The sequence below is a fragment of the Maylandia zebra genome, linkage group LG22, assembly GCF_041146795.1.
Source record: "Maylandia zebra isolate NMK-2024a linkage group LG22, Mzebra_GT3a, whole genome shotgun sequence".
Taxonomy (NCBI): domain Eukaryota; kingdom Metazoa; phylum Chordata; class Actinopteri; order Cichliformes; family Cichlidae; genus Maylandia; species Maylandia zebra.
In genome coordinates, this window is record NC_135187.1 from 7,870,058 (window position 1) to 7,924,887 (window position 54,830).

The window sequence follows — 54,830 nt, forward strand, 5'->3', positions numbered from 1 at the left end:
AGCTGCTTTCAGAGTGTGTGACTCAGTCCTCATGGAAAAACATTCACCCACACGTGAGGACAAACAGTCAAAACCTCAGAGGAGGTTGGTGAGACTTTAACACTCTGGGGACTTAGCTGAAACAAAAAGATAGAGGGATACAGAAGGTATCAAGCAATCATTGTGACGAGTCCCATTTCTTTCTGTTGCAAAAAAAAATCTACCATGTTTGACCTTCAAATGACCTTAAAAACAAGACCTGATGTCAGGAATATAGGCAGATCACTGGTAAACTAAACTCACTCAGCTTTGGTATACAAATCTGAGAATCAGTGTGTGAAAAAACATACAAATATAGGATAAACTCATCTCCATGTCATGAACCATGAACCCCCCACCATTAATTTTGCAGAGGATCTGACCTCTGTGTCCTCACTGGTGGCTACAGGGATGCATATAATTAAATCTCACGGTGGAGTCTGCATGTATAAAAGAACCAGAGGACGAATAAACAAAGAATTACCATAAATGCAGCCATGAAACTCGAGTGGGTTGAAGAAGAAGTGCCTGGGTGTAAAATCTGAGGAACCTGAGTGTTTTATCTGTGCTCCTGCTCCATCTTGTGGTGGCTCATGAAGCCTCCTAACCCCATCAGCCTGATTTAAAGGCTGCTTATTGACTCAAGGATGTCAGGGAGCATCCATTCAGATCTATCTCTCATCAGGGTGGTTGAGCTGTCCCTCGGGAGCACTCACTCACTGATCCACAGTACACTTTACTAAAATTAGGTCAGTGGGTTAAGAAAATAGACTTCACTTTAACTTGCACTTATATTAAGACACCGCAGAGCAGACTGCTGACTACAACAACTGGAAGGGCAGTAAATCATTTCATAGAAGTCAATAAAGCAGCTGTGGTGAGGATATTAAATTCAACAACTGTTGGTTTACTCACTGCATCACTCACAGGCCTGACTTTTAATGCAAACATTAAATTCTGATTTAACCAATATTCAGCTCAACATTAGGGTTTAAGGGCTAAACACACAGAGCACTTTGGAAAATTACAATAACAAAAGATGAAGGGTAGACCAGCTGTTATACGTGCACATTTCAAACCATTAAGTCTGACAGCTTCCTGGAGGTTTTTGAGGAAGCTCAACTGGGAGCAGACCCAGAAGTCATTGAAGAGATCATATACCTCCTCTACGTAGCCAAACCGCAAACACAGAACTGCATGTGCTATGTAACTTTTACAATAATAAAAACTGTGCTGCATTCAAATGTTTTAGGAGCATTTAGTGTTGTTTCATTAATCTTAACCAGCTCGCAATGTGTTTTTAATAGACACTTTGCTTGTGTGAGTTTTGCAAAGGAGATATTCCATATAGTAATAATAGATGCTCTGTCTATTAGTGTAAAATAGAAATACTTAGTACCTCAAATTCTAGTCTTTTTTGTTTGCTGTTGTTTTGTTTGTATTTGAATATCTTGCTAAAATCAAGAAAATGCACAACAATGTCAGTTTACTGGACTGTTTTTTTCTTATTACAAAGTACTGAGTTTGTACATTTTTTGTGAGCCTGTAAATAGAACCAATAAATTTAAAACTGCAAATGAATTAAGATGAGAAATAAGATGAATCCATCTCCTCAAACACCCTTATATATAGTGTAAATTTCAGAATACTATAAGGAAGATAACAGGAAATGAGAAGGTGACGACAGTGGGTGATAACATTTATTTGCAAACTTGTACAGGTGAACAGGAAATAAGAGATATCTGATTGGCTATACACAAGAACAGAACTGCGGACAGCTGGATGTTCCTTCATGGAGTCTGTTCAGCCTTGCCTGTGTGGTGGCTCGGCGGCGTGTATTTCCCCTCCTTAATCAGCTTGTCGCGCTGCTGACGGATGGCATACAGCCTTTCGTGCTGCAGGGAAGATGGGGAGAAGAGAGAGATATATAACAGGAATTCAAAATAAAGGGTGTTCTGCATCACCTTTCAGTTCAAAGTAAAAAAAATTTGTTCTTCTGCCACCATCTTTTACTCCTTGCAACATGCGTCACTGTTAAACACCACAAGCTTTAGCTCCATTGGCTCTACAGTCCCAACCACGGTTCTGTAAAAGCAGCATCTTCCTGTCCACATGCACTCAGCAGAGATGCAGGGATTCCTCTGAGTGATGTTCTAACATCTCAAACGGCCTGTTTTAATGAATGCTGATGTTAAAATTTGGCATGAAGATGCCGCACAGTTAATCTTTAAAACATGTCCTCAGTGGAAGCAAATCTGACGTGAAACCTTGAGGCCGAAGTGGACATGCATCTTGAATCAGCACTTCATCCCGCTCCATCGTGTTTTCAAATGATGACACACGGCTAACAAGCAAAGAGCGAGAGTCTGAACTTTGTGCTGCTGCTGCACTTCCACCCAGAGCTGTCAGTCTGTCCTCTGCTGACTCCTCCACTCTGTCAGATAGGCTGACTTCAGTTCAACTACATTACTTTGCAGATTTGAAATGGACGCTAGTTTTTCTTTCACTTTTTAAATAGTTTTCTTATTATTCAAACTCTGCATGACAATCAAGTCATTTAATGCCACAAAGGTTAACAGAGATGCCAACATGTCAAATACTCAGGCAAAATAGGCTGGTTTGTTGAATTAAGTAAGTAAGTAGAACTTTATTTACATAGCACCTTTCTAGATAAAAGATCACAAAGTGCTTCACACAAGGATAACAAAGTATAAAACAAAACAGACAACAGTTAACAAAATGCAATTCTAAAAAGATGTGTTTTTAGTTGTTTTTTTGAAAGAAGCTACTGAGTCCACAGATCTTATGCTCAGTGGGAGAGAGCTCCACAGCCTGGGAGCCACAGTGGCAAAAGCTCTGTCTCCCTTCACTCTCCACTTTGTATGGTGAATGATAAGTAGACCCTGGTCACATGACCTAAGAGACCTGCTAGGAACATAAGTCTGTAGAAGTTCAATGATGTAGGAAGGTGCTTGACCATGAAGAGCTCTATAAGTCAGTACTAGAATCTTGAAGTGGACCCTGAATTCGATGGGGAGCCAATGCAGCTGTATTAAAAACGGTGTCACATGTGAGTACTTCGATGTTTCGGTCAGAAGTCTTGCTGAAGCATTTTGAACAATCTGCAGACGCTGCAGGGAGTTTTTATTTAAACATGTAAACAGTGAATTACAGCAGTCCAGTCTTGATGAAATGAAAGCATGAATGACAATCTCCTGTCTTTGCTCCTACGCAGAGATTTATATTAATATTCCAAAAGGAGTCAAAATGAGGACAAATAATGAGAAAGCAGATGGCCACGTCACTGCAAGCATAATTGACTAACAGCACATTGATTTTTTCCCCCCCAATATAAAGATACAGTGGGGCAAAAAAGTATTTAGTCAGCCACCGATTGTGCAAGTTCCCCCACTTAAAATGATGACAGAGGTCAGTAATTTGCACCAGAGGTACACTTCAACTGTGAGAGACAGAATGTGAAAAAAAAATCCATGAATTCACATGGTAGGATTTGTAAAGAATTTATTCGTAAATCAGGGTGGAAAATAAGTATTTGGTCACCTCAAACAAGGAAAATCTCTGGCTCTCACAGACCTGTAACGTCTTCTGTAAGAAGCTTTTCTGTCCCCCACTCGTTACCTGTATGAATGGCACCTGTTTGAACTCATCATCTGTATAAAAGACACCTGTCCACAGCCTCAAACAGTCAGACTCCAAACTCCGCCATGGCCAAGACCAAAGAGCTTTCGAAGGACACCAGGAAAAGTATTGTAGACCTGCACCAGACTGGGAAGAGTGAATCTACAATAGGCAAGCAGCTTGGTGTGAAAAAAATCAACTGTGGGAGCAATCATCAGAAAATGGAAGACATACAAGACCACTGATAATCTCCCTCGATCTGGGGCTCCACGCAAGATCTCATCCCGTGGGGTCAAAATGATCATGAGAACGGTGAGCAAAGATCCCAGAACCACACGGGGGGACCTGGTGAATGACCTGCAGAGAGCTGGGACCAAAGTAACAAAGGTCACCATCAGTAACACACTACAACGGCAGGGAATCAAATCCCGCAGTGCCAGACGTGTTCCGCTGCTGAAGCCAGCGCATGTCCAGGCCCGTCTGAAGTTTGCCAGAGAGCACATGGATGATACAGCAGAGGATTGGGAGAATGTCATGTGGTCAGATGAAACCAAAGTAGAACTTTTTGGTATAAACTCAACTCGTCGTGTTTGGAGGAAGAAGAATACTGAGTTGCATCCCAAGAACACCATACCTACTGTGAAGCATGGGGGTGGAAACATCATGCTATGGGGCTGTTTTTCTGCCAAGGGGACAGGACGACTGATCCGTGTTAAGGACAGAATGAATGGGGCCATGTATCGTGAGATTTTGAGCCAAAACCTCCTTCCATCTGTGAGAACTTTGAAGATGAAACGAGGCTGGGTCTTCCAACATGACAATGATCCAAAACACACCGCCCGGGCAACAAAGGAGTGGCTCCGTAAGAAGCATTTGAAAGTCCTGGAGTGGCCTAGCCAGTCTCCAGACCTCAACCCCATAGAAAATCTGTGGCGGGAGTTGAAAGTCCGTGTTGCTCGGCGACAGCCCCAAAACATCACTGCTCTCGAGAAGATCTGCATGGAGGAATGGGCCAAAATACCAGCTACTGTGTGTGCAAACCTGGTAAAGACCTATAGTAAACGTTTGACCTCTGTTATTGCCAACAAAGGTTATGTTACAAAGTATTGAGTTGTATTTTTGTTATTGACCAAATACTTATTTTCCACCCTGATTTACGAATAAATTCTTTACAAATCCTACCATGTGGATTCATGGATTTGTTTTTCACATTCTGTCTCTCACAGTTGAAGTGTACCTCTGGTGCAAATTACTGACCTCTGTCATCATTTTAAGTGGGGGAACTTGCACAATCGGTGGCTGACTAAATACTTTTTTGCCCCACTGTAAACTGCAGTGAAAGTGCTCTGTCCAACAACACATGGGCTGTCATGCCAAGTGTGGTGTGGAGGAGGTGAGATTCGGGTGATGTGTTAATTTTTAACAGTTTGAGAGAAGATTCATCCTCTTAATGGAACTAGATATAACTTACGGTTCTAGCTTATTACAACTATCCTCTATAATTAGATTACTTTAGTATCTAATCGTTATTTCTGATAATGCAGCAGCCGTTAATTAAACCAGTGCAATTTGCACAGAAGCAGTCGAGTATGAGGAGTCAGATTACCGTCTTCTGCCTGTGCATGCACTCATAGAAGTCCTCAAACTCCAGCTGGCACTCCTTCTTGGCACGGGTCTGCCCGATGCCATGAGAACATTCGATCCACTCCTTCTCGAAGGCGTGGCAGCGTGCCGCCCGCTTGTTGGGCTGCTCTCCGCTCTGCAGCAGCAGCCAGCGGTCCAAGTTGATACCGAGCCGCGACTGCAGATCCACGAACGGCATGATGCTGAACGAGGAGAGGCACAGGACCGAGAGAGATTAAAGTGAGGCAGGACAGGGCAAATTTTATGCTTTTAATTTAAAATGAAACTTAACAAATTAAAACTGGAATTTGTAAGCTGGTCTAACTGAACTCTAGACATATCAGTAACTGTAATCACTGAATAACTTATATCAGTATAAGTATACAGGTATTTGGATCTACGGTATTTTATATCTATAAAGGCAGAAGTAAGGATTTTAATAAAAACTAAGCACTCATGAGTTTTTAAATATAGCAAGCAAAAAAAAGCAAAAACTCAAAGTGATACAATAAAAAACGAGTTCAACTAAATCAACCTAAATTCTGCCCAAATCAGGGGGTTGTGATTTAGTGGTATTAGTGATGAAACTTACAATTACATTTCAAATGTAAGAATAAACTATAGTAAATAACAAGCTCCTGTAAAGTCTTTTTTATATACTTTTGGACATCATCCCCCTTCTCTTCAACTTCTCTCAGCCAAACTATTAAAAAAAATATATATACAGAAAAATGAATAAATTAAAGGAGAAAATAAAAAACAAAAAATTTAAATCCCAAAATTTTGTATGTTTGATTCTTTTGGCCACAGTTATCTTTAAAAATCTGCTACTATGACAGCACTACCCAGTTTAAAGGAGGACAGTAATTTAAGTATTTTATTTCTATATCAACAACAAAATAAAAAGCTGGCTATTTAACTTTTAGTGTTTCATTATCTTTCAGCTGTTGGATCATCTGTCTCTCTCTCATACAAGCCCTCTACATGTCCTCCTTTTACTACATTCGAGCTCCGTCTTCAGACAGCATATCCCCTCTCTCTTCTCTGCACATGCCCAAACCATCTCAGCCTTGCTTCTCTAACTTTGTCTCCAAACTGCTCGAACTGATCTGTCCCTCTGATATACTCATTTCTAATCTTCAACTCGACCACCTGTCTTTTTGATTAACCAACCATCGTCCAGTCACAGCAGGTCTCACTACATCTTGCAAACTTTCCTCTTCACTCTTTCTATCACAAATCAACCCCCGACACTCGTCTTCACCCACTCCACCCTGCCCACCTTAAAAATATAAATGCTCAGACTCACTGCCTACACTACAAGCAGACTAATCATCCTCACATCTCCACAGAGCCATGGAAAAAATCTGGACTCTTAGTAAACGCCAAACTGTCTGCTAACAGCTAACCGTAGACAGCCCGTCGTAAACATTACAGGAAAAACACATAAAGACGAAAATATTCGTATCTGTAATTAAAGTTAACAAATGTATGAAGTAGTTATGGCTGTTGAAATGAATCCGTTACATTACGATAATATAACCCGCTGCTGAAATCACCCTTCAATGACAGCCACCCATGCTAATCACGGACCGCATTTATTTCACAGTATTTGCTCACTGACGCAATTTTCAAACTTCATTTAAAATCTGCGGTGTAGCAAACACGTCCACAGCCTGTTTACGTGTCGCTATTTCCCGTTAAATGTTTGTATTTACCGTGTTTTCTTCAAGGCGTTTTAACCTTCCTCCGATTCTGCACGCCCCGCTTTACGGCTGCTGAACAAAAACACTGCCGTAAAGTGACCGACTGGGGTGGAAACCCATCTACCCTTCTTTTGCACCACCGCCATCTGCTGGTGTGGCCTCAAAAGTACAGTTACATTTTATTTAGCAATTTAACAAAGCTGTGTTGAAGCAGCACCAAAGTTTAGCGATTTTCAGAAAAAATTCGATGATTTTGATAATGTGTAATATTAAAGTATAATAAGATATAATAATCCTAATGCAATGTTGCTTTTAAGAGAACTATAGAGAAGATTATGAGGAGTTGCACTGTTTTTCTGTGGCTGTAGATAAAGCATATGATAGGGTTACAAGAGAGAATGAAGCTGCATGAGGAAGTAAGGAGTGGCAGAGAAGTATGCGAGGCTGGTGCAGGATGTGAATGAGGACAGTGAGACAGTGGTCAGATAAGCGGTAAGAGTAACAGATGAGTTCAAGGTGGGGGTGAGATTTTGGTTTGCAGTGGTGAGGGACAGGCTGACAGATGAGATCAGGCAGGAGGCTCCGTGGACTGAGAGTAGGGAGCAGGTAGAAGAAAGCCTGGAGAGGTGGAGGCATGCTCTGGAGAGAAGAAGAAGAGTGAAAGCCATTAGAAGCAAGACAGCATACGTGTCTGTGAATGAGAGGAAGACAGATATAACAGGAGATGCAGGGAGAATGAGTAGATGCTGGATAACAGTATTTTTTAGTTTTTCTACATAATAAAGAAATGTGGTAAATGAAAGAAATGTGTCAGCACAGCTCTTAAGGCTTAAATTGTAAGAAATAAATGCATAAAATGACAGAAATAGTTATGGGGGCTCATTGCCCAGATTGCACTTTAATTATAATTATAGTTTCTGGTAATTCACAGAAGATTTCCTTGTTTTTGAAACTTTGGACTCATTGTGGAAAAACAGAACTTTTTATAGCCGATAATGATCTGTTACTTAATTACTTTAGTGTAGTAGGAATGGCCGTGGGTTACGTCTCCTTATAAACAGGAAAAGCTGTAAAACTTCAAATAAAGGCTGAAATCTATGCCCTCCTTTACATTTTTCAAAGCCGTCCAGTGGGTCAGATTGGAGTCTTTGCCGGGCCGAGTCTGGCCCCCGGGCCTTATATTTGACATCCTCGATGTACGATTTGGACAATATAAAGGCAGGATGGGGAGCTCGAGCCAGAGCTGAAGATGGTGAAATTATAGTTGGCTTGATCAGAATGGACAGGATTAGATACAAGTATATCAGAGACAAAATTAGAGAGTCAAGTGCATTTGAATAGCAGCACCTGGGTGCTTATCTTAGTCCCATGGTAGTAGCAAACATGAGCTTATTAATGTATAAAGTAAATAATGACAGGGTATATTATGTCATGTGGTGCTTGTTTGAAGTTGTATTTATTGATTTTAAGACCTGCTGAGGATCAGATTATATTTTACTATGTCTGATATGTAAATCTTGCCACAAAACGTCTTTAGTGATTTCACGTCTGACACATTTTTAAAATAAGTTAATTTGCTCTAATTGATTCTAATTCATAACAGATCAACAACAAGTCGCTGCATTGGTGCAACATCAGTTTGTGTTTATTTATTTTGTCCCCAAAGGTCCACAAGTTGTCTTTCACAGTCCTGCGTGTCGATCCCCACACAATTTCGGGGCTTTTAACAGTGACAGGAAATACACAAACAGTATAATAACACTTAAATATTGCTATCTATAAATGCTAACCTTTTCAAATAAGATCAGGACCACCTATATCCATCCTTTAACACTCATTCAGACTCTTTCAGGAAGTTGGGGTTTCCATCCGTGGTACATTCATGTGGTTTCTTACAGGCAGGCAGGCAGAAACTAGTGATAAGTGTAGACCAAACAAAGCACTGCCAAATCACATAAGCAGCTAAATCCATAAAGCTACTCTGAGATGAAAAGGCTCCCGGGTTGATTCCTCACAGGTTCAAGGAAAAACCTGGTGGGGAAACCTTTTTTTTTTCTTTTTTTTCTTTTTTAAGAAAACAGAAGCACAGAGGTGATACAAAGCTAAGAAACAAGTCAAGCTATGATTAAGAAAAGCTTATCGGCATCAGTATTTAAAGTGTTTGGCTCCAAAAGTCACAATGACTTGTATGAATGATTAGAACAACATAAATTACAGAATATTAAAAAAAAAGAAACTAAAAAACTACAGTATTTTCATCACAAAATTGATTAAAAACACCTTAAATGTCATTGAAGTTAAAAATACTGAATGACAAATAAGACAATGAATAGATTTTTTTATGTTTTGGAGCCAAACTCTTCTTTAGTTACATCCAACATAAAAGGCCCTCTGGTAGGTGATTTATTTTGGTTGTACCACAGACTGAAGTAAACTCACTTTATCGCAACAGATCATGAATAGCAAAAAAGAAGATAAATACAATAATTCAGATAAAGTGCACAAGTGCTCGTTCAAAGAAATAAAATAAAATAAAAGTGGGACACACATATACATTCATCGGGAGTTCATTCACACAGACGCACAACACACAACGTTCAAGTGGGCCAGACAGCCAGTTAACACGTCAGAAACCAAAACCTCCCAAACGGGTGTGTGCTGTTGTGTTGGTCAGCGAGTGTCGATAAGGCAGGCAGACAGCCAATTGTAAAACACTAACTTGGTCATGTGACATACCTCAGACCCGACAGAGTTCTGACAACGACAGGAGAACGCCTTTTCAAGTGTCTGAAGTGAAGGTGAAGTCTTACCGATTAATAAAGTTATTTAATCATTTTTAGGTAAAAAAAAGTTCATATTATTTTGTGCTAGCTTTGACACTGTAGCGTTCTGCTGTTAGCTAGCTGCTAGCAGACTGTTAGCTGGATTTGCGTCGCTGCATTAGCATGTGTAACCTTAGAGACAACTTATCTTTGAATAGGCAGCCTGGAGGCAACTGTATCGCTTTCTGCATTAATGTAGCTTATAAATAAATGTAACTGAAAAAAAATGAAACCAGCAGGACTTTTTGGTTTTTCCATTTTTCCGATACATTCCTGCCTATAAAAAAAAAAAAAGCTTCACAGAGCTTTATTCATGAAATGCTCAATGCTTTAGTGCTGATGTGTGGAAAGCAGACAAACCTTCACTCTGGGTTGTCTTTTTTTCTGCCCGTGCTTTTCACAGTCCTTCCAGGATCTGTCATGTCATTGTCAGAACTCTGTCGTTTACTTCTGTAACAGTGACCCTTTTTTAAAAATCTCTATGTCCATTCCCCTCCTCCTCCTCCTCTGTGCAGTGAAAGCGAGATTCAAGTGCAGCTTCATCCTCCAAAGTAAACTTTAACTTTCACAAGTGTTACAGAAACTTGCTGCCCTTTTACGACCGTCCACACAAGGAATGGCTCATGCAGACTCATGCACACTGCAAATAATACAATTTCAAGGTCGTCCGAATATAAATAGAGGAAAAATGTCAAAATAAAGCCACAATAACTGAGTACAAAGTCCACATTCATTCACACGTTTTTAAAAACACCCTCCTCATCCTCGGCAAGCATCCTCTGCTTTCCCAGCAATCACCATCTCTCTGCTGTGCTTGGTGACGTTTCACCGTATTTCATAATTTCAGTTCTCGTGGAAAATTTGTACCTCTTGTGTTTTTTTTTCTTGCTCTCTCTCTTTTTTTTCTTCTTTTTTTTGCTTAAGTAGCCAAGGCATTTTGCACCAAGGAGTAAACATAAATCATCATCTTATAAATCTCAGAGGTAGAACCCTGACAATTTGCTCAGAGAGTAGATTGGCAGGTAGAAAGAGAAGACAGACCAACGTAAACAGATGCTGTCTGTGTTTAAGACGGTGTCTGTGAGTCGCAAAAGCAGCAAACGAGAGATGACACGAGGAAAAAAAAAGCTGTTACAAGTTTAAATGTAAATGTTCGGGGTTGTTTCTGTGCAATCCTGAGAGCTGCTTTTCTCTCAGACGTAGAGGATGACGTTGCTGTCTGCAGGACAGTGAAGGCCTTCGGCGGAGGGGTTCACAGCTCGGCACGAGGGGGGCTGGGGCTGCTGGCCGGCCGCCGGGTGACAGCTTTTCGGGTGAGGAGAGTCACAGTCGTCCGACGTCAGCTCTGCGATGTCGTCTGACTGAGTGTCTGACATCTCCAGGTCGCTGCGGATGCTCTCCGGCTGAGCCAGGGTGACGTCTCTGAGCCCCTCCCTGATTGATGTTCCCGGTGACAGCCCCAGTGCCGAGCCAGACAACGCCCCGCCCCTTCTGGAGCTGCAGTCCTGAGGCTCCTCCCCTCCTGAGGCGGTCGCCATGGCAGCACAGCCCGGATGTGGGGTTAAGTCCTCTTCGCTGGTCAGGCAGAGATGGCTGGGTTTGGTCTCAATGTCCACCTGGATCTCCAGGTTGGTGCACTCCCTGCAGAGCCACATGATTTAAAACACGTCAGTTGGTGTGAAAGAAGAAATATCAGATAAGACAACATCTACTGCACAGATTCAGCTCAAATAGGAAGCTAGTGGTAGGGTTCACCTGTAGATTGTAAATAAGATGGAAGTAGCCTCTGAAAAATGAAGCCCCTTTATGGATGTATGGTGAACCTGAAGTTCTTTAAACAGCCAGCAGGGGGCATCTAATCAGTTTCTTAAAAATGTGAGAAATTAGCTGCGCCTATCAGTTGATTTATGAGCTTGGTAAAAAAAAATTTATGAATACATCTCACCTGGTAAATTAAATCAAAATATGATTGAAACAGATGATAAAGTAGGGTATGCACTAGGAAAGAAAAGTGTTGCTCAATAACAATGAGGTTAAAAAAAGTTTTATTCTTTTCTGCCTTAAGATGAAAGACAATTTTGCAAATAACTTGCTGTAATTTTCCATGTTTTAGAGGCAAAATCCATCAGGTTACATCACCAGCTACACAAAAACGCCCGCACATAAATGCAAAGCTCAATTTCACAGAACCTGCATGCATGGGTTGTTAAAGAGAAAGATTAGAAACAAAAGGAACACCGTTGACTCTCTTTAAGAGCAGCTGCAGACCTTTCTGAAGCGATAAGATGTCATGATTCATTTCATGTTAGTGCCTGTTAAAGTAAAGCTCTATATAATCTAGAGAAAGATCGACACAGCTTTAGAAGACGGCAGCATGATATCATGGTGTAAAACTGCCAAGTCCACAGATTAGTTTTAATGCTGTTATCTCAACCACATCAAATCCCACATCTGCTGGAGCAGCAGAAGGAGAGAGAAGAGAAGTTTCCTCTCCTACCTGTCAGGTAGAGTGTAGGAGGAGATGATGGATCCGGCCATTCCTCGGGTGCTGGCACAGTCGCTCCCGGCTCCCAGGCTGCCCGTCTCTCTCTGGGCTGATTCTTTGGCAAGTTCCCCTGCTTGAACCTCCAGCCTGAAGCATTAAAATGCCCACATTAGCATTAAACATCAACCAGCATTTGCACAGCATAAATATAAAAAATTACATCCATTGGTACCAAAACAAGCCTTGTACTCTTGAACTCTTGAGCTTTAGTTACTTCATCCCTTATCCTCACCTGCTGTACTTGCTTGTGCGAGTCCCCAGAGCGCCACTGGCCAGGGTGTTAAAGTGTGGCGTGTCGCCCAGAGTCCCTGGGGCTACGGAGAGCCCCTCGCTGGGAGAGGTGGTGCTAAGACCACTGACCGCCCCTTCCAGACTGCTCTCACCGAGGCTCGGAGACTTGAGGGCTCGCCAGGCGTCCGCCACTGTGTGATTGTACAGGAAACATTAGCTTTAGTTTAAAGACGCCAGCAGCTACATCCACTTTGCTGAAAATGTTACCAGCTCAGCGTACCCACCTGTGATTGGCCCATCGTCCTCATCAAAGTCGATCCGCACACCACGCCCTTTTCCTCTGCTCACACCACAACCACCTCCTCTGCACAGAGAGATGGGCACGACTCCGTACACGTAGGCCAACATGATGGGCACACCGATGCCTGTGAGAGGGGCAAAGCCAAGCAAACACACGTCTAACACCCGTTTGTCTAATTTTAATATCACTCGACGTATAAAATTTCACAGAAATAAAAAACAAAAAAAATGTGATTTATTGTGTCTTTTTCTTGGCTGTTATTTTGCTTTCACATATGATGAGGCACAAAGAATCAACTGTATAAACTGCAGCAAGACCAGAAACATGCAGTACTTTTCATTTCGCATCAAAGCTCTTTCCTTGTTTGAGGCTATCACCAGTGATGTGTCTAGACAAACTGTCCTCTTTCCTTTTTTTTTTTCTTGGCCATCATCTTCAAACGATCGTGACACATAATATCTGACGGCCCCGTCGGGTTTCTTACCCACGCTGACGGCTGCGATGACAGGAGCGGTGATGATTGACAGGGCCACGCCCCCCGTGATGGCCAGATTCCTTCGGTGACGAGACGTCTTCTTCAGCTCGTAGTGGGCGTGGATCTGTGGGAGAGGAGAGGGACGCACGCTGTTTAACACAAACGCTTCATGACAAAGGAGGAGGTGGTGGTTAATGGATATCTGGCGTTTTGGTGAATCGAAATGACAAGAACGTAAACACAGAAATTATCGAATTCACTGTGATTATTTAATTAAATTTCAATTCAATTCAATTTTTTTCTTATATAGCACCAAATCACAACATAAGTTGCCTCAAGGCACTTCATATTTACAGGTTTTATGATCAACTATAATAACAGTGAATATGTTTTGGGATGTGTGCTGCTCATTTATCACTGTTTTTGTTGTTTCCTACTTATTTTCTTTATGTTTCAATAGATTTGTAATTGATTTTTAGCTCATAGAAGAGCTTTATTGTCTATGTTGCCATTGCTTGACTGGGATACAAAACAAGCAGCTCTTATTTCAAAATTATGTTGAAAAAAGCCGATCTTTGCCTTTCACTTGATATCTTTAGTTCCTCCTAACTCACACAGGAACTCGGCTATGAGTCAAATTTCCCGAGAATCCCCCAGATTTATGTTTCTACATCTACGTGCTTTTTCAGTGTCGGTGGTGTAACCGAGGACATGGCTCTTTTGTATTTTAGGCAAATTCAAAGTATATGAAATATCAGACGTGTAATTCTTGTGTTGCTGCCATGCTCTTCTTGTGGGACAAACACTTCAATCTGCAGCTGCTTGCTAACACAAACACAGAAAAACAACTATGAGCCCATTTCGCTAGGCCTCATTGAGTGACATTAAAGCAAGTTTTCCCTGCAGGGATTTGCCCCAAATTACCACAGAGGTAATATATTACTCTGAAACTTCAAAGTTTCCTTCTCAAGAACTGAATCTGTGTCGCGACTTGTCGTAGAGGAACAAAGACTTCCTGGAAGGTTATTAACTACCTGAGATGGCACGCCTGGAGAAATTTCAACACGAGGGAAAGAAACAGAGTGGGTGAGCCGCTGCGTAGCTCTCAAACAGGCTTTCATAAGTTTGCAGTTTCATTGTTATCCACAAGAGAGCGCTGTAGTATGTTAATGCACCACAAATCTCCTGACAAACGCCCACTGTCAGTTTACTTCACTCTAAATGAGGGGCTGTTGTCTCTTACTAAATACAATTTTTTCCTCTGACAATAGAAAAGTATAGCCATCTGTGAAAAAAAAATGACACAGCTGTGATTTACAGGAACAAAAGGAGACTTTAGAGGCTTTAAAAAAGCTGTTTTCTTTTTTTTTTATATAGAATGAATGAGGTTTTTACTTAGAATAGAAAGAAAAAACAAAAGAAACAGAGTTTTTCTACATAAGAGGGAAAGCTTTGAACTAAATAGGAAGCAGAAGGAAATGAAATTCACAGTGTTTCTGTTTTACATCGTATGACGCTTTCACACAGCAGCCTAAGTTTAACTACATCTATCAGACGGGGGCAGGACCGAGGTCTGTGTGGAGGTCAGTGTGAATGGAAAGTATCTGGTGATTCTGATGGGATCTGAAAGTGCTTTTCGTCATTTCTAGAAAACTTCTGACGCCATGCTGAAACTTAGAAAAGATTTTGGTTCTGCAACGCTGTACATTCCAGATCGTCACTGAAGCAGGATTGTGAAAGAGTGACTGCAGAAGTGCTGCTAACTGTTTAAGTGTGTCGCCACATCTGTGTGGTTTGTGCTTCTGGTTTCTTTAGCTGTGCGGATGGTTGATAAACGTCAAGTGGCGAGACCTTACAGATTAAAAAAAAAAAAAAAAAGGTGCCGCTTGGCGTGAAAGACACTTAAAAATCCACTTTGTAGACAAAGTGCAGCTTTAGATTATAAACAGTTTCACAACATGTTGAAGTTTCCATTTAGAGAGCTTCTATTTCCTTTTATCGACTCGTCTATGAAATACTTCAAAACTGAGTGAGACATAAACAGGAAATTAATTTTATTTTGTAACTAAAATTAGAATACACGTTAAATACTCTGTAATTATTTTCTCAGATAACTAATTAACCATGTGTCTGAACAGTGAAAAATGCCAGCCACACGTGCCTGAACCCTCCTGGGCTGTGTAAGGTTAGCACTTAGTCCTGGCTGATCCTAGCCTCTCCCTGTCTGAGGAGTTCATGTTGCGTCTGTCTGGCTGCCAACGTGCAAAACAAACAGACTTAGAAACTCATCTGTCCCAGCTGTCATCAGCCCTTGAAATGACTCACTATGTTCTTCATGTTGCCTTTTTATTCTGGATTCTGGGACATTTATTGTTTATTTAATATCATTGATACTTGAAAATCAGGTTCTGTAAGACTGCCACTGCTGATATAAATATATATATTAATTCAGGTTAAATACACTGTGTAAAAACCTTCTTCACAGTGAAGCTGAACGAGCACAAAAAAGTAAAAATCTAAAGAAAAGTGACCTCATTCATATTTCTGCAGGTTTCTCACCTTACGGCCGACGTAAACTGGGATGCCGATGACCATGGCGGGAACAGCGATGCCTGCGATGAGAGTGATGCCAACCGGAGCGCCGATCAGAGTTCCCAACTGCCACAAAATCTTCTTCTTCCTGCTCCACGGCTTCTTGCCCCAGAAGGTGCAGCCAGATGGACTGATGGAGGGAAAGAGGGAAGAGAATGCACAGAGTTAGGTATCTACATTTGAAGGATCAGACGCAGGTGTGTAAAGTCGAACAGGACGTGTGAGTACCTGAGGTAGTGCAGATCGGAGATCTCCTTCATGCAGAGCCAGCAGAACTCGCAGCCGCAGACGGCACAGGTCATGTGATTGCAGCTCCCGTCGTTCATCTTGATGATGTAGGCGCCACAGCGGGGGCATGGCTTGATGTCATCAGCTGGAGACAAAGAGATGAAATATGAGCTTAAGAGGTGCAGGGACGTTTTGTTTAGTGTGAGAATGTGTTTTTATTCAGTCTATTGCGAGAGGAAATTTTTTTATTAGAAGATGAGCTTCTAAGCATTTCAGCCTTTTCTAACGCTTCAACCATCAGTTAACCTTTAAGGGAAGAAACTGTGGCACCACAGGTGTGGATGCAAGTGTTAGCAGTTCTCTGTCTCTTTGTGTAAGCCCCGTCCATATCCCACTAAGCTGCTAAGAAATAAGTTGGATGGACACCCATCCTGCGTATCAAAGTGTCCTCCAGTCGCCAGTCTTTTGAAGCTATTACAGGCATAGAAGGATTAAAACAATAAAACACAATATATGTTTCGCCAATAATGATGTGAAACTCTTGATCTTTGTTTTTACTTATTATTGTCTCTGAAGGAAATGACACTACACCCACGGTGTGGGTAGTGTCTGTATTAAAACAAAAATTCCAGTAAATCGTTTTAACACAATGTCAGGTGCAGTTTTTAACAGGAAGTGGAGCTGGTGTGTTGTTGTGGAAAACACCCTGGGAGGAAAACAGCAAACGGGACAAACTGAACGTAACACGCAAATGTGAGGTGGAAAACACAGACCTGTTTCATCTCCAAGCAAATAAGTCTCACTGGGATTACTGACCATCATCAAAGAAAGCCAGAGCAGTAGGACAGAAGCACCCACACAATAGCAGGAAATCACAAACGGTACTCGAGCTTGGCTTTAATATTCTGGCTTCATTTCATCATAAGGCCAAACTAGGAAGCCTGTGTGGGTGTCTGCGTCATTTCTGCCTGTCCAAACTAATACATAACCCTGGAGTTTCCAAACCAGTCTAAACAAGTCTCACTTTTCCACATTAGTTTCTCACATCTTTCAACTTTCTTTTTCTTGATGAAAAAGAAAAATCGAATTAGAACTTAAATAACAGAAAAACTCCAAAAGTGCTCTCTTTGGGTCTTTTCCTGAGGGTAATAAGCTCAAACCTCATTAGAGTAATGGATCATTAGGCTCGCTGCGGCACTTTGTCCTCTAATGCATTTTGAGTCAATTCGCTGTGAGTTTGAATTCTGGTTGCAGGGAACGCTCTCTGCTCTTTAAAGGGCATTTTGGCATTTTAACTTGAAGTGACTCTGGCAGATGTGGTTGATGTGTGCGTGTAGGAGTAGTTGTTATTGCTGCGCTCTGTATTCTGCTGACATCACTCTGCTGCTCACTCCCTCTGGTATCTCGCTTTCGTCCTCTCTTTCTTCCCCTCCTCTCTCTTCATCTTATCTCTATATATTTCCCTCCTTATCATATCTTCTTTTTCTCCTCCTCTCTGTGTTTGTCTGAATCCCGTTGACTAAGCAGCAGGTATCAGCAGACAGACAGACAGGCTGACACAGAGGGAGAAGCCTGGAGTTTTTTTTATGAGTCAGTTTCGGGTGCTTGGATTGTTGTCCGTCCTTCTGAAGCGTTGGCACAGAGAGGCGAAACTGGAAGTGGCGAATTAAAGAGAGAGAGATGAGGGCAGCTGGAGAGATTTCCCTAATAAATGTTTAATCAAAACAGGATTAAAGGCGCGCATGCAAGTAAGAATGTTTGCACACGAAGGCTGTTGTTTGTCTGTAGAGATTTTCATGATTGTATCTATTATCACTACAACAAGTATGTTAGGGGACAAAATATACAGTTTTCTTGCTAAGAGCTGGATGAGAGGAGGGAAAACCAGTTAAATATGAACCAGCAGCAGCAACGGGAGTTAGCTTAGCACCGAAACTTCAAATTGACCAATTAGCATGTTCGTTGGAATATTTCTTTATTCCATGTAAAACAGAACAGCAGAAGTGAGTCTAAAAATAGAATGGGAAATGAGCTAGCATTCAGCATTTCTAGTTCCCTTTTAGGACCAAATACGCAAGTAACATCCATTCTTTCAATGCTTTAACAAGCTAAATGTGGCTGAAAAAGCTGCTCTGAACATTCGGTTCAGCAGAGGAGTTACGCTGCACCTGTGGCATAGGTACACATTTCAAACATACGTCCTAAGGGCTTCGAAAAGCTCGCCAAAGGCTACAGATCGTCCCACTGGACGGTTTTAGGAAATGTGACAACTGGAAAAGAAATGGAGAACACTATTGCTACAATATTTAGTTATTTAAATATAAAAAAGAGACATGTTCTGTTTTTATTCACAGTAATTATGAATTAAATGAACTGCCGGTATATTTTAACTTGGGATTTCTTTGCTACAGCTATTTTGTTTTATCATGTAGAAAAACTGAGACTTTTCCTTGAATTAATGAATAATTGCGTAGTTAAACCTCTAGGGAAACAGGTGTGTCTTTTTATATAATGTTAGTATTAGGCAACACTGTAGTTTCACTGGGCTACAATATAAAAAAACCTAAAGATAAAAAACTTACTTCAACTTACAGCTGAACCGTTTCTGAGTCTTAAAAGAGAAATTATTCCAAAACTTTGATCTAATAAAGTTTAGACTGAGAAATGTTTTGGTGTTGTTTCAAATGCAGGCTGACAGGATGCACAGCACCGCAGTCTTGAAACTATCAAGTGAAGAAACTGTGATATAAATAGTGCCTCATGCTTGATTGAACGCTGAACACTTCCTCCAGCGGTGGGAACACTGAGAGCCTGGTACGACTGACGCGAGACGAGTTTGACTCAGCGCTTTGACAGACTGAGAAGAGATGTGACAGAGACAGAAAGTTCTCAGAGGTGAGAAAGTATTTTCAGGATGGAAACGCTGGTGAGAAGATTTTATCTGCCTGCACAAAGCGCGCAGACATCTGCACGGCGAGGGTTAGTCCCTCTTTGACTCTGTGTTGTGTCTGTGAGTGACACTGGTTTGTGAGGCTTCAGGTACTCACCGGGTCCTTGCTCCTGCGTGTAGCTGGGCGAGTGGTTGCTGTGGGTGTGCAGAGATTGCGCCCTCTGCTGGCGGGCCGAGTCGCAGGTCTGGTTGGGGTGCCAGGCCTGTTTGCAGTGGTAGCAAAACTCCGCGCCGCAGCCTTCTCTGCGACAAACCAGCCGGGGACAGCTGGCACAGCCCGAGGCGATGACGGCGAACCTGAGAGGAACAGACGGAGGAGGGACGTTCAAACAAATGAGTCAAATGACAAAGTCAGAAAAGTTTTGAGGCCCTAATTGGAAAATAATAACGCTCAAGGCGGTGTTAAGAAGCTCAAACTGATTAAATGGGTTGCTGGTGCTGTTGATCCCACTGAGAATTAATGTCCCAAAATGCTGGGCCATATGTTTGAGTCTGAGCAATTCCCCCACATACCATCCACACCTATAACTGAACAGCCATGCATAACCTGCAGAGCACAAAATCTGCAAAAACACAACATTAATACTGCAAGCCACACTTATCCCTTCGCACACCCATCCACACTTTAAGCTCTTTATCTGTCGCTCACAACAACACATTGAGGTTTATTTGGGGTACAGGATGTTACTCAATGACGCTTCAACTTTTGCAGACTGCTCACAACATCTCTTCGTGCTATCTGTGAACATAGAAAACTTGGTGCTAAACTTTGCTAAAAAAAGAATTACAGTGTGTTTTACAGTCAGCAGTAACAAGTGCTAAATGTGGCCATTGTAACACGTCACATGCGGTTTGTGCTCTTTCTGTCTCTTTCTGATGTGACAAACAAAAACGGGGACTCTGACTGAGAGACACTGCACACATAAGAGTCTGTTTGACACTAATTTAAACCATTAGGCTTTAATAAAGAATACTCCTGATTAGCAACTGAGGTCATAAACGGGTAGAAAGGGGATAAAAAAAACCTTAAAGAATCACACTTTTTGCAACACAAGTAGTCGCCCCCTGCTGGCCATTGAAAGCAGTGCAGATTTAACTGTCACAGAATCGCCATCAGGCTTTTCAATACAGTCCGAGGTCTTGATGCGCGAGCCATTGGTGCATTTTATTTTTGCAAAGATGATTTTATGTCTTATTGATCTAATTTAAATCTAATCTCTTAACAAAAAGAGCTTAACTTTTGCCTTTATTCTGAAATATTTAAATTGAAGTTGGCAGAAAAATCAAGCTGCAATTTCGCAGCGGCGACTAATGGACACATTACGTAGCCTAAAAGCCCTCTGTAGACTGAGAGGAGAGAGAAGATTTGATCAATAGAGCAATCACTTACTAACATCACTGAGAGAGAAGGGAAAAAAGATGGGATGAGGTCAATCGATACGGATTTCACAAAGTACGATAGTGAGAATAGAGACAGAGAGCAGCAGAGTGCTAACTGGGAATATACAGCTGTATTGGAGTAATGACACAAATGTGTTTCGCAGTAAGGCGGTCAGATTGGGAAACCAGCCGTTGCTTTGCGCTAATCAAGATCGGAACTTGAGGTAGAAATAAACCTCCTAACTTCTACAGCACAGTGCAGAAAACTTAAACCACTCTTCATTTCTTTATATCTTGCTAAGAAAAATGGGAAAGATGGTACAGAGATGAATCAAAATGTGAATACATGAATGGAAATACAGTATATGAGGCAAATTTTTCAGCCCAGCTCTTGTGCAGTTTGGCACACCTCAGCCTTTTCTCTCTGTTCCTTCCCTTTCCTTAAGAATGGCTTCCTAACAGCTAACCTCCCCGAACATCATATTAACTGAATAGTGAGATATATCACTCAGATGCTGTGTCGTTTTTTAGACCTGCTACTTCTTCTTTTTTACACCACTTGTCTAGTTTCCTCAAATTTCTTAAGGACACACTGCACACCCTGCTGAGATATGCCTACTTTTCAGCCAACAGCACCTCATTGGTCCAAAAATACTATTTTATGCCTGTCAGACTGTTTTTTTTGGCATTTTATATAGATTCAACTAAGGAAATTATAACATATTTTTCTTTTTGTTGAGTTTTGGGCCTTTTTTGTATTTGAATGATTCATCGATTAGTTTTAAGGAAGCTTAAGAATCATAAAACATTCCTCTAAAAACAGTCAAGTACAAGGATTGGACTGAAAATGAGTGAAAAAGTAGCCAATGTACAAAGAAATACTTTGATAAACTTTCAGAAAACCTGGAGAATTGTTATTCAAGACCACTTCAACACTTTATTCTAACTTAACCTTTCCCTTTTTTATGTAATGACGGTTAAGCAGCACACGTTTAAGGAAATAATGTTAAATATAGCCAAAGCACGGCACGTTGGAGATGATGAGGACGGAAATGAAAGAAGAGTGAGATACTGAGATAGGAGCGAGCGTCAGTCACAGGAGAAATCACAAAGGATGGCTGTCATAAAAGACTGTCAAACAGAGAAGAGAAACATGTTGGGGGAGTGCAAACAAAAGCAAGCAGGGATTTTAAAATAATTCCCTCCCTGAGAAAAACAAAGGTTCTGCCACTTTTCCGCATGGTAGCTGTGCTTTTACGTCCCTCTATCAAGAAGAGGAAGAACGTGGAAGAAGCGATAATGCGACAAACTTGTAATTGTTTTGGCATGCCTCCAACACGCCAACTTCAGCGTGTCCCTCGTTACCACCTCTGCAAGCGGTGTGACAGGCCTGCTCTCAGGACTGAATAAATTAGCAGATATCTGAGCCGACAACAGCTCGCTTCCCCGGACAAGATCAGACAAGAAGTGGCATTTCTGCAGAACCGCAGAGACACTTCAGCCTGCATCTGTTGAGACGTCGGCAACGCTTCCATCTCCAAAACATTTATCCACAAAGATTATTCAGAGTTCATCTATAACAATAGTGCAATATCTTAAAAACTACCCACATTGATTTCATGCTGGTCCCTTAACTGGCTTAATGTTTAAACAAGTGCATAAACTTTGGATCTAAATGATGCAAATAAAAACACAGACATGCTGATTTTGCATTTCTTTCAGTAGCATCAGGACTCTGGTTCGAGGTCTCCTAAACAGCAGCAGAACAGCAGAGAATCACATGAGTAATAAACAAGCTCGATTTGTTTACATTTTTTATAACTCAGTCTAGTTGCTGCATGAAAAACCCCCATTTGTCCTCCACTGGGAACCTTCCTACCACTTCTATAATTTTCCTGTGTATTTTCAGTGGTCATACACAGAGACGTGTTTCCAGGAAGACAAACAGTCCAGAAACAAAGACCTGCTTTCACCTAAGTGCTACTGCTAGCAAGTATTTACAAGGACAAAATATTCCAGTTTGGAAATTTTTTTTTTTTCAGGCAACGTGATGAAACTGGGAAACGATTCCTGTAGAACCAACAGGTGGATGGTGGGGCGGTGGTGGAGTTTAAACAGCAGGCAGCAATGCAGGCAGGGGGAAGGATCGCCAAATTGGAGGGGTGTGATGTAATGTTATGTACTTGAATTGCATTGCAGCGATTTTCTAGTCTCACTGGCCATTCAAAAGGCTTTAACCGTACACTCGCACAGCTCTTGAAATACGTCATCTAGCTCACACCCACAGACTGTTTGAAATCAACATGCAAGTGTTCGGACTGTGGGAGGAAGTACCAGGAGGAAACCCACGTAGGCTCAGCAAGAATGTGCAAACTCCACAAGGAAAGGCCTGGAGGTTTGAGCTAGGAATTGTCTTCCTGTAATGCAACAGTGCTAACCGCTGTGCCGGCCCAGAGGTGTGTTTTGATATTTGATGTGAGGAGAGTGAGTGTGTTCAAAGCTATGCCGCTTGAGTTGACTGCTTGAACTAGCTTTAGACTTGCTCACATTAGTGAAGGAAGTAAGGTTGCTCGCTTATTTGCAGGGGTCACCACAGCAGATGGACGCATGTTTACATTTGGCACTTCCAGACAGCACGCTCCTATTTATCCAGGCTTGTATCCGGCACCAGGAGTATACTCTCCTCCCAGGGAACTTTCACGTGTAAGGGAAGTGTATTAACCTGCACACCACAGACCCATTGCAACAGGCTAAAATTGCAGTGGCAAGTTACTTTGTTGCCTATCAGTACATGAAAGGCACATGTACAGAGGTTACATGAACTCTGGATGATAAACTACATTTTGGCACTAGATTACAAAAGAAAGGCGTTGTGCGGATTTTTTTTAGTAACTTGAGGCTTGTGATTTTTCATAAAATGAGAAATATTAACCTTATGATGGCGCTACAGTAGAAGGCAGAGCATCACCAAAGCTTTTGAACACAGCGAGCGTGTGTGCACGGCCTATAAAGCGTTTCTTTTTACAAGTAATTTGTCCTCGGGTAAACATCTCGTGCTTTAACTGCTAAATACAGCACAAGTCTAAACCTGTCCTTGACTCAAACAAGCCTACAAAACTGCTCTTTTTCTGGCTAACTCTGGACAGGCTGTGGCACAAAGTGCAATTTCATTTATGGGACAGATGCCACGCCAGCGCCGTCTTTTTATTGGTGTATTCTGATGCAGCGCAGTCAGCGAATCAGGACTCATGTTTCCAGGGTGGAAAATGGTTGGGTGGGGTTGGGGGGAAACCACAGACAGAATGGGACAAAAATAAGTAAAACAAAAAGGAGACGTGAGATAGGTTAAAGGGGGCATGTAAGATCACGAGCTGAGATGTAAATCTGTAATAACACATGACGGAAACAGAGGAAGAGAGGGAGGAGAAGCGGGGGAGTCATAGGAGTGCTAACATGCTGAAAGGAAACGTGCTCAGACACTCCTATCAGTGTTCGGCTTCAATGGGAACCACCTGGGAGTGAAACCCTTAACCACACACGCAGACACATGCACAGCAGGAACCGGGATAAACCGACACCAGCATGAAGTCATGGCTCATCAGTCTGACTCACACAGATACACGAAAAACACGAGTGTTCGTTACATCTCAGTCCGAGACGAAGGCACAGAAATTCAGTCCGGCGACTATGTATTGATCGGTTTAATTAAGTCCCAACTCCTGTTACCCTTGGCAACGCTCCTTTTATGCCGCATCGATAGTCACCATGGCAACTGACAGCCAGGGACAGTCTTTGTTCTCACTGGATGCTGAGGTCTGACAATCAGACGGGTCGGGACCTCATTGGCCAGATAAGAAGAGCGGGTCAGAGGTATCCCACTGTGATATGACGGTTATTTAAAAATAAAAAAGATTCACTCAAAACCACAGACTGTGTGTAACAGACGGGTGTAGCCACCATGACATCACCCACTGATTTTAAAGCTTCAACATCAGCATTATAGTCACCCCCATCTTGGAGTTTATTAACCGGACCTGACACTGGAGGATGGATCCGCCTAAGAAAGGAAAGCGTACCCGGCTTTGTAAATGGGACCATCATTTTTTAAATTAACATCGCACCATGCTTATAAGGGCTTCAGACCATAAACCTATCAGGAAAGTGTTTACACAGGTCACAGATCGAGTGAGAAGTAGGGTTATTTTTCAAGAGACTTCAGCACAGCATGCTTTCTTGTTCTTATTGTGCAGGTTTAAGTCACTTCCTCGTTGCAACCACTTTTCACACGGTCTGTGGATGGCACCCACACAAAACTCCTACATTTCCCAAATAAGCCTTTAAGTCACTAATGATGACTAAAAGCATACCTAGAATTCAAGCTAAAATGTTAAAACTGTGACAAAACAATTTCCCTGTGAGGATTATTAAAGTTCCCCTGATACCTGATGCTTATCTGTGTTATGATATTTTGAGGTTTTTAGCTTTTCCATCACCTCAGGACAACAGCGTCTTTCAAGATTGTGCGATAGGCTTAAAAACACAGTAATCATCTGGTGTTTTTCTCTGTAACTCCCGGCTTCATCGCGAAGCTCATCACACAAACAGACTGAAAGCAGTAAAGACTGGTCTGCCCACATTAGGGCAGCAGAGCAAGCTGCACACGCGACACTCGCACATCTTATAAACAGTCATCTATTTATATGCCATTCCTCCTGAGGTAAACATCTGGCTCCTTCGCTGCTAAATATACCACTGTTTCCCCGCGCTAACGAGAAAAGTTTGTCTCAAACATCTGCCTCCCGCAGCCAAAAGCGTCACTGATGAGAGCTGCGAGACAGAAGATATTAAAAGATGTTAAATCAGTGCTCCATTAAAGCTGCCGAAACACTTCAGAGGAGAGGAGAAATTCAGGGTAGGCTTATAATTTCTCTACTGATACTCCTTCCTGTTACACGCTGTCATCTGATGCACTTTCATTTGCAAGTATTGATCAGTGCAGTTAGTTTTACTACCTTAATAGTTCAGAAAGACAAAAGGGAAAAATCCCCTCTAGCCCAAGAGAAGAGCGAAAGTGAAAGCTCTTTTTTTTTTTCCTTTGTTGGTCTTCTAACCACAATGGTGACATTTACCAGCATTTTACTCACCTGCAGGGGGGTGAGGGAGGTTGTGAAAGTGTTAGCTGCAAACAACTGTCCCTTTTGACGAGGGTAACGGTGCATAATTTACACAATCCACACTGATTATTTGTTCACTTGTCACTTAGACCGTTAACTCCGATCAAATGTCCAATAGAGAAAAAGATAAGATAGAAAAACCAGGTCACATTTACATAACTTTCCCTGAAGACATAAACTCTCTCACACACACACGGTGCCCATTCTCAGTTATAAACACTCGATTAACAGCTACGTTCAAGAACTTCACACTTTTTTTTTTGACCGTTTTCGGTTGACGCCTCGTCTCCAGTGAGCAACAGTCTGAAACTGCCTTTATCTCTCAGGTGTGTGTTTGCATGTGTGTGTGTGTGTGGGTGTGCGCTGCTTTCTCCCCTCTCTCCAGCCCTGCTTGTTTGTGGTGAATAACAATTTGATCTCGTCTGATGTAAAGAAGAGGCTGAGTCACTGCTGCCGTCAGACAGCGGACTGTCCCTGTAAATATGTAGGTCAGCAGCAGTCGACCTCTCCTTTAGTGATACTGGTAATACACACACACACACACACACTTTGGTTTTGGTTTATTTTTACCAGCAAACTGGACTAAATTACGTCTGTCCCAACCTCCGTTAGCTCCTGCTGTTCTTTTTTCCACCAGGGCAGGCCAAAGTGTTCTGTCACAGCTGTCTGCATCCAGAGATACTAACAGGTCTATGCAGGTCTTCTACAGGAGACATCAGCCTCTCCTTTACTTTCAGAGACACAGTTTGAACAGGTTAAGCTAACAGGAGAGGCATGTTTCAAACAGACCCAGAGGGAGCCAGGAGACTCATTAAAGAGCTCTGCTTAAAAAGACATTTGCAATATCGATCAAAAAATGCCCGTTGAGGTTCATTTACATCCCCATAGAGAGTAAAACCATCCCACTCATGGATTCAGGCTCAGAGTTGAGCAAACAAGGTGCTTTGAAAACCTGAAGTGGTGAAGATGTGACAGCAGAGCTGTGACACGATATAATTATAAAGCAATTAATTCCCCACAAAGCAGCGGTGTTTCATTTGGCTGATAAAACTTTCCTTGAATATTTATTATAACCAGAGGGTGATTCATACACGTTTTCTGCTTTCTTAGCTTTTATAAAGTTCCCCAAGTTTGAGTTAAAATGTGTTATTCTGCATTTATGGTCCTCACAGGTTTTTATCTCATATTCTAATAATTTCCTGTCTGGGCAAAAGTAAAATCATGCTGAGCTGAAAGGCACAATGTGTGGCTGCCAGCAATCATGGATCTGCTTCCTGCACCAGCACAGATGAGCTATAGATTTACTAAAGTAAATAACATCAGTGTGTAATGGTCATGAGGTCATTCCTGACTGTAAAAGTAAAGCAAACAGAGCGTAATGAGAAGAGAAAGGGTGAAAATGAGTTCATTATCCTTTTAAACGCCACAAAGATTGATTTTAAAGATAAATGTTATCCCAGCTTTGTAATACATACAATTACATTACATATAAATGTAAGAAACAGCCAGTGAACTGACTGATTTCATGATGAACGCACAATATATATATATTTATAATAGTCTACAAGTGCTTGATAATATAATCCACCACATACTGCTCTAAAAGCTGCAAAGTCTGGATGAAAGTGCATGCAACTGCTTAAAATCTACTTTTAAAAAATTGGAAAAAGAAGTTTACATATGCCATTAATCCTTGATTATTTTACCTCTTTGAAACAATGCTATACTTGAACTTTATGCATGTAAACACACAGATTATGTGCATTTGCAAACTAAAAAAGGACATTAAAAAAGTATTAATCGTAGCACGAGATGCCTCATCGTTACAAATGTAATATTTCTGCCTTCAAAAGAATAAACTCGTTTTATATAAATGACTCATGACTCCCATGCACGGCTGTACTTTCACAGCCCACAGACTTTCTAAAGCTACTGAAATGAATACAAGAGTGAAAATACTGCATTTTGTTTTTAGATTGTGCCAAATCTTCATTTATTGGGACAAAAATCAGTAACTAATAAACAAAAACCAAAGAGAAACAAATGCACATAAAGGCCCATATAATCAGAGATTTATATAGCTTTGGCTTCCCTCTGTAACAATACCTGTGTTACTATACAAAACCAAAGCAGAAGAATATCACTGAAAATCTGCGTTCTGTCTTCCCACATACACAGACACGCACTCACGCACACAAACACAAACACAATGAATCACTCCTGCTTTCTATGATGAAACAAACGCCTCTCATTTGTTCCAGAAACCTAACCAGAGCAACGACGCTACCTCTAAACCCATCTGACGCTCCCCTCCTCTGACCACAGGGCCACCTCTCAGGCCTCTGACCCACTTACAGCTTCTCCTCTACTTTGAAATTTGAGCCCTCGCTCTGCGTCTTTCCTTCTCCCTCAAACTGGTCGGCTCAAAGCAGTTCCTGTTTAGTTTAACCCAGACAGAAAACTGACGTGAAATCTGAAGTAACACCCTTTATCTGAAATTGCAGAAGAAAGAGTGAGCAAATAACGTTTAACAGTAACCGACTGGGCAATCTCGCACGTCAGCTGTTGGCCGGTAATTATAGCGGAAATCCTTTCGTTGGAGATGCTAACGTACTAATATTTATGTATGCTTATCTGATGACTTCTTCATTCAAAACCAGACGTTAACTTGAAACTCCCTAAGTTTCGTTATGCTTCCAGCTTTGGAGAAACTGATCTTCAATTTATTCTCTTTCAGATATAAAATGACTTCTGGCATTACTCAAGCACCTTCACCAGTAAACTGAAGTGCCTCTGGCTTCACTACATTTTCACTTTGAGTCTCACTCACAGCCTCGTAGTCTAGTTTCTCTTTCTCACTCTGACTTTGTTTGTTTTTTATAAATTACGCAATGTGAATTCCCCCAAAGGCCGCACAGACTTTACCACAAACGGACCAGGGCTCTAAAGCTTGATTTGTATAATCGCCTTAATCCCCCAATCAGATAACTTGATAATATTACATAAACAGGAAGACGGAAACAAAGCTGAAACTGAAGCCGGAATTTCACCTTACTGTAACTGCTCAGTCTAACCATTAGAAGAGTCATTCATTCATTCAGTGCTATAAATGTTGGTTTTCCAACCCATTTTTCTTTCCACTGGTATCAGAGATATACGCATGGTATCCTTTGCCATCTGTGCTGCCACACTCCGGGTTATCACAGTAGTGCTTTACATCTCATACTCCCATTTCCTAACATTAAAAACACTATTATGTCATTAAGAAATCCATTTGAACGCAAAACTCAGCTTCTTCTCATCCTAACCAAGTAGATTTTAGTGCCTAAACATAACAGTACAGCGAGTACAAACGATACTTGTGTGCAAAGTGGAAAAAAGTCCCAAACTAGATGCAAATTGTGGTCTCCGGGTTGACAAAGTTGGGTGTTATGTTATTGCCACTCCTCCGGTTTTACAATGTGGACTTTATTCTGTCAAAAGGGACCGTTATATGTGGGCTGCAGACAGTGACAGCAAAAAACAAGTCATGCATATCTGTAGGACAGTAGTATTTGACTGCCTGGCAGGAGAACGTGGTGCATTTTACTATAAAGGATGGCACAGTGACCCACAATGACATATAGCTGAAAAAATACCATGACTGAGCGATTAGTTGAGGGACAGAGCATTAATGGTAACCACTTACTAATAAGTGAAAACTGTGGTTGTTAATTTGTTGGTTTTTGATTCCCAGTTTAAAGATCCCTGCTTCTTTATGACTGTACAAATATTTTGGGTTTTTGCTTATTCAAGAGAGAAAATAGGCCACTTAACTATGTCACCAATTTTCTGATATTTTTTCCGTCTACGACAAGAACATAGAGCTCATGAAGTGAAAGAGGCAGGAAACTGGTGATAATATCACATGAACAGTCAAACAAAAGCACCCAGAAGTGGAACCAAGCAGCAGCATCAGAGCAAAAATGCAGATTTTATCAGTGAGACGGGGCTGAAAACACAATTTGCAGGCTCTTACCCGCAGTCGGGCGCCGGGCACCATCGGCAATCCGGATCAGAAGCGAGGCACCTCCTCAGTAGGAATTCCTCATACTTCTCCATCAGGGCCGCATCATCCAAGATGTCGGCCACCTGCCGCGGGGCCAGCCTCTCGGCACACTCGGGGCAGCTGAGCTGGACTCGGCTCTCTGTGATTTCAATGCGGAGGTACTGGCGCAGGCAGCAGAGGCAGGATCGGTGGCTGCAGCCCAGCAGCTCGGGGAGCTGGTCAGCAGGCTGACGCACCAGGCACAGGGGACACTCCAGGAGATTGGTCTCCCCGGAGGAAGCGCCTCCACCCAGAGACGGCTGGCTGGAGGAGAGTGGCTTTGAGGGGGTGCCGGAGGCTGCATCCTGGGGGGTCGTGGCGGTTGTGGCCGTGGTGGTTGTGGTGGGGTTAGCAGCAGCTGCAGCAGCTGCAGAACTCAAGGCGGAAGGATGCAGCTGTTGTTGCGTGTGGTGATGATGAGATAAAGGGGTGGCCGCTCCTCCTTTGGGGGCCCTGGTTCCCCGAGAGCTCCGTTTACCGTGGAAGAGGCTGTGGAAGGAGATGCGGCCCGGGCGCTTGCCTGGCGCACGGCACTTAGGGTTGGGAACGCCACTAACTGAGGAGTGAGGTGACTCTGAGTCCTTTTCTGATCCCATTTTTCCTCGAAGAGACAGACAGGGTCGGTTATTGTCCCCTTGTACCGAGGGACTCTGAACTACTCAAACACACACTCTATCAGACACACAAGGGTGGATTTGTCCACTTGTGAAGCCAAACTGGAATGCAAATGCTACTCCGGTTTGAGGCTGAGAAACTTGAGAAACAGTCTCCCTCCTCTTTTTTGTTTGATTGGAAACAAAACCTTATCAGCAAAACAGAGACTGAGATAACAGATAACCACAACAGAATATGAAAAGTGAAAAAAAAAATCCACTTAGATTCCCACAGTACTTTTCAAACTTGGCAGTCAAAGCACTCGCGAAGAGAAAAAAGCCTCCAGCCTTTCATCTTTTAGGCAGATGTTAAGGTCCGACTTTAGTGTGACTCTCAAAAGATTAATGTCAGTTTCAATCAATTGCTCTCCAACAAAAACAGACAGGGCAAAAAAAAAGATAAGAGAAGAATCCAGGGAGCCTGACTCAGTCCAAATGTTGAAATAATTCCTCCGTTTTCATCCGATTCTCTTGAGCTGTATTCAGAGCGTCTCCTCCGTTCACCCTCCTCTGCTTCTTGTTGAGCACCGGCTTCTCTGAACGCTCTTTTTCTGTCAGGAAGAAGAGAGCAGGAAGTTAGTACAAAGAGCATGCTCAGTATGACACACACCTCTCTTCCCCCCCCCCCCCCCCCCCCGTCTCTGTGACTCTGCTTTGCTCTTCCTGGGTTTCGATCTGATCATTAACTCCTTAGATAATCTGAACCGAGTATCTATCTGTGCTAATTACATTTAAACCCACAAACACACACACGCACATTAATGAAATCAAATGTTTTTCTGTATGTGTTAAGTAACCATAATTGAGAGGTTAAACAGGACACATCTGGATGAGTTAAGCCACCAATTAAATCCATGACATCATCATCCAGCCCGGCCAATGGTGTGTCCTTGTGAAACCAGTCTCTCTATCGCTCTCCATCACGCTGAGCATCGCAAGCTCTTCCTCCACTTCACACTGCGCTGCTAGTGCCGTTGCCATGGCAATGCTCACTATGAGCGAGGCAAACAGCGACCCACTCTGTGGCTCTGGCACTTATGTACGCACACACAGAAACACACACGCAGCTGAGCATGAACTGCTAAATGGATTCACATCGAGACACATGTGATTGCGCGTGGGCACACACACGCACACACACTCAAAAGATGTTTTTTAGCTGTAATGCAGGTACAAATACACGTTGAAACACGTATGCATTCAGACTACACACAGGCACACATAAACAAGTAAATTTTTCCTATTGTCTAAAGACATATACAAACACACACACACTCATACTTAAACATCAGATATGAAAAAGCATGGACTCACATGTTCAGTCTTGTAAAACAACAACACACACACACACACTATAAATGAAAAATGATAATAACGCATGCACACAAACACGCAGAGTAGTAATGTAACTGCAGTATATACCAACACACAGGTAAACAGTTTTACACCCAATAAAATCCAACACAAAGATTGGCAAACTGGAGGGTTGAGAAATGAAAGCAGAATGGAAGTGATTACACGTGAAGTTCCTCTAGTGGCCACTTGAGGCATCTAAAAACGAATTAATTCCCCGTGACTCCCGTGATCGATGCGGAAACAAACATGTTTACGGCCTTTTTGGGCTCTAAGACTAGATTCTTCCTTCATAATAACGGTGAATTTCTTTTAAACACAGCCAATTAAAATGTGTTCAGGCTTAAAATTAGTGGCACGGCTGCCTTGACCGACAGACAGAGAATCCCTCCTCTTCTGGATTGATTCAGGTCGCAGGAGTTTGTAATGGTAGCTATACCTCTCGTTTACACTGAGCTTGGAAAAATTGGATTTAAATACTTTTCTGTCTATAAACAGAACGAGTGACAAAAACTCTCTGATTTCTCTGGAACTTTTTTAAAATAGATCTTTTTATTAGCATTTTGTTCATGTAGAAAAAAGAAAACATATTGCAAGTAACAGGTCTAGTGTCCTTGGATCAACAGACAATACGTTTTTTTGCAATACTAAAGTCCGTTGACATCGATAACAATCTAGTAACTAGCAAAACAGCTTCTGACGATGTCTGCTGAGCCTGAATTCCCAACAGGAAAAAGAAAACCGGTACATTTTAAAGGGCTGTATTTATCTATCTGCAACGACCATCGCATTTCTCATCATGTATGATGTGCTGTTTTGTTATGTAGTTCTCTGACTTAGATTTTTTATTTCTTTTTTTGCACATAGGTGAAAAAAAACCCTCTGATTTGCACTCATATAGTTTATAAAATCAGCTTGCTAAACAACCTCGCTAGCATTAGGTGGTAACTTAGCACTTCACTGTCTTAAATATTATCACTTCCAGCTCTTCTGGCACTGAGCAAAATGTTAATACTGAGGTTTCCAAAAAAAACGTGAGCTGTCATGATGGGTATTTCCATCTTTTGCGTACAGTCTATGGAAAACACAGATATGCAAACTCATAAAACTCCCCACAAGCCTATTAAAGAAACACAACATGTACACAATGTCACACTCAAACCCGTAAATGAACATACACTAGCTCACAATCTAATCACCTATATGTCTGAATAACTGCCGCAACCTTAAACGTGATAATTATGTTCAAGGCGCACACACACACAAGTGAGCATACACCACCATCTGAATACACCCATTGTAATTATGTTCTCACTACAATTGCAGGCTGTGTGAGCTTGGATGTGTTATCACGTTGCAGATTTATTTGTGTGTTTCTACGCGTTTCTCTGTAACTACTAAAAGCTCCTGGAAGCTCTCCATGAGCTCCATGGAGCTGGGCATGGTTGGAAATGTCATGTGGCATTAGAGATAATGGAACAGACAATAAAGTGAATTAAAAAGACTCAGGAAGCACGGTCACACTTCCTCCTCAGCAGTGCAGACATTTATTGGTTTTCTCTCTGTTATCAGCAAATGGCTGACCGGCATCTCTGATTGCCTTAGCGTTAACAAATGTGATTATGAACACCAGTTTATAAGCTTTTAACACACACATAGACCCATGCACACACGCTTACATGCACTATATGTTGACCCAGTAAACATCACACCGTTCAGGATATTGAAACCTGTGGTTCTCTGTGGGAAGAGTGTGACGCAGGAGTCACGTGAGCAGCAGATAAGCTGATCAATCACAGCTCAGCAGACTGGCTGAGGGACGTGTCTGTGGAGCTGCTCCTCCGGGCTAAGCTGAAAGGTCTGATCCCAGAGTTTCCAGGTCATAAGCAAAACACAACTGATTATACGGGCCTGTATTGTATCTGCATTTTAAATGCAAAAGGCTATTTAAAAAAAAAACAAAATCATTTAAATATGTTTTGTTAAAGATATAAACAATTCTAAAGTTTAGTGGTTACATTTTATAGTCAAAACAGATCAAATGTTAATGATTATTATTAGACGTGGCGTGGACTTTCTGATACTGGCACGCATGACCGACACAGACTGAAGGTGAACCTCAGCAGTTTTGCAAACCTCTTACATATTTTTTCTTGTAAAGAAACTTATATAGTCAAACAGTCTGACCAACAGCTCGGAGCATCAACCAATCAGCTTCCTAGCTCTCTTATTCTGGCTCAGGACACTTTAGGAAAAGAGATCCTGAATCTCTGTTTCCAAGTTAAGTAAAGGTAAAAAAATCTGACTCCAAGAGTAAACTGTTAACAGAGAGTTGGAGGTCACATGTATGCCAGGCTTTTACAAAAATGTCCACATACATGTAATGAAAGTGATGAAATAACTGATAATTATGGTGTAAATGCTTAAGTGTTACAAGAGTTGAAAACCTTTTAAATATTCAATGTTTCTACAAATTTGCAGTGCACATTCATTCAGTCACAGAGTGGATACAGTGGTGCTAAAACACTGTTTTATTTATTTAGATGACTTCCTCATAATCTGTTACTGCAGCTGTTATACTGGTTTTATATTTAGGGAAATAAAACGGTACTATAAGATAGGTTAAGGTCAATGAGTGTCCTTGTTCAAATCCAGTACTAAAATATGTAAAAAATACAGGTGTGCATTAACCAGTGGACTGTGGAGGCTTTAACGGTAAATAACTGAGAAAGTCAAATGTAAACTGTCATGGTGGGAGTTTTTTGAATAACAAACAAGGAATAAAACAATAAAATGAGAAACTAGCTATGAAGTTATCAAACCGGTAAATGTCTGCAGAGCTTTATAGTTCAAAGCATGAACTATAAAGAAAAAAAAACTTACATGGTAATGGAAAAGGAAAGAAAAGGTCGGTTTCAAAGTGCATATGAGGGATTCATTTGATTTCCTTCAGTATGTTTGGACATTGGAGCTATTTTAAGCCTTCTCTGCAGCAAGTGCATTCATTATCAACGAAACCATAACCTTCACAGTAACTTTCAGTTCCACAGCCAATCTGATGATTCACTGTGATTCTCTCAAACACTGAAGAAAAACACTCCTCAGACATTTTTCCAAGAAATGAAAAATAAAGTCTGGCCAGCTTTATTGTAGACAAAGTAAACCTCCATGTCCAGATGACGAAACAGGTGCGGAAACCAATTTTTGGTTTAATCTGATATGATCTGAACTGGCCTCGCCTGTCAGCACCAATCACTCTGAGAGCAGTCACTATAAAAGCCTAAATGTCACGCACTGTTGTTTTATCAAAGGAAGAAACAATGCAACAAGAAGCACACACGTTCGGCCAGAAGAATTACCTCAAAAACCAAATTCTAACAAACTGCAAGCTGCAGGAAGAGGAGGAAAATACTTCTGAGCTGTAGTCAGAAACCAAAACCAAAGGAGGATATCTACTATCAAAGTACATCATTAAACTTTTATGTGCATTTTTAACACATACCTACACGCAGTGTGCTAACAAAAATAAATATCTGCTGAAAGCGAGCATGGCGGTTCATCACTCGCCATCTTCTCTGGGTCAAACTGGGTCTTTGTGGAGATGTGTATAAAAAGCCAGCAGTTTCTAAATATACACCCCCAGCAGCTCTGCGTGTAAGAGCCCTCTCCTCTGCGGCAGCCTGAGCTTCACACGCTGTTTTTTTTCCTCTAAATGTGTGTTTTCATCCTCCAATGCAGGGTTCCCATTTGGCCCAGTGATCAGGGCTGCTGGAACTGGAATCAAACTGGTTAAAGTTTTATCATGCGCCTGCTCAGTGATGCTGTCATCATTATCAGATGTTTTTGATGAGAACGCACAGACACCCACTATCTGGTTTTCCTTTCTTTTCTTTTCTTTTTTTAGGAGATTCTCCAGAACTGATAAAGATTGTGTCATGGTCTGTGGAATGCGTGATGCTCGGGTAGCCACACCCCCGGGCTGGGCCATCACTAGCACACCTGCTCTCCATCCCGGTGATTACACGGAGAGCCACTTAATCCGGCGCTGACGGATGCTCCACGCCAGTCCGTAGTCATCCCCACAGTGGTAACCAGACTTCCACGAAAAGTGTGCATTCTCTTCTGCTTGGAACTTTGTTTAACCTGCCTACTTCTGTCCAGATTTCTACTCGGCGTCTGCTACCTGCCTGTCCTCCGGCTCAACTGGATCTCGCGGCGCTCACCTGGCCCACTCGCCATTTCACGGACTTCCTGCCCCCACGGACTGCCACACTTCCCTCCCGAGCTCCCACGGTTCCGTTCTATCGTAAGCCCCTACTCTAACTCAGTCCTGATATGTTCTCCCCGCTTCCTGGCTCCCTAGTAATCATCTCCCCTTTCTATTGCAGCCCCCCGCCGTCCCGATCCTGGCTTCCTCGTGTCTTTGTTTCCCCGGATTTTTAGTTTCTGTTTTGCTCTCTACTTTCCCCGGGTCGCCTTTCGTTGTTTTAATAAAGTGTCTTTTTGTTAGCTTGGAGTCTGCGCCTGGATCCTTTCGTGCCCGCGCACCACGGCGCATGACAGATTGTTTCACCTCTCAAAGGAGGAAACAACAAAGATTTCTTCATCTTGTGTCAAATCTCTTTATCTATTTGCTTCTTTGCGGAATTATCAATAACTGAAGACTGGTCTCCAAGATTTTTAAAATGGGCAATCAGAAAATTCCTACCTAAACAAACCACTTCAAAATTTGCTTGTAAGTTATAAAGATTTCAAACACACCTCCTGCCTCTATAAACAGACTTTAGGGGAGCGCCCTGCCTTCAAACAACACGATAACCGCAATAAAATGCAACATTCAAACAGCGAGAAAACGAAAACGATTCTGTTGAGAGGTACGAAGAAAGAACAATGTGTCACAAACTTGTTTGTTTGTAAAGTAACGCCTAGATTATCCTCTAATGCAGACGTGGACACGGATGGCTGGAGACACCGCAACGCAGCGCTCGTTCCTGTTATACTCTTAAAGATTGCTGCCTGGGGTGCGTGTGCACTTGTTGCATTTTTTATGCAAAGTCTCTGCTTACGAGCCTGCATGGTTTTCGTGCCCTCCCCCCCAGCAGGCAGGCACAACTTATACTATAAAATCTATAATTATAACATTTTCTATTTATAATATTCTATTAGGCGACACAGTTACATATTAGGGATTGAGGAATGTGCATTTATTCTCATTTAAATTTCACACAATTTTGGCTTCCACAGATTATTAAAACAGGATAATTGAGATAAAGCGATCACTTGTTGTTCTCCTAAATCACTTCCCAATAATGCGTTATTACTTCATTTTTTTGGCACAGACGGTAGAGTCGGGTGTTTTCCAGTCGGCAGGTTGGCGTTATGATTGGTCTTGTCGATAAGTCTTTGGGAAAGTTAGTAAACCCCAATCTGCCCCCAATGCATCCATCAGAGTGACTGAGTGTGTGTGAAAGTTCAATAGCGTTTAAAGGAACAGAAAGTGTATTTGTGTGTGTTTGCAGTGCTTTGAGGCACCATGTATTTGGTTATTTACAGTTACACTTAACAAAACAGTGCTCCTTTTCTTCTAATTGTGTTAAACAATTACAGAATTAGAAAATAATGATTATAATCGTGCCTGTTATTTTGCTATAATTGAGCAAAAAGGCTACTTACTAATACACATTAATTTAACCATTACGTGAAAATCAATACGCAGCTCCTTTGAATGACGACACAAACAGATGATGAGTCAGTGTGGAAAAAACATCTCCGCAAACAAAAAAATGAATGAGGAACTGATCTGAAAAACGGCCATGGCATTAACAGAAATGAGTCCGCGCACAGAGTATCTGCAGCCTCACCCAGAGCTAACAGCGAACATCATTCCCAGCATTCCCCACCTGGCCTCAGAGTCAGGTGGTGCACTTCTTTCAATAGGTGGAGTCCTACTAAAAAAAACAGCCAGTTTCTGTTTGAATTGTTGATTTTCTTTCTTTAAAGCACTCATTTGTGTTCTTCATCATTGTCACTGGTTTAATTGGTTTGTTTTGCACTGCTACCATCCAATTTCGTTGACATTATGAGCCAATAAAGTTTTAATTGGAGATGTTGTGAGAACGCACTGTTTTAATGGATGCACGCGTTTCACTAATTATTTATCAAACTCGGTATCTGGAGTCACGACAACTCTGCATTTCTAATTTGTCATGCATTTTTTAACCTCTTTAGCAAATGAAGTATTTGAATAAAACAAAATAAAAACAATAAAATGCAGTTTTTACTAGTGGGAATTTTATCAGTGTTACATTTTTAGATGATGTGAGCATCTACAGATCTGGTTGGTTTGGTCCTTGGAAGCTTTGTTAGAATGATGATGGGGTAAAGGGGACGTGCTGCGATGTTATGGTTAACTCAAAGGTAAGGGGTGTTGGAATAATTGAATGTCCTCACAGAGATAGCCAAGCAAACGTTTGTGTGTGTGTGTGTGTGTGTGTGTGTGTGTGTGTGTGTGTGTGTGTGTGTGTGTGTGTGTGTGTGTGTGTGTGTGCAGCGTTCGTGTCGTGCTTTGGCAGATGGGCCTGAACAGCCTGAGAACTTCACAATCTGGACTTGATTTGTTATCAACAGGCTCACACGCACTTTGTTCTACACTTGTCCTCCTACTCCACTGCTGCTCAATTCAACACACACACACACGCACACACACACACACACACACACACACACACACACACACACACTGCAGGCTGCTTTAACATGCAGCCTTCCAGGATCTACATGCCTGTAATAATATTTCTCTGCCCTGCTTTAATCATCAAAGCTTCAAAAACACGAGGTTAAGTAACTGTTTCATCTGAAAAAAAAAAAGAACTAAACTTTTTCTTTTCACTTTGGACTTTTGTGGAAATTATTATTATAACCATCATGCATCCTAACTGCAGCCAAGCCACCTGACAGCGAGGGTCATTCCCACAGTGCACTCTTGTTTTATAGCAACAGTTCTCAAACTCGATTCTCATGACAAGCAGAGGTTGCTTTTCATCTTTGCCAGGACAGTCAGGTGAATGCAATTACCTGCCCAGTGGGCTGCATTTTTGCGACTGCCAAAGCCCGCTGCTTTGTAGAATGATATTTATTTCTCCTGCTCGCCTGTTCGTCTCTCCATCTGTTCCACATTTTTGTCCAAATTAAGGTTTTGACAGCTACTGGCCAAATTCCCATGAAGCTGTTCGTGGTCCCCGGAGGACTTTTTCTGTACTGCAACAACTAGATTCAAATGTCCTTCTGCATGAACAATTCCAGAGTTTTCTATGTGCTCTGGCTCAGTTTTGAGTTTCAGAGTGCAAAAACTCCAATGCTCATAACAAAACTGGTATGCTGACATACTGCACATTAGATTTACTAACACAAAGATAGCTGAATCAATGCATCACATATGTGTTTGTGAGCCTTTATTCTTATTTTATTATCACGACCCAAACATTTGAACATACATCCTGATGATACACATACATGCAGATTATACTAAAGCAATTTGTTTGTGGAGGCAGACTCCAGGCTTCGATAACTACTGCACAGTTACAGCAGTGTAACATCTTTGTTTAATGTTGATTAACTTTCTGCTGCAGATATGGTTTTGATGATAATCTGTGGTGACAACCGCGTTCATAAAGAGGACACATTATACTAATTTAGAACACCATATTTTGAATCTTGGACTCTAACAAAAAAGCTTTCTCTAACTCACAAATTAAAATAACCTTTATTCATCTTATACTGGGCCTTTGGGCCCCTCAGTTCATCTTCCCAGTTGTAGTTTACTTTAATCTAATTGGCTGTCACAAGATCAAGGTTGTAACAAGAGGTGGGCGGGGCTTCTGTGCTCACAGCCAGGATGCCCATATTAGCGATATCTTTCAGTCTATGACAACATACTGAGCCAAGGAACAAAATAACAATAATAATAATTATGATGATGGGGATTGTTTCTAACTTTGGACATGTTTTCTTTGAGTATTCAGCACTATGAAAGGTCTAAAGAAAAAACAGAGAGGTATACAGGAAAGTCTTAAAATGTAAGAAGGATTCAAATCCTTTGAATATTCTGATAAACTCACTTTAGTGCTTAATGTGACACAAATGTTTCATAATGTGAGATTTCAAAAATTCAGAGCATACTAATGATTCCTCTTGGTGTCAAACATATTAATGTGAATCTTTTCAAAATGTGTCATTCCACATTTTTATATTGATAATTTAATGTGGACGTGTAAGCTATGCTCTTAATTTAGATCCAGCGTGTCCCAGCAGGCAGCTTTAACCTCATTGACTCCACGGTGTCTCCTGTAGCTTCCGGCTCTCGTGGATTAACTAAAAGGAAAAATCATCCACGTGTTCTTCATTTAATTCAACGTGATGTAATAATAACTGCAGCCTGTAAAGGCCACTAGTAGAACTCTTAATCATGTAGTTTACAAGACAATAAAACTATAATAGTCCAAGTTCCTAAACCGCCACAATGAGTCCTCACAGCCTAATTCTGGACTCGGTTTCCTGAATCAGAGCGAGAGACAAACAGACAGACAGAGTGAGGCCGGTGCGATCTGCAGGTAATCCGTCCTCAGCAGCTCGCAGACACAATGTTCTGTCTTAGACGGTGAATCTACACCTCAGCACTTTGGGATCCTCCAGTTTCTCCCTGCAGGGCATGAACTGCCTAAACTGCTGCAGCTCAGAGCACATACTCGCCACACCCATCTTACAGGAACATACGTTCACACAAAAACACTTTGTATCCAAGTTCAACTGGGTTTAAGTATAGTTAGAAGTAAAATCCAGTTTTGAGTTCTACTTGCGTGTATAACAACGATTTGATGTTTAATACTCAGGTGTCCTTGTGATCTTCCTTCTTTTTTATGACATCTAACTCAATATACTTTGGCAATAATCCTAGGACAAATTTCCCCTAAGGTACAATAGAGTTTATTTTACCTGCTCTGACTTGACTTGTTGCCTTTTACTGAATATATTTCTATTCATCTTTTTGACTCTTGATGAAACGGTGCAGAGGGAACTTTGGGATGGACATTTTCCAGCTAACTCACCATTAGTGCAAGCCCGGTATGCAACATGGATTGTAAGACTGAAATGATTCAGCTAGTGTGGGCCCTGCTAGCAGGTTACTCCACATTAGAGGCCATGATGAAGGATGATTGGACACACACACACACACACACACACACACACACACACACACACACACACACACACACACACACACACACACACACACACACACAATGACACGCACACGAACATTCACACCAACATGCAGTTCGGAGTAATCAGCTGTGCGCTACAGGTGTGCAGCTGTCAGAACTAATTGCTGTTATATAACACGACTCGCCACCTGCCTCGTCATTGTCCGCACAGGGTTCACGCTACAACACACACGTACACACACAAACGCACACGAAGGTGAGGTGAACATACATGAACAGCTCACAGATTCGCGTTTAATGAAGTCCCTGTGGAAAAATCTGATACGATATGTGATAATAACACACCACTAGCTCTTTATCTATTAAAAATGATAACACATAATAGATGAAGCGGCTGAAACTGAAACTAATTATACTTTTTGTGGTTTCAGTAGTTTAATCTACAACCGGGGGCAAACACATATACAATTAGGGAGCTTTGTACATGAAGGACTTGTATTACATGATTGGGGAAGTGTTCCCATTTAGAACATGTTGTGCACACATTTTCAGACGATAATTTACTTAAAAAAAAATCCAAATAAACTATTAGCCTGCTGTTGTATCACTAAAAAAACTTTAACTATAATAACTTTCAGCTGCTTTCTTAGCTCCCAAGGCTTCGCCACAGTGGATGGATCTGCTTGTTTGATTTGGCACAGATTTTATGCCGGATGCCCTCCCTGATGCAACTCTCCCATTTATCTGGGATTGGGTCCGGTGCTGGGAGAGCATTAGCTTGCAATCTCCTGAAGCTCATTATAATATCAAACACACGAGCTTTATCAACAATACAAAATTAGCTTAGAAAAAAACACTTAGTTTAAATGAGTCCTAGTGGTGTACGACGGCATGCATGCATGGGGAAAAAGCCGACTATTCAGCCCATGTTTATTTGTTAAGTGGGAACAAAATGAGTTTCTATACAGCACTGAGGTAAGTAATGATCTGAGCATGGCCAGTAAATTAATATCTACACAAACAACAATGGTGATGAAGCAAAATATTAATTTGACTCTATGTAAAGTAGTATTAAAAACCCTCCATTATTATATAAATTACCTTACTGCAAACCTAACCGCAGAGCTTTCTAAGTAATGACGTGACAGGCTGCAGCCTTTTGTGTTTACAAGACACATCTCTCCTCCACTCTGGGTTTCAGCCAAAGTGCCTAAACCCTCCCATTCCTAAGAACTTGACTGAAGTTTATTGTCTTTGCTGATTCCAGAGAAAAATGTCAGGCTGCTTTGACTCTGATCTTTCTTTTTCTCATTGGCTCATTCCTCTTGTGCAGCTGCAGATCTGCCTGAGGAACAGAGTTTCATCCTCTATGGATTAAAAATTGTTATATAGGGGCGATCTTATGGCAGCCCCTCCTTTGACCTTTGATGGATGTTTTCCTCCTGCTCTCCCAGATTCTAAAATATATAAACACACACATGCGGCAGATTCAATATGCCACCAAGCACAACCTCAATAAAGCAAACGCCACTTAACATTTCTTTCCAGTCTTTCACGAAACACATCAAATCAGCCTAAACTGATTATCCTGTTGTTGCGCTCAGCTCATTCGAAGGCATCTTATCGGTTCGGATAAAAGCGTCAGCTAAAAGGCTGCAGTCTAAACCGACTGATGACAACACGAGAAAGTCCGCAGAGAGCAAACAGCTCGGCTCAGGCTGTTATCCTGTTTGTAGTGATACCGAGTAAAGCCCTGCTAATCTGAGAGCGGGGTCCAGGAGTGGAACAGGTGGTCCCCCTTCTCAACCAGCAGCTAATAATGCACGATGTGTGTGTGTGCCTGTGTGTCTTCAGAGAAGACAGCTAATTAGAATCAATCAGCTAGTAGGCTAGCTGGCCCTGTTGTAAAAATGCCTCTGTGTGTTTTTGCAGAGCAACTGCAGCACAACGCTGAATTTCTGTGAACTTGTGCCAGAACTTCTAGGAGGAACTTACGTCTTCATCAGTGTCTTCGAAGAATGCAGCTAATAAAAGCATGTGACCCATTATTTATTGTTTCATAAATGCTTTGTTGAACTTGGCAGTAAAGTGGTCATTCTTCTGTTGTTATGCACAGTTTGACCCTTATTGTTATTAATGGTTTGCACGGGCCATCTCGGGTCCCGCTTCACATGCCAAAATTTCCCAGGGTACTGGTAAGACAGCACTTTGCATGTCAGCTGCACAGCTGTATGGGCGAATGAGCGAGTGAGAGATCAACTGTAAAGCCCTGATGTCGAAAAAATAAAACACTTTAAACGTTTAGACCTCCATAGTAGCAGCACATGCATACCACTGTGGAGGGCCATGAGTGCCAAAACAAATTAAAGAAATACATCATTAAAAAATTAATTCAATGTGTTATTAATTAATAAAACTGGTAAATAATGAATTTAATTTAAGACATTTTCTATTCAATATTAAATCATTAAAAATGTATTATTTAATTAATTTTGGCGCTCGTGGCCCTCCATACATGACTAACGTCTAAATGTTCCTTCACAAGAAGAAGTCAAGCAAAAAACACCGTCACGGTCGATCGGCCAAGGCTGCTTCTTCGGAGCACGATTAGCACGATTAGATATCATGGCTGCTCATCAGGGTTATAATAATAACGACCTCATACTTTACTGCTGAATCACGGCCATCTGGTCATACTCAACTTCTTTCCGCTGTTTGCCTCATTGCACAAATCATTTCTTTATAGTTATTCACAACGGCCACTACCTGTTGTTCCCAATGAGCGTCAAACATTCAAGTATTCACACCTGCAACCTGCAGGAGGACGGTCATGGGAAATACAAGAACTAGTTTTGGTAACGACTAAGTGATTCCTGGTTGATGTTTTAAATGCCAACCATTTCTCTTTCATTATGAGCTTCCTGTCATTCACAACTATAAAAGTGTCTCATAAAATTCCAGTTAAAACACCTGTAAAAGAAGAAAATGATGTCTTTATCAGCGAATAGAAGTTAGCCTCACTGAGGTGAAGATCTGGATGTATTAAGGAGATGGAAATTGTTGGGTACGTGAACAAAAATATCACGGGGCAGAGCAACCATGACCACAAGGTGGCCGAGATAAACCCGTAAAACCTTTTTGCACAAATCGATTAACTTAATTGTGATAGCTTAGAAATATAACTACATATAAAAGATATAAAGGTTACGTAATATAAACTGACTTATATGGGTCATTACCATTTTACTTCATGAAAGTCATGCCAGGAAATTTATCTTGTTCCATGCTTGGTATGTATATCAGGGCTGGCAGCCTCCAGGGCTAAAAAACCAAGCCAACACGGAAGTGCCAAAAACTGTAGTGCCCCTGTGGGCCCTGGAGGCTGTCCCCAGAAAGAAGTCAATCCCCAAGATTCCCATGCTAACATGGCCAACTTTACAGCATTAAAGCGTGTTTACACTCCGGTACATAAACTGGTTTCGGGCCGTATGGATGGTCTCTTTTTTGTCTTTAAGCAGTTAAAGCACTACAGTTTGGTTCAGCCTCTCCAAGAAGTCGGGTTCAGGTTTTCCTGCGTGAAACTCTAGTACGTTGTTTGTGTGTTGAACAATAAGAGACTATAAATGTAGCTTGTTAACCAAGCATACCAGCAGTCACTTCTGACTGAAAAAAGCCAACACAGCGGTGTTGAAGATGGAGACTATCCCAGCTGTCTTGGGGCAAGGGGAGGGTCCACCCTGGACAGGTTGCTAGTCTGTCGCAGGGCTAACACATAGACACAGACAACCATTTGCACTCACATTCACACCTATGGGCAATTTAATGTTTCCAATTAATCTAACCCCACTACCTGCATGTCTTTGGAGTGTGAGAGGAAGCCGGAGTACCCGGAGAGAACATTGCCGCCACACAGAAAGACCCTGAATTTAAACTCAGGACCTTCTTGCTGTGAGGCAACAGTGCTAACCACCATCCTGCCCTCTTTAACTGTTAACGAGAAAATCATGCTTAAACCTAAAGGATCAGGAACTAGACAGTCTTGCTTTTAAAATCCTAGCATGTTTTGGCTTCATATATAGTACAAAAAAACCCTGAATATCATTTAAAAATGTACTAAAATGTTAACACCAATAAATTCACTGCTGCCAAAACTCTAGTCTGTCACATTTAGTGATTATTTCACACTGTTAATTTTATTTATGTGCAACTTTGTATCACTAATCATACTTTTATTTCACAATCAACCACGCCTCAGCAATTGCATACATCTGAAAGAGATTGTGCGCTGATAAGATTAGCTGGCAATTTTTTTCAGCGTGGGCTAAAAAAAAATGAAACTGTTTCGCTTTCATTTAAGTTGCGTTCAAAAGAAAATGAGCGCTTACTTTAAACACCTAGTTTTACTGTAAGGGTTTTAAGTGCAAAAAGGTCTGCAGAGAGACTAAGTCACATTTCTCTAAAAAGCATTTTCTGATGAAGATCACATGATTTTTATATCAGTTTTATTTTGTAAGCCAAGCAGAATGAGCTGGGCGATGATGCTGATAATGGATAATATTCTGTGGAAATGCTGCTCGTACAGCCTCTTCCTTGGAAACGAGCACACACACAAGACCTGCATACTATCAGAGTGTGCGCGTGTGTGTGTGTGTGTACACGTGTGTGTGTGTGTGTGTGTGTGTGTGTTTATATAAGCCTCTCCCCTGAGAACATTTACAAACAGCTTGTCAAATTTGGCTCACCCTAAGCTTGTTGCTTTCTTTTTTAATGACTGATATTTTTATTGAATTTTGGATTAACACAGAGTCAGAACTCTCAAAGACAAAGAAAGGAAACATCTTAAAACAGACGACAAACTCTGCATCCCGTGAATTACAGAAAGTCTGATTAATGAAGAGAGCTTCAGGTAAATTTTAAAAAGGTCATCTATTCACATGGCACCACAACAAGAAGCAGATTAAAAAGTTGAGCTTCCTTCCCTGTGAAATTAATTTGAATAGAATAAAATATTTGAATCACCCGCATGAAGCTGTGCCATCTATTTATTCTGTTCCCACTCCCTTTTTCTCTGGAACTGGACAACGCTGTTGGCCACTTTCCATATCAGCACTTTACTGCTGCTGCATTCACTCTGTGCCTCTAATCTTTCTATCAATCCGTCTCTAAGGCCTGTTACAGATTACTGAAGATGCAGAATAATTTGTTTCAGGAACTATTAGTGTCATACATTTGATAATTAACGTTAGGCATCAGTTTGGGACTTTGGTGCAGACATAACCTGATAATGAGAGCAACCAGGCATGAGATTCATTTTAATAGCTACTTGGTTTATTATTCTTTGTGGTTAAAGGTTTAGATATGGTTTTAAGGTTAAGACTGTACAGTAAACCTGAATATTTAAAGCTGGTGTTTTAGCTTCTTTTTAGCTGCTGTTTTGGATCTGAAGCCTTCAGAGTCACTGTTTTGGTTTGACTTTAGTTGCAATTGGCTAGCAAACTAGCTAGCAGCCACACTGCTACCCATTCTCTCAGGAGGTGGTGGAGACCAAAACAGAGCCAGAAGGAGAAACGTTGCGAAATACGAACCAAGGGTGTTGGAAATCAGAGTTACTTAGTTTATCATTAGTTTTATGTCTTATATTTAGATTTGAGTTACTTTCCAGTGTGGGTAGTTTCAGTTTAGTTTTGCTCAGTTTTTAGTCTTTGTTTTAGCTTTATTTGCAAAGTGGGTGGTAAGATTTCTGAAGCTCAGATTAGACAATACAATAGAAATAAAACACTTCATGTAGATATTCCTGCAACAAAAAGATTTGTGCTTGGAATGGTTGACTATTCACCCTATATGACAAAAAATAAAACTACATTTTATTTTTGTTAGTTTTGTGAGTACATAGTAGTGTTTTAGTTAGCTCTCACTCTTTTTTTAAATTGTAGTTTGTGGTTTTATCTGTTTTGGATCTTTGCAACCAGACTAATGCCAAGGTGTGTGAGCACAGTCTCCCATTAGCACTCATAGGTGTGGCTAGTTTTACAGGTGAGTTTCAGAAGCTGCGCTGCTTTGTTGGCATTAAATATCGGCACAATTTGCAGTTGTAAATGTTAGTAAATCTTTTTGTGTGCTTGATTTAAATGTTCTCCTCTCTTTATTTCACACCTTCAGAAAGGAACGAAAACAAATCAGTGGCAAAAAATCTCACAGTTTCCACCTCCTATACGCACTTTTTTTAAAACACCAAAACCCAGCTTGTGCTTCCACAACGTGCTAGAAAATGTGACCTATAGTGCCTTAAGGGCTATAGTAACAACGCTTTTCTCTTTATCTGCAGTATACTGTACAAATTAAGTGATTGATTGTTTGGCCATTAAATTTTTGCATTTTGATTTGATCATTTTTAAAATATTTGCCAGTTAGATTCTCTTCATGGACAAATTTACTAGCTAGCTGACTGACTTTGGCTCTACTTCACACTAACACCGGATATTTTCTATAAATCAGTCGACAGGCAAAGAACAGAAATCAGCAGTGATGAGTAATAACTGCAATTTATAAGAAATGACTAACGAAGAATTTGCCCTGCTCGATAAAGTTACCACAAATACTGTCTTAGTGACTAATATCTATCTATCTGGAAACACATAAAATGATATTCTTAAGGGATTCAAGCAGGGGAGGCAGATGGGTACACAAATGGAGAGTTTGAGTTTTCTCTCTCTCCCACTGACGCTCATTAACACCTCTCCCACACACACGCACACACATAAAGTACACTGAGAGTCCAGAGCGATGCAGTGGAAGGTGGAGGTAGAGAGAATCAGGCTGGGAGCTTCTATAATTAGAGGAGCATTCAGGAGCCATACTGCTGAGTTGTTGAATGTTTAATGTGAGGCCGAGAGCCGCTGCAGTGACTGAGAGGAAACCTCTGAGCTCCTATGCATCTCCTCATAACACACAAACTGAGGCACGCACAGCGAGGGACGGGGCGAGCGGCAGTAGTAGTAAACTGAATGAGTGGATTCAGGTTTCAGAGAGGAAACAACAGCTCACACACACACACAGTCCATCTGAGGGTGTAATTCCCGGCTATTGTCTGTAACCTGAAACTCGTAATGGCACAGAAACTTGAAACTCCTGTGGATGAGGTAATCCTCTACCATGTACTCCAAATATAGTCACTTGTAACACTTTTTAACTTCACTTCTTCGTACAATATGCTGTGCTTAATGCAGTTTGGTTCAGATGACATCATATTCCTTACCTATTGCTTTGAAAGGCTTTTTCAGTGAAAATTTTAAGACTGTTAAATGTTTTAATAATGTTCTATAACTGATTTTTTTTTTTACAGCTGCACCTGTCCTGTAAAACGTCTCTGGAGATGCTTCCAGGCAGCTCAGTATGCAAATAGATTTGTTAAACAAAACATTTAAAGCTAACAAGCTGAAGACCGAGACATTAGAGATTAAAATTTAAGCACAGTTCCTTAAACAGATGTGTTCAAAGTACTATTTTACATCTCTGTGTTTTTAGTGCTGCACTAATCAGGTGCTTTGGATTCGACTCCATTCTACTGATCCTATTAAACATAGATTACATTTGGCACATTGGTCCAGTCCATTAAATAAAATGATAACAGCCCAGTTCCACTTATCCACAACCACAGTTAAAAACAGCACTCAGCTACACTACCCATGTACTTTTTTTTGATGGACTCTACATGTGAGATCCTGGAGAAAGCCCACGCAAACATAGAGAGAACAGAATGTGCTTCTCGAGGTCAATACAGATCTTTGAAATTTTAAAAACAATTAGACTGACTTTAAAACGTTTTACAGAAGTAAAAATACATTTGTCAGCGCACTCTAGTGGCCTCAAACTATGTCAAACATGCATTTTTTGGCATTTTCTCCTGCTATTAATTTTACAGGTTCACCGTAATAAACCTGTTATTAAATGATATTAACTGATATTTGGCCCTTTTTTTGGTTAACTGACAAAATTAATCTGATATAACATAAGGATTAAAAAAATCCTGGCTATATTGCCTTTTTCTAGGATGGGGAAAGGTATTCAAAATGTGACCTTAAAACAAAACAGCACTGGCCATTCAAAGGTATCATCACGCTCTGGGAGAGGTAATAATTGACTATTAATTGACTTTACGCATCCTCTTTGTTTTTATGCTTTTCCTTATTGTGTGTTATAAATATTTCGTTGCATAACAGACATGAAAAGAGTACAACTGATCCCTGTGAGCCAAAAGCTCAGGCTTCAAACTGCTCTAAATGCTCAGTTTATCATCCCAGCAGCTTCACCCACCTGCTGGTAAAACCTTCTGTTTACGAGGGCTAGCCAATCACAAGAAAGTTGTCTTAAAGGCAGATGATGGATTGAGGTGAAGCACAAAGGCTGCGTATTACGTGAAAATCATTTTGACATGTGAATCATACACGCTGAGAATAAAAACAATGTGCAGGAAATAGTTCCTGTTTAGTAAAAGGCCCGGTCAACACTGATAACAGGCCTACTTTACGAAAACCAGCCAGACAGATTTACAGACTGTGTCACGTCTATGCCACATTCAAAGAATCAAAACAAATTCATCATGCTGACTCACCTGCACTCCAGTCATAAAAAGATAAATATTAGTATTGGTTATTTAAGGGGTGACTTGAAAAAAAAAAAAGAAACATCATCACAATCTGTAAATCTAAGCAAATCTACTATTTGATGTGTCATTCACCAAGACCAGTACGGCAGTTAAAGAGTTTTTCTTTAAGCCTTTAAACACTATTTACAAGGATGTCAAATAACTATATGGAAACGTGACACAAACGGGAACGCCTCATTAAGCCTGAGCTCTCATCCCAACATCAGAACTGAACCATGTCATTATTTACAACTCATTTCAACTCCTTATCTGATTCATAACATCTGCAAGGGCACCGGTTCGTGCTGGCTCGCTTGTATTTGGTTGTGCTGCTTTTAGTTTGAGCGTTTCAGAAAACCCTACACTGGGGTGCTGGTGATGGTCACCACACCCCGGCGGTTCAGAAAATCTGGCCTGAAACAGAAGTAAAAGCCCCCAAAACATAAATATTCATATTCCTGTGAGGAGTGTTTGAGGAGCTCTAAGCTTCTGTAACACCTCCTCTAACACTGCGTTTTATTATCATGTAAGGCTTCTGCTGCCAGCTTCGTTTTCACAGTCATGTTTAATGTATTTTTTCCCATCTTTTATGGAAAATACACAGTGTCCTTAGAGCAGAGTGACCGGGGAGTGGCAGAACAGACAGGAATGTGTTTTAAAGGCAAAGACAGGGCAGCGTTTTAACTCTCAGGATGACTTGGACATTCTGCTTCTATAGTTTAGGGTTACACTGCAGCAGCTGGGCTCGTCCTCGCTGTATTTAAACAGCCTACATGACTGAGATTTTTCCAAAAACGTGGATGGTTTGCTTTGAGCTCACCTGTGACTATCAGGCTTTTTGAATGACCATTCAGAAAACAGTTATTTTAGTGGCAAACAGATCTACGGCCAGTTTTGTTTTATTTATCTCATACATTCAAATATAAAGAGACACATTTAAATCCGTGACATGTCTGTTAAGCAGCTCATGCAGCAGAGGGTTCATCACCGGACACTCACCCTGCTCAGGACCGGATTTCTTCCACAGGAGAGGCTGGGGAGCGATGCGGCGGCCGCTTCGGTGCTCCTGTGCTTGGCTCGCTGATCTACAGTCTGGGTGTAAACCGTCCTCCGTTACCGTGCCAGCCTCTGTCTCTCTTCTCGGGCTCGGCGGGGGGTCTCCTGGCAGGTGACGGCGGACTCTGATTTTCCTGCGCCCCAGGAGCGCAGCGCAAAAACTCTAATCTCCGCAGCTCGCTCCGCGTCGCCTCGCGCTCTCTGGTTACCGCCCCACCGCCCCCTGACGTCATGGAGGAAAGCCCTGGCCGGTGACGTCACGTCACCGTCAATGTGGAAACCCCTCCCCGTGGCGCAAGGGCTAGTTTACTGTAAATGTGCAAAAATAAATAAATAAAAAGGACAGATTTGCTTTAGCTGCTTCTTAGATTACCACCTCTAACACAGCAGCACCATGTTTATCTATTAAGATATCTGTCGGTAATACATTGGGTCCAAATCCCAAACGATGGTGAACTCATTTTTATTAAACACATCAGTGATCAGAAGCAGAAATCCCTCCGAGAACAAAAGTTTATTGTGCCAAAATGTTTCAGATAAGACATATTTACAGCGCCTTTGAAGATAAATACCACAAAGTGCTTCACAACACAAAACAAACATTTACCCAAAACTAAGTGTAAAAAGATTTTAGGCGCTTTTTAAAAACAGATCATGGAGTCCACACATTTCAGAGTTTCTGCTGCTATCAAAGCTCAGCCTCCTAGTTCTCAGTCTTGTGCTGTACAGCCAGCAGGCCCTGGTCACATGACCTCTGCTGGGGATGAAAATGTGTTGTACAGTAGTGCTGTTTCATGCAGGGCTCTAAAAGCCAAATCCGAAATGTTAAAGTGGATTCTGTAGTTAATGTGGAGCGTCAGTGACCTTTAGGTGCTTAGAAGACTCAGTGAGAAGTCTCACAGAAAATATGTCTCAATGAAGCTTTGCTAAGACAAATGAAAAATGAATCAATAACCCAGATGTGATGAAATATAGGCGCGACACGATGATATCTCTATTAGTCATAAAAACAACACCAAGCCAGATATTTAACACAAGCATTCAAAGTGAAGACTGAGTCTAAACCTACACATAGAACTTTTAGTAAAGTAATTTAGTGGTAAGGAAACCTGAAGTTTCCATGAGCTTCGCTAAGTTGGAGAAAAGTGGCAGCCAGCCAACCTTTAAGTCTAGGAACACATTGTGGCTTAAGGGAGATATATATAGCGTAGATGTCATCTGCATAGTAGTGATAAGAAAGGTCTTTATATGTTCTCAAATGTCTATGTTTCTTATCACTCAAAATCCAGCAGATATAACAGAAACAGTACAATCAAGATGTTGCTGGAGACTCCAAGTGATAAAGTGGCGCTGCAACGCCTGCCTGAAAAGGATCAATTATTAACGGTTTTTAGGAATACTTTTGAGATGGATCTATAACTGCCAAGAAGAGACGGGTCGAACTTGGAGTTTTTAAAAAGTGGCTTAAAATTACCAGGGACCTGATCAGAGACCAGGGAAGGATTCATTACAGTGAGCACACAGGGAGCATTTAAAATGCGAAAAGAATAGGAGGATGCTTTCATCGAGTCACCTCAGATAAAGAAACACGTTAGTCTTTCTAACATAACAGACGGAGCGAGAGGTAGAAAGAGACACGATGAAAGAAATGATGATGAAGGAAAATATTTCCCCAGACCCTGAAATGATTCCACTTTCATTTTAGAACAAAATACTAATAGTGAGTAATCGTTTCACCTATTAATAAACACAGCCTTGAATTCCAGCCACACTTCTTCACGTAGGAAACATGACTGGAATGTCATGTCTTAAATAACATCTTATACAAACATATATCATACACAAGCAGTCTGATACCAGGAGATAACTATGACATGCTTTGTTTGAAGGACACAATAGATATATACGCACAACTATTCAGAAATGTTGCAATCCCACATTACATACGTTACCTTACAAGAGAAACTACAGAGTAAACATAAATAATATAAACACATATGGATCTGTGAGGAAAAAATAATGTTACAATTAATTTAAAGCTTACAGTTCAGAAGATTTAAATTCCTTTCGATCCAAAAATAATTTGACCTATAAAATACAACTTAGACGTTACCCCATACAAGTTAATAGTTTGTGTTTTATTAAAAAAAAATCCTAGATCCAACAAAGAGCAACCAAAGCAATGGCAAGAACATATAATACCAGGATAAAAATGCAAGAAAGTGTATGTTGAGGGGTTAACCGTCACTGCTTTGAGCCCACGTGCTGCTTTGCAATAATCCAGGGTGACTACTCTGTGCTCGGCTTTTCTAAAAGAACCTCTTTGTTCTTATTGGTTACTCTCCTTTTCCTACAATTAAAGGAGGAAAGGTTTTCAGTATGAGTCATGCCAGATGCGTGTCATCTTTTCCTGTTTCCAAAAAAAGTCTTTATTTGAGTAAAGACCAAAAAGAAAACCTTTTTCTTCTTTTTTTGTAATTCACAAGTTAAAGATATTTGATGCTTAGCCTAAATGCGAAGGATCAGTAACTGAATATTTTCAGTTTACAACAATACAAAAGGAAAAAACGCACTTTCACATTTGAGTTACAAGCAAATCTCAGAAACAGTGACCTCTAGAGAGGGTTAGGTGACTTCTGCAGGATGCAGCTGCTGCTTCAGACTAAGCTGCAGGTAAGCTGCAGGCATGACATTTGGGTTAAAGTGATCATGTGATTTTTATGCTCAGACAAGTTCACATGCCCTTATCTGCTGCTTATCACTGATAAAGCCGACTTCCAGGCTCTTTTTATTTTATCTGGCTGATAAAATAAAAGACAGCTTTGTGCTTCTTATCACTAGTTTTACTGAAAACCAGTAACATATACACAAAAGCTCCAAGACACTGATACCATCATTGTGCTGTCTTTAAACCTCCAACTTATCCAGACATGTTCACACTGCACCAGTGAAATAATCTCAGACAAAATAACAGGTTACATTAAATATTTAAGACTAGAATCAATTCAATTCAATTCAATTCTTTATTTATTTGTCACATGTAGTTATAACTAGTACAACACACAGTGAAATGTTTTTTCCGGCTAAAAAGTACTCCCCCCCCGACTGTGCATCTTACTAAACTTATAATAAAAAAATATCTATATAAAGGTATAAAAATGTATAATATCGTGCAAAATATTACGCTGTAATAGTTAAGAGCTATAGTGTACGTATTTACATAAATACAGATGTAAATGATAAAATACAAATAAAAATAAGGATAAAACTCAAAAGAAAATTATATACTGTGTATGGAATTGTCCATCATGTTGTCCGATTTGTGTTTTGATTGAGGAGTCTCACTGTTTGTGGGTAAAAACTCCTCCTGAACCTTTCAGTTCTTGTTTTCAGGCTACAGAGGCGTTTCCCTGACCTCAGTGGCCTGAACAGTTTGTAAGCGGGATGGCTGGAGTCGTTAGTGATCCTGATGGCCCGGGATCTGCACCTTTCAGCGTAGATGTCCTGCAGTGTTGGTAAAGATGTTCCCATAGTGCGTTCAGCTGTGCGCACGACCCTCTGCAGGGCTTTCTGTTGCTGTACTGTGCAGTTCCCGTACCACACCGTGATGTTATTACACAGGATGCTCTCAATGACCCCGGTGTAGAATCTCCTCTGGATGTTCTTGGAGATCTTAAACCTCTTTAAACGCCTCAGATGATAGAGGCGCTGTCTGCCTTTGCTGATGAGGAAGTCCGTATGTGTGTTCCAATTAAGGTCCTCGTTGATATAAACACCGAGGTATTTAAAATTAGAGACTTTCTCCACAGGGTTTCCATTGATCTGAATTGGGGTGTGAGTTTTCTCGCCTCTGTCTCCTAAAATCAATCACCATCTCCTTTGTTTTGCTGATATTCATGGAGAGGTGGTTTGCCACACACCACTTTGCTAATCCGTCCACCTCGCTTCGGTAGGCCCTCTCGTCATTCCCGGAGATGAGTCCTACCACCACTGTGTCGTCAGCGAACTTCACAATGGAGTTAGTGGGGTATCTGGCCGTGCAGTCCGCGGTGTAGAGGGAATAAAGAAGAGGGCTAAGCACACATCCCTGGGGGGCCCCTATGTTCAGTGAAAGGGTATGAGAGTACACATC

General features: G+C 41.3%; 2 protein-coding genes across 2 annotated transcripts; both read right to left on the reverse strand.

Annotated features, from left to right (window-relative positions):
- Positions 1-1,704: 1,704 nt before the first annotated feature.
- ndufs5 (NADH:ubiquinone oxidoreductase subunit S5) lies at positions 1,705-7,136 on the reverse strand. The gene is made up of 3 exons (XM_004572697.4): positions 6,999-7,136; positions 5,264-5,483; positions 1,705-1,913 (listed from the first exon to the last, which is right to left on the reverse strand). Exons 2-3 carry the CDS (start codon positions 5,477-5,479, stop codon positions 1,809-1,811), a joined length of 321 nt encoding a protein of 106 aa, XP_004572754.1. The 5' UTR covers positions 5,480-5,483; positions 6,999-7,136; the 3' UTR covers positions 1,705-1,808.
- Positions 7,137-8,609: 1,473 nt separating this feature from the next.
- Positions 8,610-50,904, reverse strand: rnf19b (ring finger protein 19B). The gene is made up of 10 exons (XM_004572698.5): positions 50,642-50,904; positions 29,703-30,975; positions 19,228-19,427; positions 16,181-16,325; positions 15,920-16,082; positions 13,370-13,484; positions 12,869-13,009; positions 12,586-12,775; positions 12,306-12,440; positions 8,610-11,449 (listed from the first exon to the last, which is right to left on the reverse strand). The coding sequence occupies exons 2-10, from the start codon at positions 30,365-30,367 to the stop codon at positions 11,002-11,004; spliced, it is 2,202 nt and encodes a 733-aa protein (XP_004572755.1). The 5' UTR covers positions 30,368-30,975; positions 50,642-50,904; the 3' UTR covers positions 8,610-11,001.
- Positions 50,905-54,830: the final 3,926 nt, after the last annotated feature.

Excerpts from the sequence above, each read along its gene's own strand:
- ndufs5 (XM_004572697.4), bottom strand. The coding sequence starts at position 5,479 with ATGCCGTTCGTGGATCTGCAGTCGCGGCTCGGTATCAACTTGGACCGC. Across the intron at positions 1,914-5,263 it reads GCATGCACAGGCAGAAGACG|CACGAAAGGCTGTATGCCAT; the intron begins GTAATCTGACTC and ends TCTTCCCTGCAG.
- rnf19b (XM_004572698.5), bottom strand. The coding sequence starts at position 30,367 with ATGGGATCAGAAAAGGACTCAGAGTCACCTCACTCCTCAGTTAGTGGC. Across the intron at positions 13,485-15,919 it reads CAGTTTACGTCGGCCGTAAG|ATCCACGCCCACTACGAGCT; the intron begins GTGAGAAACCTG and ends CCTCTCCCACAG. Across the intron at positions 13,010-13,369 it reads CATCGCAGCCGTCAGCGTGG|GCATCGGTGTGCCCATCATG; the intron begins GTAAGAAACCCG and ends CCCCTCTCACAG.